Source organism: Myotis daubentonii, chromosome X (assembly GCF_963259705.1).
Source record: "Myotis daubentonii chromosome X, mMyoDau2.1, whole genome shotgun sequence".
Taxonomy (NCBI): domain Eukaryota; kingdom Metazoa; phylum Chordata; class Mammalia; order Chiroptera; family Vespertilionidae; genus Myotis; species Myotis daubentonii.
In genome coordinates this window covers 90,104,032-90,164,979 of record NC_081861.1, presented here as the reverse complement: position 1 = coordinate 90,164,979, position 60,948 = coordinate 90,104,032, and the positions used below count along the sequence as shown (strand labels likewise).

The window sequence follows — 60,948 nt, the reverse complement described above, 5'->3', positions numbered from 1 at the left end:
TGATGGTTTCTTTTGCTGTGCAGAAGCTTTTTATTCTGATGTAGTCCCATTTGTTTATTTTCTCTTTAGTTTCCAATACCCTAGGAGCTGTATCAGTGAAGAAATTGCTTCGGCATATGTCTGAGATTTTGTTGCCTTTGGATTCCTCTAGTATTTTTATGGTTTCCCGTCTTACATTTAAGTCCTTTATCCATTTTGAGTTTATTTTTGTGCATGGTGTAAGTTGGTGATCTAGTTTCATTTTTTTGCAGGTATATGTCCAATTTTCCCAACACCATTTATTGAAGAGACTGTCTTGACTCCATTGTATGTTCTTGCCTCCTTTGTCAAATATTAATTGAGCATATTGGTTTGGGTCGATTTCTGGGCTGTTGATTTATTTATGATAGCAATTCTGACAGGTGTGAGGTGATGCCTCATTGTGGTTTTAATGTACATTTCTCTGACATTTAGTGACATTGAGCATGTTTTCACATGTCTATTGGCCATCTGTAATGTCTTCTTTGGAGAAATAGCTGTTCAGGTCTTTTGCCCATTTTTTAAATTGGATTTTTTTTGGTGTTGAGTTTTATAAATTATTTATAAATTTTGGATATTAACCCCATTCAGTGAGTTATCTTTTCATTTTTCAATATTTCTGTATGTTTGCAAATTTTCATTTTAAACAAGTTGGAGAGGCTATGTGGAGGATAGATACGTGATAAAAGCAAGTGTAGTAAAATGCTAATAAGAATCTAGACGGCAATTTGGTGTTTGCTCCCTGTAAAATTCTTTCAATTTTTCTGTAAGTTTAAAATTTTTCATATTAAAAATGTGGGGGGTAGCCTAGCCGGTGTTGCTCAGGAGGTCGCCAGTTCGATTACAGATTAGGTCACATGCTGGGGTTTTGTACTCAATCTCCAGTGGGGATTGTGTAGAAGGCAGCAGATTGATGCTTCTCCCATCAATATTTCTATCTCGCTCTCCCTTTCTCTCTCTGAAATTAATAAAACATATTTTTTAAAAACATGAGGGTAAAAAACTCGAACAAAAATTATCACAACTAGCACTTCCAATCCCACTTTCTCTACCTTTTTTCACAGCACTTATCATTATATAGATTATATAATTCATTTATTTATTTTGCTAATATTTGTCTGTGTCCTCTCACTAGAATGTAAGCTTCCCAAGGACTAGCATTTGTTGTGTTTTGTTCTATTTTTTGCTGTATCCTCAAATCCCAGAACAGTGTCTAGTACATGGGAGGTGCTTGATGAATATTTGCTGAATTAAGAATGACTTTCTGTATCCCTAGGACCTAGGTCAGTGTCTTGCACAGAGTTAGTGTGCAATGACTATCTGTTGAACTGAGATCTAAGTTCTGCAGAAGAACCTTAGAATGGACCTGTTGTACTGGAGTGGTTTGGAGCATAGACTCTTGAGGCAAATGGCCAGGCTTTTCATTCTGATTCTGTCACTTCCAACTGTGGTACCTACCCGAATTAACACCTCTGAGTCTCAATTTCTCATTGATGAAATTAAGATAATAATAACCTTGGTAGGGTTTTTGTCTGCATGTGAAAAGCACTTAGGATTTTGTAAAGACTCAATACTTGGTAGCTAATGACAAAACAAGAACAGCAAAAAGATAGTCTGGACATGTCATCCTTCTTCCATCCTCCAGCAGGCTGAGCCAGGAGAGGCTAAGGAGATTACCAAGTTCTTCAGACCCCTGAAATGGTTTCTCTTACTTCATATCTCTTTTTTGCTTTTCCTCCTGCCCTGTATTCTCTTTCCTCTTGCACCCTGAAGCTCTTTTCCCCATCATAACCATAAGGAAGTTGGGTGGAGGATACAGGAGGAGTCTGTGGGCCAGGGGCAATAAGTTAGAGCTTTCTTTTCCTCCTGTTCTAGGCTTAAGTGCCTCACTGGTAATGGAAGCAGGTTAAGTGGGAGGTTACTGGCATTTCAGGGCCTAGAGATTGAGAGAACAATAGTACTGGAGAGGAGGCACTCACAGGAGAGAGGCCTCATAAGCTGCCCTCTGCCCTGATCCCCTGTTAGGAGAGAGCACTTCCCCAGCATCCCTTCAGTCCATTCTTCTACCTCAAGTCTTTATTCGTGGTGGCCTCAGCTCCGAGTAAGCCGGGGGACCCATTGAGCATCTTTCTGCAACTCCCTCTTGGAAGTGGGGTGGGGTGGAGTGGGCGAATGGGCTGAAATTTGGAACATGGGGGCATGAGATTGGGGGCTGAGCTCACCTATGGCCTAAGTCCTCTGCCTCAGCCGTAGGGTTGTCGGTACCCCAGTTATCTGGGGAGCTGGAGCTGAACCTGGGGGCGCCACTGCCTCTGTTTCTTTAAGGAGCTGCTGTTTAGCATTCCTGCCGCTGCTGCTGCCTGACTCTGCACGCTGATTGGCTGGAATCAACTGAGAAAGGAGCCAGGGAGAGATGCTCTTGACTCCACTCAGATCCATCCTGGGGACCAGTGCAGGAGCGGTCCTCGCAGCACCCAGCCTCTGCCCAGGCTCCTGCTTCTTCTTTGCCGCTGGGCCTAGGCCCAGGAGCCACTACGGGCGACACGGATCCACCAGTGCTGGAGGGGGAGCCGTGGGTGCGGGGCAGCGTGGGGGCAGAGGCCCCAGGACGCCCGCCCGGCCCCAGGCCCCGCTCCGCTCGGGCGCCCCCACGGGTGCCCCCCCCTTCCTGGTCTGAGCAGTGTGAGTGTGCCCGGGAACCTGGCGGCGGCGGTGGAGGCGGTGGAGGCGGCGGCGGCGGCGGCGGCGGTGGCAGCGGCGGCAGCGGCGGCAGCGTGGAAACCGGCGTTGGCTGGGGGGTTCGGGCCGCGGGGGGCAGTGCCATGCACAAGCACCAGCACTGCTGTAAGTGCCCCGAGTGCTACGAGGTGACCCGCCTGGCCGCCCTGCGGCGCCTCGAGCCTCCGGGCTACGGGGACTGGCAGGTGCCAGACCCCTATGGGCCAGGTGGGGGAAATGGAGCCAGTACGGCATATGGGGGCTACAGCTCGCAGACCCTGCCTTCGCAGGCGGGGGCCACCCCCACCCCACGCACCAAGGCCAAGCTCATCCCCACCGGCCGAGATGTGGGGCCAGTAACCCCTAAGCCAGTCCCAGGCAAGAGCACTCCCAAACTCAACGGCAGCGGCCCCAGTTGGTGGCCTGAGTGCACCTGTACCAACCGGGACTGGTATGAGCAGGTATGAACCAGTAGGGGGGAAGGGGGGACGGCGGTGGGGCAACTGGCGGGGGGAGCAGCTGGGGAGTGAGGGCCTAGAGGCCTGGGGTGCAGCACGGGTTCGTGGGGCTCCAAACCAGTGGACCCTAAGCCCTAGCATTGCAGCTGGGCCAGGAGAGATGGTAGGAAATGTATGCTTCACAGTGTGTGTCTGTTTGGGGGGTCTCCATTTGGAGGGGGTTGTGAGGAGCTGTGTGTGTCGGGGGGTGAAGGTATGGCGGAGGAGCACATTTTCCTGTGTGGGGAATTGGGTTTGTCTCAGTGCGGGGGCTCAGCAGTGTCTCTGTGTCTGGCAGGGGCGGGAGGCTCTGCGGGAGCTGTGTGTGGTGTGTCTCCGCGGGAGGGGAGGAGGGGGCATGGTGCTCTGCGTAGGGGGGACATGTGACATGTGTGATGTGTGTGTGTGTATGTTGAGGTGTGTGAAGAAAGGCAATGAAGCTCCTGTGAATCTATGTAGAGCCCATGTGCCCAGCTCGCTGAGCTTCATCCCTCCATGCCATGAGTCCCTCTCCGTCCCAGTCCCTTTGTGTGTGAATGTGCACATGGACGTATGAGAATGTCTGACCGCGGAGGTGTTTCTGTATATGAGGCTTCAGGGACGGCTGTGTTTCCCTGTGTGTGTCGCTACATGTATATGTGTGTGAGCATGTGGCTGCAAGTGTGTGCACATATGTGCCTCTGTGTGTGTGTGTGTGGTGTGTGTGTGGTTGTGTGTGTCCCTTTGAAGAGGTGCTTGACAGGCAAAGGAGGGGAAGGAGAGGAAGAGAGAGACATGTCCCAAGCAAGGCTGAGAGGATGCTGAGAAGGACAGACTCTTTTGTCCAAGCAGCTCTGAAGTGTGTGTGTGCTGGAGGGGCGACTGAAACAAGCTTCCTCGCTCCAGAACAGGCATGATGCCTGGAGCCGGGCATAGGACATCTGCTCTGGTGTAAGAACTGCCCCCAGTGGGGCATGCCCCATTAGGTACCCCCAGACGTGGGAGAACTTGGCCGCCCAGGTATGGCTTACAGCTTGGGAACCCCTGGGTGCAAGGCACAACTCTGTCTTCCACTCCCAGCCTAAACTGCCAGCTTAGAAAATGGAAGGAGCATCTGTGGGAGAAGCAGCAAAATGGAGGCTGGGCCGGCAGAGCCAGGTCCCTGGCACACATGGCGGAGGGCCTGCCTGGTTATTTGGCTCTGCAGTCCCCAGGGTAGGGAGAGAGGAGGAGGTTTTGCTGTCGAGAGCAGGTAGTGACCATTCTGGCCACCTCTGTCCTTCTCTGGGGATAGGATGTGCTCTCACTCAGAAGCAATGATGGGGACTTCCTGGGGAGAGGAGTCCTTCCTTGGTTCTGCCCTTCTGTCTGTCTACACTTACTATTTCTTGTGTCTCTTTCCTTGGCACCTTGCCTTCTTCAGCGAGTCCAGCCCTCTCCTTTCCCTCTCTATCCAGGGGCCCCATCCTTGCAAACACTCTCTTACGCTTGTCCTGCTCAGCTGGGAGATGGGTGACAGTTGGCAATGTTTCTTTGCTGGGGCTGATCTCTGGATGCCTTTTGGCCCTGGGAGCAGAGTCCCTGAGGGGGGCAGTGGGAGGGTGGACCAGTTGGGAGCAGGAGCCTCTGGATCTCACTGGAGCTGGGCTGGAAGCATGGCTTATAACATGTGGGCACACATGGTACCCCAGGTACATGCAAGAGCTGCATGTGCGGGAGTTCTTTCCGCTGCGTTTCTGTTGCATGGTACTTCAGGCAGCTGTGTTGGTTTGGGGACTCTGAAGAACCATCAGTTCCTCCTGGGATCAGGGACCAGAGTGGCACTGCAGCTGGAGTCCTCCCACCAACTCCTAGAGCTGCAGGGCATAAAGTCTTGGAGTCAGGTCCAGAAAAGGTAGAGGCATGACTAGCCAGTCCTCTCCTCATCTCATCCTCTCTGCTTCTCAAACCCAAAGGTGTGTGGGGTGAAGGTGGGAGAGAGAAGCAGAACAGGCATATGGAGGAGCCCCCACCCTGGGTTCCCAGGTCCCCTTTTCAGAGTAGGAGATTAGGGGTAAGGCAAGAGCCAGAGAAAGATGGGGAAGGACTGTCAGGTTACCTGGGGAGAGAGGCAAGAGGGTTTCTCCATTTGGGGGGATGATGAGAGTGGGAGCCAGAAAGCAGATGCTACTTGTCTGTCCAGAATCAGATTTTTACTTGACAATGGCTACTAGTATGTGCCATCTGGGAGGCCACCTCTGTGGGCTGGTCAGACTAACCCTGTGTTTCTGTCCCCTTCCCTTGTGTCTTCTTCCATGGCTATTGCATGTTGAAGGCCATGGACTCTGCTGCCAATCGGTCCATGGTCATCAACTTCTCCCTCCTGGGGAATATTGTCCATTCTGCTCCTGTACCATCTCTGGCTTTGCCTCTGACTCCCAGCCAGATCCTACCCTGGGCCTTCCTGCTGGGAAACACAAAGGGTTCCGTACTAAACACCTCTTGGTTGAAAATGGATTAGGACTTTCACTCCTTCTACCCATGTAGACTTGGGTTCCTGGGGACACATTAGGAGATAGAGAATGAGGGTTTATAAGGTACTCTGAAGGAGGCAACTTCCTTTTTCCCCATGAGCTCTGCTGGGGAAAGGGATAAGTGGCCAACACATCAGTGGCCTTGGCAGCTTGCTTTAATCCAGATTCTAGCCTCTGCTCTGCCACTAACTCCCAGTGTGCCTTTAACACAATCTGTGTCCTCTCTGAGCCTCAGTGCCACCATTTATCATATGAGGGAGATTGGACAAGATGGTATCTGCTGTCTTTCTACCTCTGACACAGTGGGAGTCTGTGATCTGCACCATGGAGAGCTGTGGTTAAGAAGGCAAGCAGGTCCCTGTCCAGGTCCTGGGTACCCCCATGGATGCTGGGCATGGCTTGGTTTATCTACCATGTTCCATTTTTGCCAACCCCCTCAGGCCAGCTCCGCACCCCTCCTAGTGCACCACAAGGCCCTGGAGCCCAGTCTCTCCTTGAGTGTACCACTGGCTGGCTCAGTCCCAGACCATTGATCTGAGCTAAATGAACAGCTGAGTTTGGCATGATATGGCTGGAAGCAAGGGGAGGAGGTGGACTCCTCAGGGTCAGCCTGTCCCCATCTGTGGCCAATAGGTGTCTGGGATCTATTTGGGCTCTTCTACTCTGTGGGGAGTGTGGAGGAGCATGTTGACCAGGGGGCATCTGGCTGGGGGGTGTACAGAAGGCATTTAGGGAACTGCCTGTGTCTTCCCCTAGGTAAATGGCAGCGATGGCATGTTCAAGTATGAGGAGATAGTGCTGGAGCGGGTGAGTTTGTCAGTGGGATGGGATGAAAATGGAGAGGAGGGATTATGCCAAGAGAGAGGAGGGCCTTGAACCTCACTCTTAAGACTCAGAGGGGGACCTGCATTGAGAGGATGGGGAAACAGCGGCACTCAGAGGCCACATCACTGCATCAATCAGTGAACCGACTAACAAATATTAATTGACCTTGCTTGCTGAAGCCTGGGGAATTGGGGAGGGGGTGGCTTTGCTGAGGCCTCTATGCCAAAATGATCAGCACAGGCTGGGAAGCCACCAGGTTTCTGACGAATGTGCCCTGTCTGCCCTGGCCCCTTCTGAGGCCTGGAGCACCTGGCCTGGGGATTAGGCGAGGTTGGGGAACCAGGAACCCTTCATCATGCCCTCTGAGTGAGCAGACTGTGCCCCTCCACTCCTTTCTGCAGGGCAATTCCGGCCTGGGCTTCAGCATCGCAGGTGGCATTGACAATCCCCATGTCCCTGATGACCCTGGCATCTTCATTACCAAGATCATTCCTGGTGGAGCAGCTGCCATGGACGGGAGGCTAGGGTGAGGTGGCCTGGAAGCAGGGCTGGGGGAGGCAGGGGGAGGATGGAGATGAGGGGAGGAGGACTGCCTGGCAGGATGGCCCTTTGGTTCAATCTGAGAGGAGGAGGGGGAAAGGAATGAGGAGGAGGAGGTTGGGGGAGAGGAGCAGTAGGAGGGGAGAGAGGGGTGGAGAGGTTGTGTCATAGTGTTATGCCTCTTGGGCTTCCCCCACAGGGTGAATGACTGTGTGCTGCGGGTGAATGAGGTGGACGTGTCAGAGGTGGTGCACAGCCGAGCTGTGGAGGCGCTGAAGGAGGCGGGCCCTGTGGTGCGGTTGGTGGTGCGGAGGCGACAACCCCCACCTGAGACCATCATGGAGGTCAACCTGCTCAAAGGGCCCAAAGGTGTGGCCCTCTGGGTTCCTATGCTCTGGCCAGAGGTCCCTGGTTGGCTATGTAGGAAATGGAAGGGAATAGCCTTACTCCTTGCCTGACTCCCCATACCAGCTCACAGCCTTCTTTCTTGACCTCATGTTTCACCCTACTGACCTCGGGATGGCAGCCTAGTGTTTGGGATCCCCAGGGGAGTGTGTTGGCTGGGGGCAGGCATTGGGTTTTGGATTGAATTGACTGAGCACTCTAACTTCTGTGTCCTTCTCCCACTCCCTGCTGGTTCCTGCCCAGGCCTGGGTTTCAGCATTGCTGGGGGCATTGGCAACCAGCACATCCCAGGAGACAACAGCATCTACATCACCAAGATCATTGAGGGGGGTGCTGCTCAGAAGGATGGCCGCCTACAGATCGGGGACCGGCTGCTGGCGGTGAGACAGTCTTCACAGAAATGCCCAAATGGTAGGGTGGGAAGGTGGAGCTCTAGCAGCCTCTCACTCCACCTGAACCTCATTCAGGTATTAGGCATTGTGGGGAATTTCAAGAGCATCATCGGAGTTGGGTGTATCGGATACCAAGGCCCTACTTCTTTTCATGGCTGGGAGTCCCTTATCTTCCCTACCCCTATCCCAGGCTTCTCTGCTCTTCAAAGCAATGTCCTTGGGTCTCTGTGAGAGCACTGTTGAATTTCACTGAAAGGGCCCCTCTCAGGAGTCCCTGAGATGCCCTTCCTTCTCTCAAGTGCTAGCCCGAAGGCCTCTCCTCTTCTAGGTGAACAACACCAATCTGCAGGATGTGAGGCATGAGGAAGCTGTGGCCTCACTGAAGAACACCTCTGATATGGTCTATCTGAAGGTGGCCAAGCCAGGCAGCCTTCACCTCAACGACATGTACGCACCTCCTGACTATGCCAGCAGTACGTACCCATCTGCCCTGTCCCTGGGCTGAAGCCCCTGCCCCTGGTTTCTGGAGGGGAAGAAGTGCATACCCCTTGTTAAGATGGAGAGAGAACAGAGGACTAGTGCTCAGGAGAACTGAGTCCACACCTTATAGCTGGTCCCTTGGGCAAGTCCCTTTCACCTGTCTTTAGTTTCGGCTTTGGCAAAAAGGAGCTAAGCTGATGATATATGTGCTGCCTTCTTCATAGGCCTGCTGCAAGGTTCAAATGGGATCATGGACGAGAAAGCCCTTGGAAAACTGTATTAGGCTATAGAAATGTGAGGGATTATTATTAGTTACACCTCCAGTCATGCCTTTCTTTGTAGACTGCCTTGACTTCAGCTCTTTCTAAGACTCACAGGATTGAGCCCAGGATTCAGAAAGGGACTGTGGAGGAGGAATCCTTGGGGTGGAGTGGGGCAGAGAGGCCTGAGGAATCAGCAGCCCTTGGTGCTGAGGTGCATCTGAGGTGGGGTGTGAGAGACAGTCCTTGGGGAGGAGAGGAAGGTACCTATGTGGAATGGTCTCTGAAATTTTCTCGCCCTTTCTTGATTCCAGCTTTTACTGCCTTGGCTGACAACCACATAAGCCATAATTCCAGCCTGGGTTATCTGGGGGCTGTAGAGAGCAAGGTCAGCTACCCTGCTCCTCCTCAGGTTCCCCCCGCCCGCTACTCTCCAATTCCCAGGCACATGCTGGCTGAGGAGGACTTCACCAGGTGAGACTATCCCACCCCCTGTATAGGGGTGGGGAGGAGAGGAATCCGCTTCTGGCTGGCCACAGGCCTAGTGTAGTATGGCAAATAAGAGGACAAGGCCCTCATCGCTCCCATCTTTGGGGTCTGAGGCCCTCTCTCAACCCTTGGGGCCCTAAGAAGGAACAGAAGAGACTGCAGGGACAAGTACTACCATCAGGGGGAGTGCCAAGTGTGTGGCCCCGATCCAAAGTGCAGAGAAAGGGTGGGGTGGAGTGTTTTGGGGACCGAGGAGGTGGAGGCTGCGGGGTTCCTGCCCCGAGACAGTTGCCGCCCCCTCTGCTGCAATCATGCAGAATTACAGAAGAAAGCCGCGCGGCCAGTGGGGTTGGGTGGGACGCAGGGAGGCTGGCGGGCCAGGTGGCTTCATAGGGACCGGCCCCGCCCCACTCTGGCGGCGGCCTCTGTGGAACTGGTCAAGCCGGCCAGGGTTCCGGGGGACAGGTTTGCCGTGGGGTGGGGCCTGCTAGGCTGCTAGGCTGGCTGCAGTGGGGCCCCTGAAGGATAGGCGGACGGGGAGAACCGCAGGAGCCATGGAGAGGGCGCTCAAGTTCTCGGGCTCAGGCTTGGCCCAGGGCTTGGGCTCGGCCTCAGCCTCGGCCTGGAGGAGGGCTTCGCAGAGGTGGGCTTGGCCGCTCCGCTCCCTACGACCTGGAGGGGATGCCAGGTAGGAGGAGAGGAGGGCTTCGAGCAAGAATATCCGGGACTCACTGAGGAAGCCTAGGGCCTAGACCTGGAGCAAGAAAGGAGGAATCTTGGACTTGGGGCTCCTCTGATGAAAGATGCTTAAAAGTGAATGTGGTGGGCCTGAAAGTGTCCTGGGAGTCTGTATATGGATATACCTGAGTGGCTGTTGCCCTCATCTGATGACACTGTGGCCATTTACTGAGGGATTTCTTACACATGGTTAGTTGTAGTCCAGGTTTTCTATGTGTTTGTTCCCTTGCTTCAGTTAGGCTCTTGTGCCCCCTTGGGGGACCTGGGAACTCTTTGTCTTCCACATCACTTAGCCAGGGTGCATAGTAATTGGTGATTACATCTGTTATTGGGGAAGGTAGGAGGGGTCAGAGTTGGGGGTGGAATTTTAAAAGAGCAGAGGAGCATGTGGAAAGTAAGTATGCACATTTTATGGATGGAGAGTGCAATCAACTCCAGAGTGATTCCACTGTTCCTAACTGGCTCCCCTTCTGTGGCCCCAGCTTCATCACACCAGTTGGTAGGGTAGGAGAATCTGGGGAGGAAGAGGACCAGTGAATGGGCTCTGAACTATAGTGTTTAGAGTCCAGGCTAGGGCTTTGCTGACCTGAGAGAGTAGGGGACTATCCACTGGGGAGCTGACTCCAAGCCCTCAGGAATAAGGGAGGGAAGAGGAACTGAAACTTGGCACCTGGCAGAAAACAGCAGCCAAGCAGGTTCTAGGAGAGAAAGGGAGGAACAGGGTATCATACATAGGGACTCAAGTCCTTCTGCAGTGATATGGGACTTGTTCCAGACAGGCCCTCGTAGGGATGCCAGATAATATCTACCTTGTTCTGACCCTTCCACTGCTTTCCCACCAGAGAGCCCCGCAAGATCATCCTGCACAAGGGCTCCACAGGCCTGGGCTTCAACATCGTGGGAGGAGAGGATGGAGAAGGCATTTTTGTCTCCTTCATCCTGGCAGGAGGCCCAGCTGACCTGAGTGGGGAGCTGCGCAGGGGAGACCGGATCTTATCGGTGAGGAGACAAAGGCGAGGTGGGAGGAAAGGAGCCATGCCAGTCTAAAAGAGAGGAGAGGAGACCTTGCTTTCTCTAAGGAACACTTCTTGAGATGGATGAAAGGCTAAGAACTGGAGAAAACTTATATTTTCTTTTGTATGTCTTTAGTGAGGGACAGGGACTGAGATGAGATTTATCCTTGAGGAGGAAATGAATGTTCCTTTTATCTTAACCCTGGTTGGCATTTGACCTCATAAAGATAATTACTACACTAGGGATGCCATATCCTTTATGTGTCCTCTTAGAGACAAGGGTGGGATATTGAGAAAGGCATCTGAGTAGGCTTAGGGATGGGTACCCATCTCCCTGTCCTAACTGCTATGACATAGGACTCTCGTTCTTGCTTTCAACAGGTGAATGGCGTCAACCTGAGGAATGCAACTCATGAGCAGGCTGCAGCTGCTCTAAAACGGGCTGGCCAGTCAGTCACCATTGTGGCCCAGTATAGACCGGAAGGTAGGAGAAGGAAGGAGGGGCAAGATAATTTGAGGAGTTTACACTTTCAAGTATTGGCTTTTTGCCATCATAGGCATCAAAGCCACTAGACAAGGTCCTTTCTGTTTTAGTGCAGTAACCTCTTGCTCTCTGGACAGGGGTAGGTTTGGGCAAGTCAGGGAGCATCTATGAAGGCTATACTCAGAACCTGCTGATCAGGGCTGCAGTACAACAGGAGGCCAGTAGTGGGCAGCAGCCTACGGGAGGAAGCACAGAGATTGGGGAGGCTGGAAAAAGGGGAGGGGAAGGAATGGGGCTCGGAGGGCTCAGAGACGAAGACAAGGAACTGTGTGCCCTGGAACGGAGGAAGGTAGCTTGTTTAGAAGTACTTCAGGGAGAAGTGATCCGACTTAAAAAATCTTGGGCCAAAGCTCTATGACCCCCCCCCCCTCCCCCGCCTTCTCTTCCCATATCAGGGTGACCATGAAAAACCCATAAACGCGCCGAAAAGGTGATGCCAAACCTTCGGGGTAGGGAATCAGGAGTGGACCCTCTCCCCCTACGAGGGCCTTCTTTGTGTTCTCAGAGAGCTTCCCTGGGCTGGGGAGAGTGGGCGGGGCCAGTCATGCAAATTAAGGCCTTTGATTGGCTAGGACCCACGGAGGCCCAGGTGCGGAGGTGAGCCTCTGGCCGGCGGGCGCGCCTGCCGGCCGGCAGAGTAACCATTGGCTAGCCAAGCGAGGCCTCCAGCCGCACGCCCCTCCCCCTGACCCAGGCGGCGGGCGTCCCTCCTACCCCCTCACGCGCCTCAGGCGTCTCCTCCTCCTCCCTGCCGTCCCTCTCCCCCTCCTCCCCTCCTCCCCTCCTCTAGCGCGCCCCGCTTTGTGTCCGTGGTCTCCCGCGCGGGACGTAGGGGCAGCCGGAGCTGGCGCTTTCTCAGCACTAGACCTGGACTCGGACCGGCGCCAGGTGAGGTGGGGCGGACGAGGGCGGGGGTCAGGTCCCCTCCCTGTCCGCCTGAGCCTCTCTACGATTCTGTTCTCTGACTCTGTTTTCCAACACTGCCCCCCCCCTTTGTACTCTTCCCTCAGCCCCTGCGGGCACAGCTTGGGTCCCCTATTGGGGGTCCCTCCCGGGCCCAGGGAGCGACCCTCTCCCGTTCCCAGGCCCCTTCTGCGGCATCTCTTTGCCATCACCTCTCCCAGCCAGTTCTGCCCGCTTTGTGCCTCAGGGCCTCAGCCCTCCCGTAGCAGCTCCCTAATCCCTAACCTCTGAGGAATTTTCTAAAGCGCCCCTCCCCCGCGCTCTTGAATCCACCAAATCCGGCTACCTCTGGGAACACCAGAGATAGACTTGGCCTTTTCAGGGCCCCCAACCCACGCTTTTGTTTGCACCGACTTCTTTTGCCTCCCCCTCCTCTTTGTTAGCCCAGCTTTTGTCTCTGAGGGCTGCAACTCTCAGGCTCTTCGGACATCTAGGCCCCATGGACCAGTTACTAAGGGGGAGGAAGGGACCTCTCCCGGGCAGGTGCGTTGGTTGCGTGATGAGAAAGGGAGAGGCTGGGAGCCCTATCCTCAAGCCCAGGGATCTAAAGCGCCTACCTTTGTCCTTTCCGCCCTCCCCCCACTCTGGTTCAGTACCTCCAGCCAAGAGCCTGAAGGGAAAGAAGAGAGGGGCCTGCACCTTCTGCACTAGTGTAGGGAGGTAACTAACAGGAGAGCTGTCTGGGTTGAGGTAATGGGAGAGATGCAGATGGACACTCTGAGTCATTTTTCTCCATGTTTGGTGTTCAGCTTAAAGATAAGAAACACACCTTAGGGTTATTGTTTTTATGATTTCTGTGTTTGCTGTTGGCTTCTTAGTGTAGAGCTAACCATCTGATTTTTATTAGCAACCGGTATGTATCTATTTCATGCCCACAACTTTGATAATGTAGGTTCTGCAAAGAAAATGGTTTTGTCGTGTGTGTGTGTGTGTGTGTGTGTGTGTGTGTGTGTGTGTGTAGGAGAAATTGATGTGTTTCTTTCAGTTTTGCTCTCTGATGTTTGGCACATGGAAACAATACTGTGAATTTGTCTGGTAGTAGGGTGTTGGAAACTGGTGACTACATATTTTTGTGAGTTTTGTTGGGGGAATGTAACTGGTTTCCATACAAAGCTGCAAGTTGTCCAGGGTAAAAGGAATCCTGCGGTGTTTATTGCTCTCAGGCTATTTCTGAGAGTGTATAATGTATGTTGAGGTGCTGTCTTATGTTAGGTCACTCTACCATTTGCTACACAAAGCCTTTCTTCTCTTAGGATTCAGTTGAGCCACTGCTGTTAAAGCTCTGTCACCCAATTTTCTTTCTTTGGTTTGGTAAATCCAACAGGATCCCAACATGCAAAAGCTCCTTTTTTTTCTCATTCAAAAATGAACCCTTGGAGACAAGTCTATAGGGACTATCAAGCATTCTGTGTTGGGCTCTGAATTTTCTTTGATAAAGTGGTAGTTTTTAAAAATATGGACTCCATGTTGATCATTTTATAAATATATTAAACACTGTTCATTAAAAGATTGTATCATATGGGCATTTACAAAATGAATAATCCAAACATATGTCTGTTGGCTAAAATGGCAGAGATCACATGTTATTGGCCAAGTAAGTGTTCATTTTTTTTACATGGAATATGGAAGCTGGAAAGGATTATATAGTCCAAACCCTCATTGTGCAAACCGGAACAGCGACAGTAACAGAGGGACTTGACTTGCCTAAGGTCATGAAAGGAAAGTTGCTGAGGGTCAGCAGTTGGGACCAATTGTGCTTGGGAATACCTGAGAGACCTAAGACCTAGCTAGAGCAGAGGAACACCTGGAAAGGAACTAGGGAAAGAGAGATGAGGGAAAGAGAATGAGGGAATGAGAGATGTATGCGCAAGGGAAGATTAATCTCCATTGTGGCTACTGAGGCAGCATTGCCAAATCAGTGTAGCCTTTAGCTAGATACCCTTTAGTATGAGAGCTTTGAAAAAATAGCTTTGACTAATTAGAACAGAATAAGAACAATTCTTCCTTTTTAAATGGCTTAACTGAGATATAATTCACATACCATAAAATTCACCCATTTAGGTGTGCAACTCAGTGGCTTTTAGTGCATTCACAGAATTGTGCATCCATGGTCAGTGACTTTTAGAACATTTTCATTACTCCTCTCCTTTTAACACATAGAGAGGGTGCAATTATTGGAATTGCCTGGACATTTAGAGGCTGGATGGCAGCTCAGTGGAAATGCTCTTAACTTTGAGATTTTTTAATATATCTGGTTTGCTTAATGTAAACCCATAATGAAGATAGAAACTGTGGCTATCTATTTGAACTTTGTACTGTGCCTAACATGGGTGCTTTACACATATTTTTATGACGGAGCTTTGGAAAATATTAAAATAGAAGTACTGTGATGAAAGTGCCACAGTGAGAGATGCTGTTTAATAGTTTCACTCCTGATTGCTCTAAACTGTCGTGGACACAGCAATCCTACCTATTAGCTAAAAATACCACTAGCATGATGTTCTTGGGCATGTATAATCCTGCTTTAAATTCAAATTGAAAATTTAAACAACTGGCTCTTGGCAAAGGCTCTTTTCCAATCTATTCTAAAATGAAAAATATTTTTCTGTGACTTGTGGAATTGCTCCACCAAGGGAAGGATGGGATTCATGTTAATACATTTTGATTTAGAAACTATCTCCTGCATTTTCTCCTCTAGCTACTTTGTGATAGCCTCTGTTTATAAACTGAACTAGTGTTTTTCTGGAAAGCCCTTTGTTTATAGAGTAGAACCTGAACCCTAAATCAGGAGGTGAGCCAGAAATTGGTCACTAAGTTAGCTAAACTGGGAACTGATTCTTTGTGACCAATCTTTTCAACTGGAATATAAATCCAGAAAGGCTGGGGTTAACAGGGAGTAAGAGAGAATGAGAGTTTTCTATACTTATTTTAAAGTGCTGAATAAGCACACTTTCACTGTGGAAACATCTTCAGGTGAGGCCTGGAAGAGTTAAGAATCAGTGTTCATAATAACTTGAAAGTATAAAAGGGATATTTCCCCATAACTAATTAACCGTCAAGGATGTAAACATAGCTGCTACCCTATCAGTGAGATCTCTCTTGGGAGCACAGAGGTGAAAGTTTATAAAGGCAAATAATAAAGTCTTGAACTGTCTGTTGCCGTCCTAAAAGAAGGCTAATGTGAGGAAGGAAGAAAATGAATACCTGTTAACAGTGTTTCTATACTGAACAATTTGAAGGCAGCTGGTACTGTATTTATCTGTATCCCCAGCACCTAGTCCAGAGCATGGCTCGTGTTTTGTTGAATTGAATTATTGAGTATCTCTATGTTCCAGATGGCTTCGTGAGCATTTCGGATATCCCTGTGGGATAGACAGTATAATCCCCATTTTACAGATGAGGAAAATGAAGCTTAGAGAGGTTGAGAGACTTGCTCAAGGCCACACGGTCAGTAAGAGGCAGAATCAAAAATTGAAGTCAGGTTTTCTGAGAACTTTGGGTCCCAGGCTTTTGCTACTAGGTCACAACTACCACCCACCATAGCAGAGAAGCTGTGAGCTTCCCCCTCTATCTACCTAAATACATCTGGACATAGCAAAAGGTACTGCTTTGAGACTCTTCAGGTGCCAGAAGCTGTTAGCAAATGGAGTAAAACCAACTCCCAAATGTCAGCTTTTTAGTCTTGATGGCTACCAACTCCTGCACCAAAGGAAGAAGTAACCTGGAGGTAGAGGGGCTACCAGAAGCCTGAGGGAGACCCCCTTCTCCTTCAAAAGGAAAGTGGGATTAGGAAGACTATCACAGCATAATATTGTGGGGGGAACCAGAGAAGGAGCCAAAAATTGGGAGTTGGTTTGCTTGACTTAATGGCAGAGTGTGCAGGCTTAAGAATGTTAATGCAGTAAGTAGGCATTTCTAATTTCTTCAAGTGAAATGAAATTGTATTTGTCACTCATTTGTTATGACCTTATAATTCACTCATTAAGGGTGCAATTCGGTGGTGTTTAGAATGTTTATAGAATTGTGCAACCGTCACCACAATCAATTTTAGAACATTTCCACCACCCCAAAAAGAAACTGCACCATTTAAGTGTCACCCTCCCATCCCCCCTCAGCACTAAGCAACCACTAATCTACTTCCTGTCTCTATGGATTTGCCTATTCTGGACATTTTGTATAATATGCAGGGGTGGGCAAAAGTAGATTTACAGTTGTGAGTATGGGAAACATAATTTATTCTTGTATTATTTATTAATGATTGTATTATTTTCCATACAGACAACTGTAAAACTGCTTTTGCTCCACCCTGTATGGTCTTTGTGACTGACTTCTTTCACTTAACATAGTGTTTTCAAGGTTTATCCATGTTGTAGCATGGATTAATACTTCATTTCTTTTTATAGCTGAATAATATTCTGTTATATGGATATATCACATTTGTCTATCCATCATCAGTTGATGGGCATTTGTCTTTTTCTCACTTTTGGAGTGTTATGAATAATGCTTCTTATGAACATCTGTATGCAAGTTTCTGCATGGACATTTGTTTTCATTTCTCCTGGAGATATATATATGCCTGTTAACAGTGGAATATATATATATTCATATGGCAACTCTATATTTAACCTATTGAGGAATGGCCAGGCTGTTTTCCACAGAGGTTGCACCATTTCACATTCCTACCAGCAGTGTGAGGTTTCCAGTTTGTCCACATCCTCACCAACCCTTCCTTGTCAATGACAGTCTTTTTTATTATAGCCATCCTGGTGGGTGTGAAGTAATATCACATTGTGGTTTTTACTTGCATTTCCCTGATGGCTAAGATGTTGAGCATCTTTTTATGTGCTTATTGTTTGTCATTCAATTTTGTTTTGCTTGGTCCCCTAATTTGATTCTCATAGTTTCCAAATTGACTTGAGCCCAGAGCAGGCCAACTATGTTATTATTCAGGTGATTAGAGGGACCAAGAGGATAAGGGACGTTTTACTGTTAACACTGTGCTGGAGGGGCTTAAAGATTGGGTGTAGATAGATGACTTTAGCTATAAATGCTTACCTGATAAAAATGATAAAGCTCACCTTTTTTGTTTTTTAAAAACAGCTTATTCACATACCTTACAACTCACCCATTTAAAGTGTACAATTCAATGGTTTTTAGATTGTTTAGAGTGGTGCATCTAGCTCCACAGTCAATTTTAGAACATTTTTCTCACCCTAAAAAGAAACCCTGTCCCATTAGCAGTCACTCCTCCATCTCCTCCCAATCCCTCCCCTCCCCTAGCCCGAAGCAACCACTAATCTTTTGTTTCTATAAAGTTACATTTTTCTGGACGGTTCATATAATTGGAATCCTACAACGTGATCTTTTGTATCTGGCTTCCTTCACTTGGAATACTGTTTTGAATGTGCCAGTACTTCATTCATTTTTAAGGCTAAATAATACTCCATGCTATGGATACACCACATTTTGTTTATCCATTCATCTGTTGATGGACTTTAGGGTTGTTTTCACCTTTTGAATATTGTGAATACTGCTTCTATGAGCATTCATGGGCAAGTTTTTGTGTGGTCATATGTTTTCAATTCTTTTGGGTATATATACCTAGGAGTGGAATTGCTGAGTCATGAGGTAACAACATTTTCAAACTGTCAGACTTTTTCCCAAAGTGGCTGCACTGTTTTAGGCCCACTCTGTTTTTTAAACTTAGAAGAGAAAAAAATTAACCTTTTGTCCAGTTTTGCCTCCTGGGACTGAACTTCATATAAGTGGGTGAGCTGGCCTTTTGTGTCTTCCATGTAGCCCAAGGACATGGTAGCTAGAGAAGACAATGATTTCTGAACCTAGTTCCACAGATGCTTTCTTGTCCTTGTTAGATGATTTGAGGCAAAATCATAGGAGCTTCGGTGTCTGCAAAACATTGTTTCTCCTGAATGGTTAGAATAATATATGACCAGGAGAATGAGTTATTTCTTATTTAGTTAGAGCAGGGGTCCTCAAACTTTTTAAACAGGGGACCAGTTCACTGTCCCTCAGACCGTTGGAGGGCCGGACTATAGTTTAAAAAAAACTATGAACAAATTCCTATGCACACTGCACATATCTTATTTTGAAGTAAAAAACCAAAACGGGAACAAATACAATATTTGTATTTGCATGTGGCCCGCGGGCCGTAGTTTGAGGACCCCTGAGTTAGAGCTTTTGGGGATTTCTTTTTACTCTAATATGTTGCTTGTTGAAAACTTTACCCTTATATTTACACTGTTGCTTTGTTTAAAGTTTTGGACTCTTTTCCACAATTCTATGTTAGATAAGTGGAAGTGAGTTGTGAATTCAGTTTATTCAGTGTATAAGTTCCTATTTGTACCTAGACTGTTACTGAATCACATAATCTTGAACTAATACTAGTCTTGGTTTAATAGGGCCTTGTCTTCTTTCTTCCTGTGATAAGGCTTTCATCCTCTTGAAATGGACCTTTGTTTGCTTTTCACTGAATTCAGATATCTTAAAAAAGCAAAGGCCTTAGAGATTTGGGGATTTTTCTACTTGATAAAATTAAATGATAAAAAATTTTAATAGACTCATAGAAGAAGAGTAACATAATTTATATAAATTTGTACATTAGGAATCCGGATACATGTCCTTCAAAAAGGATAAAGAGAATTTTTCAAATCCAGACTATATTATTAAGAGTTGTTTGTAAACACTGAAAAAAAGAAGTGGTGAGCACAGGAACCAGTATTGGTTCACCAAGGTCAAACAAATCATGTCAGAGTGAGCAGATTGCTTTCATGGACTGGTAGATCAGGGAAATATGGTAGATGTGGTATATTTAGATTCCAATAAGGCACTGCAAGGCTTCTTAGATCCACTCTTGGATCAGATGACCGGGTGACAATAGTGTTGATACATTTAAGTGGTTTTATCTGTAACTGGTTGAATGCTCAATCCTAGAAGAAAATGCTGAATGATCCAGGAACAGTGTGGAGGGGAGTTTCTAGTGCATGTGTGTCCTAGCTTTGTCCATGACCTATCTTGTTCATTTTGCCTCCCTACTCCCCTCAATTTGTATTTATTTATCCCTGGATAGAAAAGTATTACATTTAGATTTGTATAAAATTGGAAAATACAGAAAAATACACAGTAAAAAAAATTCAAATCACCTGTAATAATCTCCAGAAATAACCACTGTGTATAAGACTTAAATTTTCTGCCAAATTTGTATAGTATATCATCAAGATTAGGATAATTGTATTTAAACAGTTTTATATTCCTTTTTAAAAATATTTTTATTGATTTCAGAGAGGAAGGGAGAGGGAGAGGGAGAGAGAAACATCAATGATGAGAGAGAATTATTGATCGGCTGCCTCCTGCATGCCCCCTAATGGGGATCAAGCCCACAACCTGGGCATGTGCCCTTGACGGGAATCAAACCGGAGACCCTTCAGTCCGCAGGCTGACGCTCTATCCACTGAGCCAAACCAGCTAGGGCTCCTTTTTTTTTTTTTTAACTTAACATATGCCATAATTAAAATGGTTTTTTAAGCCTGGCCAGTGCAGCTCAGTGGTTGAGCATCAACCTGTGAATCTGGAGGTCATGGTTCGATTCCTGGTCAGGGCACATGCCCTGATTTCGGGCTTGATCACCAGTGGGGTGCATGCAGGAGGCCGCCGATCAATGATTCTCTCTCATCATTGATGTTTCTATCTTTCCCTTCCTTTCTGAAATCAATAAAAATATATTTTAAAACATGGTTTTTAATAGTTATGTAATATTGCATTGTTGTGTCATAATTCATATAACTTCCCTTATTGGTGGACATTTAGGCATTTCCATTTTTTAAAAATCTTAAATAACTCTTTGATGGATGTTCTTGTATGAGGCTTTTTGTGACTGATTGTTTGCTCAGAATGAATTCTTTGGAGTGGAATTTTTGGGTCAAAGGGTATAAACATGTTTAAGACTTAAATTTTTTTTATTGATTTTTAGAGAAAGAAGGAGAGAGAGGGAGGGAGGGGGAGAGAAAGAAACATTGAGGTGAAAGCAAAACATTGATGGGCTGCTTCCTGTACTGGGGATTGAGCCTGCAACCCGGCCACCCGGCCATGTGCCCTGACTAGGAGTGGGGGGCAGGGGGAAGGAGGGCAACAATGCCCAACCAACTGAGCCACACCAGCCAGGGTGTTTAAGGCTTTTGATATATTTGTCAAATTATTCTCCACTTCCACCAACAGTGTATATTTTGAGATTCTTGTTAACATGGAGCATTCTTTTTAAAAATCTTTACAAATTTGATAGGTAAAAATGTTATTTAATTTGTATTTTAATTTGTATTTCTTTGGTTAATAATAAAATTGAACATTTGTGTGTGTTTTTAAGTGTGTATATGTCATTGGTGATTTTTTTTTGTAAATTGCCTGATTATGTCCTTTCCCTATTTCCCTGTTATGGTGTGTTCATCAGTTATTTTGTTTTAAATATATTTTTGTTGATTTCATAGAGGAAGGAGAGAGAAAGAGAGAGAGAGAGATCAATGATGAGAGAGAATCATTGATCGGCTGCCTCCTGCATACCTCACACTGGAGATTGAGCCTGCAACCTGGGCATGTGCCCTGACTAGGAATCGAACCACAACCTCCTGGTTCATAGGTCGACGCTCAACCACTGAGCCACACCAGCTGGACTGTTCATCAGTTCTAATTGATGTGTAAAAGTTTTAATGCAGTTAGAATATTAACTCTTGGTCAAATATACTGAAAAGATTTTTCCCAGTTTGTAGTTTGTTTTAAAAAATGTTTTTATGTAGCCAAATCTCTCATTGTTTTCTTTTGTGTATTATGCCTCTGCCCATAGGTTTGGAAGGGCCTGCCCTACTGTGGGAGCAAATAAATATCTGTCTTTGTTTTATGCTAGTTATTTAATGCTTTTATTTTGCATTTAAAAGCTTTACCTGCCTGGAGTTTATTTATGATATAAAGTAGGATACTATCTTATTTTTGCTCCAAATGTTTAATGAATCACCTCAGTAACATTTATTAAATATTTCCTTTTCCTACTGTTTTGAAGTGTCACCTTTATAACACGCACACACACACACACACACACAATTTGGATTTTGTGTTTCTTTTTCTGTTCTGTAATATTTTACTCTGAGATTGTCAGTTACTGAAAAATGACCACAGATATTTGGACAAATAACAAGAAGAGTCTTTTCTTTCTCTAGGACCCATTTTCTGGGTTCCTTCCATGAAACTTTACTCAAAAGAGATTCAGTTGATAGCCCAATAAAGATTGTCAGATAATATATGATCCTATTGGAGTGACTACTGTGAAGAACATTTGAATCTAGACTTTCAATTGATGTGATAAAACATAGAAATTATGTTAACTCAAGTTAGCAAGCTTAGTCATAAGATGTTTCAGTCACTATATTACGGCATCTCTGTTAAATGAAAATGATTGTTAGGAATAAGAGTACCCACTATCTTGAGAGCAGAGAAAGGTATAATTCTGTCTTCATTCCAATGTTTTCTGAATGAGCTGTTTTGTCTTGGGGTTAAAGATGCTAAATGGTTTGTTAATCTTGCATATGAATATGCTATATGAAATTCCTTTGAAATAGAGAAAAGGCCCTATTTGAGGCTGTTACCCTGATCTGCTTGGTGATCTGGAATTGGTGAGAAGAACCAATAGCAAGTCCTGTGGATAACTTTTTCTTAGCTTGATATGAGATCAAAGCATTTTTCATTCTATTTATTTCAGACCAGGTGGCTGAGTATAATGAAATCTGTATATACTATAGTACTTTTGCTCAGTAGTTCTTCCCACATCCTCACTGAGCTCTTTGGGGGACAGAAATATCTCCCCAATAGGAATAAACTGGAATCTTTTATGGCATGCTAATCTGGCATGCCTTGTTTTCTGTTTCATTCCCAGTATCAGGGTGCTATCCAGAACCCAGGCTATGTGTGTATGGCTGAGGAAGCACATTGTGACAGTGCAGGGACCAGAACAATGACACTGAGGTTTCTGTTCTGGGTTAGTCAGAATTCCAAGCCCATTGTTCTAAAAGTAAAGCTGACATTATTTTTCTTCAAGCAGTATTTGCCCATATTGAGTCCTGTTTGTCACGCCTCTGCCCTCTCACATAGCCTTTAGAAATGTTTTTGGTTTTTTGTTTGTTTGTTTGTTTGTTTTGCAATTTATGCTCATTGATTTGGTATTTTTTGACCCAAAGAGCTTAGGATTATTTGCAGATGTGAGGATTTCCCTCTTCTAGATCATATTTTAAAAAATTAAGTTAGCTCTGGCCAGTTTTTGCTCAGTGGTTAGAGGATCCAAGGGCAAATACCTCAGGTGCAGGTTTGATCCCAGAATGTGCAGGAAGCAACCAATTGATGTGTCTCTCTCACATTGATGTTTCTCTTTCTTTCTCCTCCTCCTCCCTTCCACTCTCTCTAAAAATCAATGGAAAAAATATTGTCGGTGAGGATTAAAACATTTTTTAAATTAAAGTAGTCCTAGGTTTGATACCTTATGGAACTTAGAAATTGTCCAGTTTTAGATGTGTCAGTCTTTAAATTGTGGGCCCCATAATTAGAAACTAACCCAAGTGATACACTTCATATTCTTTTTATATAGATAAGTTTGTGATTTTTAGAAATGTTGTGCTATTTGGTGATTCATATACATATCTCCACACTGGCAGGTATCTTCTCGATGGACTCATTTTTCTTTCATCTCCATTTCTTTTGAAAACCTGAGCTATACTGTTGGGACAGATGCTTGTAATTCAAACACATCCTGAGGGTTTGCACTCCAAAAGGAACTATAGAAACCTTAAACACAATTCATACTCATCAAAATCTGTGACTCTCTCATGAGATTGTCACTGCATTTCCACCAGAGTTCTGTATACATTTTCACAGTGGTTGATTCCTTTGAGTTCAGGGCAGCTCAGCAATGGCAAATGAGGGCTGTATGGGTTTTGAGATTAGAACACCTGCACTTCTGTGAGAACAAATGAGTCTTTGGGCAACTATTGACTTCTTTTGAGTTTATAAGCCAACCCAGATGTGCTATTATTCAGGCCTGTCTTCCCTACTTAGTATTTGTGTGGGGACTCAAGGTCAAGAAATTAGATGTCTCTTTTTTTACTTTATTTTTATTTGTGTTTTCCCATTGTTTCCCTGTCACAATCTGTGTCTGAATTTTGTGATCCAGTTGTCTCCTCAGCTTCATTGTCATTTCCAAATTTGGTAAGCATAGTTTCATTTTATTTTGTAGCATTTCCCTTTTTTAAATCTTTATTCAAATCATTGGTAATCTATATAGCATACAGAATACATACCCTTTGTTGCTACCATTTGTTTCCTATCTCTACAACATTTTCCTACCCAGAATTAAATAGGACCAAATAAAGTTTATATGGGTTGAGAACCTGAGTCTCTTTCATCTTTGTCAAAAATGACTGAGAAGTGTCACTTTTAATTCTGAGGAGACAGTTTTTTCTATCATTAGGAAGGTAGATAGATCTGAGAGTGGAGATGGATTTGGAGGCTTGGATGAGTGCCCAGTTTTTTATTTTTATTTTTATTAATTTGAGAGAGGAAGGGAGAGGGAGAGAGAGATAGAAACATCAATGATGAGAGAGAATCATTGACCACCTGCCTTCTGCATGCCCCATACTGGGGCTTGAGCCCACAACCTAGGTATGTGTGCTGACCGGTAATCGAACCGCGACTTCCAGGTTCATAGGTCGATGCTCAACCACTGAGCCACACCGGCCTGGGTGAGTGTCCAGTTTTTATTAGTGGACATTGTAGTTTCAGGCCCTTTTGATATGTTATTAGGCTATTAAGTGGTTTGTGTTTTTTTGTTGGTCAGTTTTTAGCATTTTGGGGGTGGGTGGAAGGAAAAAGTTTTGTATTATTTTTTCTTACATTAGTTCATGATGAAGCAGAACTTGAGAATTGTAGTGTCCAGGTTTTTCCTGTAGGATCTTTATAGCAAGTTAACAGAGTCAATAAAAGTTTATTGACTCAACAGGAGTACCATGCTAACCTTTGAGAAAGAAACAAAAACCACATCAAGGAGCTAATAGTTTTGTAAAGGAAATGACATCACCACAAATGCTGGGCACTAGATTTTAAAAGGATGAGGTAGTAGAGGATCTGGAAACCATGTTAGATGAAGATTGATTAAGGAAGTAGGAATATTTAGTCTGGAGAAGAGATAACTTATTTTGAGGATATGATGGCAATTCTGGTTAATCCTCACCCGAGGATATTTTTCCATTGATTTTTAGAGAGAGTGATGAAGGGAGGGGGAGAAACATCAATGTGAGAGAGACACATCGATTGGTTGTCTACTGTGAACCCAGGACCCTTCAGTCCGCGGCTGACGGTCTATCCAATGAGCCAAACCAGCTAGGGCATGATGGCCATTCTGTATTATGGCTGATGTTATCCTGCCTTTTCCTGGTCTTTTAGGAAAAACCTTAGAAGTTGCTTGTAGTCTTTTTCACCCTATATCCAATCAGATACAAAATTTTGTCTCTTTCTAGATCTAATGTATTTCTTGATTTTTGTGTCTTCTTTCTATTCTCAGTTGCTCCAATACTATGTCAGGCATTTGAAGTCATTGTCTGTAGTAGAATTGGTTCCTAGTCTCTATTTTCTTCATCTCTGTCCTCCATTACATTCTCAGAATAATCTTCCCCCAAACATAGTTCTAATTGTATCACTTTCCTATTTAAACTTCAGTGGTTCTATCTCAAACTCTTATAATCTTGCCCCCTCCCCTTCTCCTGTTAACACTTTACTTTTTAGTCAATCTTATTCAGTAGTCTTAGAACCTGCTCCAAGCTTTCTTAGCCCTTTAACCTTCTTTAAACTATTTCTTCACACTGTTATGAAAGAGAACCGATCATGTTTTATGTTGCTTTAGATACCAAAATTAGGATCAGCTGGCCAAAGAGCCCCAAAATTTTCTCTTGAATAGTGTTGTCTAATACCTAAAGGATAGAGAGCTTCCAAACATTGAACATACTTGAGTAGAGGCTAGGGAGCTAGCTGGTTTGGATGCAGTAAAAGCAGGGGTTACTTATATTGGGGGCTATAGGGCCCAGACAGAAAGAGAAAGCATGGTTCTCTGCTGTCAAGGAACTTAAGTTTACATGTAAGGCACCACACTTATTTGGCCAACAATAGCCAAAGTGACACACACACACCTACCCACCCACCCTGATCATGTCACTCCTTTACTTACAATCTTTCAATGACTTCTTAGGATAGAAGTAACAATCCTTACTATAGTTCATAATCCCTTGCATGATCTGACACCCGCCTACCTCCCTAGCATGATCTGCCAGTATCCCCTTTATTTGCCCATGATCCAAATATTTTGTACCCTCACTGTGCTTTATCCACCCCTCTTCCCCTTGCTAACTCTTCATCCTCAAAGGGTCAGCTTAAATGTGACTTCCTCAGGGAAACCTTTGTTAGCATCTCCTTCATGGCCCCCCCCGCCCCCCCCCGCCACTCCACAGTAGGTTAGGCCACTCTGTTCGTTTCTCTCTTAGCATTTTCTTCATAGCATTTGTCACAGTTATAATTAAAACTAGAGGCCTGATGCATGAAATTCATGCAAGAGTAGGCCTTCCTTCCCCCAGCTGCCAACACTTGCTTCCCTCTGGCACCCGGGACCCAGGCTTCTCTTGCAGCCCTGGCTTCGTCTGATTAGCATATTACACTTTTATTATTATAGATTGTAATTAAAGAGTTTTTGTTTCATGATTGTAATTTCTAGGAACTATTTTGATTACCATTATATATCCAGCAATTCTCACAGTGCCTGGCACACAGTGGACATTCAATAAATGTTTGAATAAATAAATGAATGAATAAAACTTCTAGGATGAAAAAGGTGGTTCAGTGTCAGGCAGGGGAGAAAATTCTAGGAGAAGGTAGTAACAGGTAGGAATGACCACATCAAGAGTTTCAGCCAGAAAAAAAAAAAAAGAGTTCCAGCCAGGCTAGCTCACAAGAGGATCTGTGTAATGAGAGATGGGATACAAAGGCTGGGAGTGAGGGGAGGATGGTTGTAGCCATCTTTAAAAGTTTAGTTGAGATATTAAAGTAAAATACTTCAGTTGCTGTTATTATAGATACTTGAACAGGGAGGCTACACGTTGAAGTTTTAGGAAGGCTTTCCAAATAAGAATCTAAGCTGTACTGGAATTTGGAGAGCCTGGGGGCAGAAGCCCAGTTCGGGCAGTACAGCAGTGGTCCAGTGAAGAGATGACACAATGTGACCTAGATCAAGGCAAGAAAGAAAATGAAGAGGCAAAATCAACATGAAGGCAAGGAGATAAAGTTAGAAATAGATGGATTGAGGAAGCAATTAGGATGCAATGTAGCAAAACTTGAAGAAACACTTGTGCCCATTGTGCCCGGGGAAGTGGGGTGGGAGATAGAAGAAAGTGTCATTTACAGTAACAGGGAGGTTTGGCCTGAGGTTATCAAGTAGGGGGAGGCAGAGTGGTCAGATCTAGAAGTAGATATTTCTGGAGGAAGATGGAGTTACGTGTTAGGACAAGCCCTTTGAACCAGCAACTCCACCCACAGAAGGACCTTTTCTGTGCTTATGCAGAGAGAACATTTGAGGCTCCTCTTTGTCTTTGTCTACTCCAGAATACAATCTTGACTTGACTTTGTCATAACTAGAAGGCTCATTAGAGTGTTTTTCCCCAAACAAAAGATCAATCTGTCCTCAAAGGTAAATTCTGCCTCCACTTCCTCAGAAATTCTAGGAGAAGGTAATAACAGGTAGGAATAAACAAGTTGTGTTCAAGAGTACTGGAAGTTTTAGAATAGCAGTTTATCCTCACTTCCAGTCATAAAGGTTACAGAATATTGGGGTTCGATGTGGTAAGGCCAATCAAATATTTTCATGTGAATATAATTTGACCCTGCAGTTTCACTTCTAGGAATCCATGCTATGGTAATACTCATAGAAATATATAGTGCAGCATTGTTAGTAATATAAAAAATTGTAAACAATTTAAATGTGCATCAGTTGGGATATGATTGAATAAATTATGGTCTATCCACAATATGGAATAAATACTATGCAGCTGTTGAAAAGAATGAGGTAAATTTCTATGTACTGACATGAATGGGTTTCCATGACATACCAGAGTATAGAAAAAAATAGGTACATGTTGACCCTTGAACAATGCAGGGGTTAAGGACATATAACTTTTGACTCTCACCAAACTTAACTAATAGCCTTACGGATAACATTAATAGTCAGTGAACACATATTTTGTATGTTATATGTTTTATATACTGCATTCTTACAATAAAGTAAACTAGAGTAAAGGTTATTAAGAAATCATAAGGAAGACAAAACACACATATAGTATTCATTGAAAAAAACTGTACAAGTGGACCTGTGCAGTTCAAACCTGTATTATTCAAGTCCAACTATATATGGAAGTAAGTCTGGAAGGATGCATACGAAAAATACTAACTCATTACTTCTGGGCAGTGGGATGGGGAAATGATACAGGAGTTTCTAAAGAAAAAAGTTAAAGATTTGTAAAAATCATGTGCTACTTTTATAATTAAAAAATTGTAAACTCAATAACTTTCTTTACAGGCACATTGGACAGAGGCCTGTTTAGCACTTTCCTTTCTTGTGGGATGTGCAATTATATTGTCAGGGTTGGTTTTTTTTGTTTTTGTTTTTTTGAGAGGGTAGGGCAACCCTCTTGTCCTACCCTTTGAGACACAATGTACTTATCTTTTCTCTGAATAAAACAAAACTCAATTTTGTAAGCCAAGACCAGAAGTTTCAAGCTTTATTGGGCATCAGAATCACCATCCTATCTAATAAAAGAGAAACATGGTAATTGGCGTACAACCGATACCCTTCCCATTGGCTAATCAGGGTGATATGCAAATTAACTGTCAGCCAAGATGGCCACCGGCAGCCAGGCAGCTTGAAACTAACATGAGGCTTGCTTGCTTCAGTGACGGAGGAATCCAACGTTCCCCGCCTGCCGCTGCCTCTGAGCTGGCAGTTTAAGAAACTCTGTAACAAATACGCCCAACTTCAGCCAGCAGATTTGCAACATTGTAAGCAAAGGCCAGAAACCTACTTTCAGCCGGAGGCCTAAGAGCTGGAGCCAAGCCTCAAGCTAAAGCTGGCCCAGAATTAAAAAAAAAAAAAAAAAAAAAAGGAAAAAAGGAGCGTTTGGGAGTTCAGTCACCCCCAGCCTGAAAACAGCCCTCAGCCCCTCACCCAGACTGGCCAGGCACCCCAGTGGGGACCCCCACCCTGATCCGGGACACCCTTCAGGGAAAACCAGCTGGCCCCACCCGTGCACCAGGCCTCTATTCTATATAGTAAAAGGGTAATATGCCTCCCAGCACTGGGATCAGCGGAGCCACGAGGCCTCCTGGCACCGGGATCAGTGTGACAGGGGGCAGCGCCCAAACCCCCTGATGGGCCCTGCTCTGTGCATGACAGGGGACGGCGCCCCAACTCCCCAATCGGCCCTGCTCTGAGCCCGACCAGGGGCTGCACCTAGGGATTAGTCCTGCCTTCTGCCACCCAGGAGCAGGCCTAAGCCAGCAGGTCATTATCTCCTGAGGGGTCCCAGACTGCTAGAGGGCACAGGCCAGGCTGAGGGACCCCCCCTCCCCCCCGAGTGCACAAATTTTTGTGCACCGGGCCTCTAGTATTTAATAACTACTGATGCTTGGTAAAAATGCAGATTCCTGAGCCTGCTCAGTAAGTTTTGAATCAGTGTCTGTGGTAGAGTCCAAGAGGCACCCCAGTTGGTCAGTGAGAAACCCTGTGTTTGGGGAAATGACCACTAATTGTGCCCCCTCCCTCTCATTATTCTCTGTGATAAGCAAAGGGGATGAGGGATGTGATGATTCACCATGGACATCTTTGTGGGTCACAAATGGTTGGGTCCATCTGAATGGGAAAAATGAATAAAACACAGTTAAGTAGTCGAGATTTTAGTAATAAGTGTTGTTTTAAAGTACCATATTTGAAGTGGGCCCTTTGAGTTGAGGCTGGTCTGGTGGGCTTCCTTGGCAGTGACTTTCACACCTTGGCAAATTGTGAGGCCTTAGAATTCAGATGATTTTTTAAAATCCTCACCTGAGGATATGTTTTCCATTGATTTTTAGAGAGAGTGGAAGAAAGGAAGGTAGGAAGGGAAAGGGAGAGAGGGAAAGGGAGGGGGAGGGGGAAGGAGGGAGGGAGGGGAGAGAGAGAGAGAAAGGAAGAGAGAGATCAATGTAAGAGAAACATTGATCAGTTGCCTCCCATATGCGTCCTGACTGTGGATCCAACCCACAACCCAGGCATGTGCCCTGACCAAGGAATCAAACTGCGACCTTTTTGGTGTACTGGACCCAGCTCCAACCAGCTGAGCCACCTGGCCAGGCTGAATTCAAATGATTTTTTTTTAATATGCTGTTATTGATTTCAAAGAGGAAGGGAGAGGGAGAGAGAGATAGAAACATCCATGATGAGAGAGAATCTTCCATCGGCTGCCTCCCACATGCCCCCTACTGGGAATGGAGCCAGCAACCCAGGCATGTGCCCTGACTGGGAATCAAACCTTGACCTCTTGGTTCATGGGTTGACACTCAGCCACTGAGCCACACTGGCCAGGTGAAATTCAGATAATTTTTAAGTGAAGCTTCTGTTCTTGGAAATGGTGCCTCTAAATCAGGGGTCCTCAAACTTTTTAAACAGGGGACCAGTTCACTGTCCCTCAGACCGTTGGAGGGCCAGACTATAGTTAAAAAAAAAACACTATGAACAAATTCCTATGCACACTGCACATATCTTATTTTGAAGTAAAAAAAACAAAACGGGAACAAATACAATATTTGTATTTGCATGTGGCCCGCGGGCCGTAGTTTGAGGACCCCTGCTCTAAATATTAAGATGAGGTACTATCTATCTTAAGACTATTTTAAACAGTTTTTTGTGTTAGAATTGTTTTTTTCCCTTTATTATAAACAAAGTCTCTTAATCAGATGCCCACTGTGGGTTATTAACATCTCAGAAGGATGTTTAGAAAACATTCCAATTGCTCCCAACAGTTAACCCTGGTAAGGAAGTAAATGGGAATACTTCTTAACTACCTTTCCAAGCCCTCAGTGAAGCTGGCAGCCATCAGTTAAATAAACCATTAGGTTTATTAGTTTGAGAACAGAAGTGTCGACTTGGGCAGTTTTCTAATTTGCTCATTTACCCAACAATCATTTATTCAGAGGCTACTCTGTGCCTACTAGACGTTAGATAACTCTACAAATAAAAGCCGAGACCATCTGAAACTCAAGGGGCTCATCTGAATAGGAAAAAATGAATAAAACACAATTTAATAGACTTGAAAGCTTAGTAGCAAGTAGAAAACAGAAAGTGGATTCCTTAAAGCAATAGCCTTGTTCTCTTTCTGTAGTCTATTTTAAGTGGGCCCTCTGGCCCAGTATTATCAACCTTGGAGTAGGAGCTTTGAGGAAATGGTGGTTTGGTGGTGGTTGTTTTTTTTAAAGGATTTTTTAAGTAATGTAGTTACTAAGCAACTGCCATGACCTGCTGCTAAGTTGGAGTTCAGCAGGCAAGTCAATTCCAAAGAAGGGAATATATAAACAAGTTGTGAGAGAGGGAAAACGGCTTAAGGATAGGTTTGGTGTATTTTTTTCTGGGTTCAAGGCATATTTCTGCCTTTTACTTATCTTCCTCAAGAAAGGGCTGCCTTGTCAGAAATCTCTTTGTCTCACCCGGTTCTCCTCTTAGACCATCAGTGAGAAGCACAGCCAGAAAGTAGCCAACTAGAGAGGGCCAGGATGGAGGGCCAAACCGTGGGGTGGGGCCAGTGCTCAGGCAGCTCTAGAGGTACACAGTCCTGCTGCTGCGCTCTTGGGCAGTCCAGGGCTTCTATGACAGATCAGTCACCACCCTCTACCTTTAGATTGGGATGCCTCATTGAAATTAATGTGTTACCAGGTAACCCTCAGAACAGGGACATTGTCCTGCTGATGTTTCTCTCCCCCACACACAGCATTTAATGGGTGAGTCAGTGATTTAACTACTTCCTGTAGGCAGGGACCGGAGTAGGTAATGAGGACAAATCACTATAACACCAGTGCATGATGAATGAAAGCACATGAACCTAAGCAGTTGGCTTCATTGGTATCAGTGTGAACAAAAAGAAACTGTTGAGAAGAGATTACTTTGAGAGTTAAAACCCCATTCCCTCCCCTTTAGGCTTTTTAACATTTCCCTTTATACCAGCGGTTCTCAACCTGTGGGTCGCGACCCCTTTGGGGGTCGAATGACCCTTTCACAGGGGTCGCCTAAGACCATCGGAAAACACATATATAATTACATATTGTTTTTGTGATTAATCACTACACTTTAATTATGTTCAATTTGTAACAATGAAAATACATCCTGCGTATCAGATATTTACATTACGATTCATAACAGTAGCAAAATTACAGTTATGAAGTAACAATGAAAATAATTTTATGGTTGGGGGGTCACCACAACATGAGGAACTGTATTAAAGGGTCGCGGCATTAGGAAGGTTGAGAACCACTGCTTTATACCTAGCTGAAGGTCAGGTTGCTTTGCCGAGGGAAGTGGGGTGTCAGGTGTTGGAACAGGTGTTTTGTTTTCTGCCGGTACAGTCACAAAGACTACATGGGGATGCTTCTTGCCAGCCCTCCATGGTGCATGAAAATGCTTTTGTGGAATTCCCCCCCCCCCCCAGAAATGTGTTTATGTTTTAGAGCAATTCCCCACCTTCAATCCCTAGAATAAATTTTGACTTCTTTTAAATTCAGCTGGTCATAATGAAGCATGCCTGTTTTCTACCATTTCCACAGCCTATGCTTTAGATATATCCATTTCATGTAGCAATTAAAGACTTGAAAAATGTTGTGGAATTGTGTGTGTGTAATGAGTATCATGATTTAAATGTATTAGGACAATGTCACAGTAAGGCAGTCCTATAAAAAAGCCTTTTATAATAAAGTTATAATGGCTATAGTTTTCCTAATCAGGTTTTCTTAAATTTGGTGTAAACCTATAGTTACTTTCATAGAGTGATAAGGTGGTTCAGGTGGTTAAGATGGTGTCAGCAGGCCTCCAAGCTGGGCCTGTATTTATGATCCTACTGACTAGGTGATTTTGGAGGAGGGAGGTATTAGCAGACTTCTAGGATTGAGTGAATTTAGTTTTAATGTTTAATTGATACTGAAGCCAAAGCCCCTGTTTGTTAAATGGGAAATAACTAGAGAAGTTGTTTTAATGTTTAATTGATACTGAGGCCAAAGACCCTGTTTGTTAAAATGGAGATAACTCAGGGGAGCTTTGTGATCTTATCTGATTGTGAGGTTTGTTTGTTTTTACTTTGGCAAAGGGTTCCAGTATTCCCCCTCAAAAAAGACACCTAGAAACAAATTAGCTTCCTTGCCTAACAATAATTTAATGGCCTCGGGTCCTTTCCAGCCCCTCCACCCTGCTCTCATGGCCATCTGTTCTCTGCAGTCCTCTTTTTGGGAAATTCTTTCCCATCTGCTCTCCTTGGGCCTTAGCACCTGCTCTAAAGATTTATGAAAGCCACACTGGAACCTCCTTCCAGTTTTCTTTTAAGGATTTCAAGGCAGATAAAAGCCTTTTCCATTTGATACATCAAAATGTTACTCCTTTTTCGGGTGTGTTCTTTCCTTCTATGAGTGTGTAGGGTGGAGGGAAGTCTGCCTTTTTGTGCCTGGAGGAGGGACTCTGCCTATCCAGGCAAAGATTGACTGGGCTGGATCTGGCTGCATGAAGCCAAGTGTCCTCTGGCTCGGGCCACAGGCATGCAGGTTCAGTGCCTCTCCTTGGCTTCATTCTTTTCCTGCCCTTTTCCTTGTCTTCCTGACAGAGTACAGTCGCTTTGAATCGAAGATACATGACTTGCGAGAACAAATGATGAACAGCAGCATGAGCTCTGGGTCTGGGTCCCTCCGAACAAGTGAGAAGAGGTCCTTGTATGTCAGGTGAGTCCCACTTCCAAGCCGTAGGCCTTGTGCTGCACAAGGGGAGTCTGGTCCAACCCAGCCCTTGTTTACCTAGTGGGGTAGGGAGTGTGTACTCCCAGCACTACAACAACACTTCCAACTCTCTGCTCAGATTGTGTACTTTCTGGCCAGTACTATCTCCCCCTGGTCAGGAGCTGGCTTGGCTTCTTCTTTTTTGTTCATGAATGACTCAGTATGGGAACTTTTTAGTGTGCTCCAATCAGAAAGGGCTATTGGGTGATTGTTGCTAGTCAGCATTCAAATAGCACTGGTATGTTCAAAGTATTTTGCTTACAATTTGTGATTTGAGGAGGAAACTTTGCATCCCTTCTCCCTTTCACATGTGCATAATACACCCCAGGCTTTATATCTGAGCGTATCAACTACCACTGTGTTCTGGTCCAGGGTCTCTTTTAAGAGACCAAGGAACTGACAGGTTGTTGCATTCTTTTTTTTCTTTTTTTAAATTATGTCTGCTTGCTCCCTGCTGCACTGGTCTGCTGTATCTGAGTCATGGGACATGGGGCAGGATGGTGTGCATTCCCCAGGAAGGGCGGGTGGATGTGCAGCTTTGTGTGTATTGCTGCTGAAAATTATTCCAAGATATTGTCCAAGGTTGAGCTTCTGACCCTCAAGGCATATTGTCATACTTTGTCAGGTCAAAGTACAAACCTCCAGGGGAGTTGGACTGCTAAATGAACACTATGGCCTCCTGGTAGAATTAATTTCCTTCTTCCTGCCTGGGCTTCTTGGCAAAACTCCAATAGTTGGTGCAAATATGTTGTATCTCTCCAAGGTTAAACTCCTTAGAGAAAGAGGTGGTGGGATTACTCCCCTGAGCCGGCTGCCTCCTTCCTCCCTCCCTGGGTGTTTAATACTTACATATGGGGTTGTATAAACCTCTTGGGTTGAACTTTTTCTAGTGGCCTCTGATACCAGCTGGGAGGTTAGGAGGTGAGGTTGCATATGCTAGTTGCCCGGCAACATGATAACTGTTCTGTGCTTGGGGTTGGGAATGAAGATAGCCAACTGACAGAAAAGCTAATTGCAGCTCTTTTCAGGGTAGTTGATTTTTTTTTCTTCAGTTGGTCATTTATCTGTGACCCTACTGCTAGGAGTGGGGCAGAGGGAGCCCCACTTTGAGCCTGAAGCCCACTAACCCCTTCATGGTTCTTTTCTAAAATAAGCACTTAATTCCACTCCTTGTGGAGCAGCTTTCTTCACATGTGCTGTGCTCACCTCCCGCTGAGAAAGGAGGAGAGCAGGAAGGCTGGAGTAGTCACCGTGATCTTTTCAGTCTCCTGACACTGGGGCACTGATGGGGAGGATCAGCAATGCACTGTGCGCCCCCCCCCCCCCGCCCCCCGCTAAAGGGTAGTACTTACGTGACTTGGTCAGGATTGTTCCGTTCTGTGCTTTCAGCCCCCACAGATGTGGCACTACAGAGTGCGTGGGAAGCTACTCTTTAGGCAAGACAGTTTTTTCAGAGAGCTTTATTTTTAGATTTTCCCTCTCTGTCTATCTTGTGCTAGAGCTCGCCCTGCCTGAGCAGGAGCAGTGGGGCATTAGTTCCCAACCTGGAAGACCTGGAGCCCTCTTCTCTGGCCCCGGCCAGGAAAACTCTGGGGAGGAGCGTGGAGATGCACTCTGGTTCTAGCTAAGCAGTTTATCCATTTTACATAATCTGTCCTTAACCTTATCTTGATAACATTGTATCATCTGAGCAAAGCAAATATGGTTTAGGATAGTGAACATTTGTGATCACTAGACTTAATTAAAAAATAATGTTTCCTGGCTGAAGCAGTGACCTGAGGTCCTTCGCTAAGCTAACCCCTCTCCTGGAGCCAGGCTTGCTCTATTTCCTTTTGTGCTTGTTTTGAGCCTTTCACTCTACGCTTGGTTCCCTTTCGTCCACGTGTAAACATATTCAACTTTCATCCATTCTTAAAAGAAAAAAATTCCCTTGATAGCAGTTGTCCCTTAAACTCTCATCTTGTCTCTCTTCTTCTGTTTCCCACATTTATTTGCCCAATTCTGTGCTAGGAAACACTAGTTCCTGGAGAGGTTGGTAGTATTATGTAAAAAAAAAATTTTTTTCAGGAAGTTGAGCAAGTGCAGAATTAAAAAGAAAAATAGGATTCTTCTCTGTGATTAATCTCCAGGACAGACTTACTAGGCAGTTTCTCCAGTAGATAGGAGGGAGCATGAAAGCCTTATTTGGAGAAACCCCTCTTACCATGCAGGTTGGGAAGTGTTAGAGTCATCTGTCCTTGCTGCTGCTATTTCTCCAAATTACCTCTCTTTCAGTAGGAGGGGAAGTGTGCATCTGCTTTTCAGTTTGGTGTTGTGATCCCAGCAGCTCCAGCGGAGCAGATGCCCAGGTCTTCCAGGAAGCAGTGGTGACCTCTTAGTCGTCAAATTCAATGACTGGTTTACTGATCCTCTGCCGCCGCCTTCTTCTTCTTCACCACATTTGTTTCCATGGCTTACTTGTTTGTTTTTTTCTTTTTTAAATATATTTTATTGATTTTTTTTTTACAGAGAGGAAGGGAGAGGGATAGAGAGTTAGAAACATTGATGAGGAGAAACATCGATCAGCTGCCTCCTGCACACTCCCTACTAGGTATGTGCCCACAACCAAGGTACATGCCCTTGACTGGAATCAAACCTGGGACCCTTGAGGCTGCAGGCCGCTCTAGCCACTGAGCCAAACCGGTTAGGGCTGTTTTTTTTTCTTTAAAGGCTCTCTTCCTACCTCTCTGAGCATTCCTCAATCCTGTTCATTACCTCTGCCCCTAAATGGCAATGTCATTTACTTTCTTTTTTTAAAAAAATTTGTTTTATTACTTAAAGTATTACAACGTATTTCACAACTTCAAATCATGTCATTGTGTAAGTGATGCCCCGGATCTCTTTACTGAACTGCAGACATGCATAGCAACTACTTGCCGGACATAGGCCTGAACCAGCCCTCCCAGTGCAGGGTGTTCAAAATGGACCCCCCACCCCACTACTCCTCACTTACCTTATCTAAGTTAATTGCATCAGCCTATCATGTGGAAAAGGAATTAAATTTGTTCTGTCACCCAAGGCAGATCTCAGCTCAACAAGAGGAATAAATTGCTAATGATTCAAGTTGTCTGCAAATGAATGGTCTGCTTCCAGAGATAGTAAGTTTGATCTTTTGTCACTGGAGGTGTTGTGGAATAGGCTAGGCAGCCATTTGCCTGGGTGTCCCAGAGGGACTTGAAGGTAAGGCAACAATCTGGACATGATCTGCTCAGAAGCTTTCAGTAGTTCCCTAGTGTTTTCTGGATAAAGGGGAACGGACCTTTAGAAAAAACCCACTACACATCAGGACCTTTGTTATTCTCTTGAAATTGCTTTTAAAATCTTTTTAATGATGTTACAAAATAGACATCATTATTCTCATTTTGCAGATGAGAAAACTGAGATTCCAGTTAGCCAAGCCCGGCCAGCGTGACTCAGTGGTCGACCTATGAACCAGGAGGTCACGGTTCGATTCCCGGTCAGGGCACATGCCCAGGTTGCAGGGTCAATCCCCAGTGGGGAGCATGCAGAGGCAGCCAATCAACGATGCTCCGAGTTAGACAGCCAAGAAGTTCCCAAACTGGAATTTGCCCCTGGTTGTTCAGACTACAGAGGGTAGTTCTCCCAGCATTTCCCAAACTGCTAGGAATCAGCTATCATGCTAATGAAAGTACAGATTCACAGACTCCTCTCTGTCAATTGGATTCACCAGTTTGGGGAAATGTATGTTTTTAACAAGCAATCAGGATACTCAGGAATGACCACTTGTGTGTCACAAGAGACATTTATTTGTTTCACTCAAACTATTACACTTTCTTTAGCTCTTACTGCATGGAAAGTAGTAAATAAAGCACAGGGCTAAGAATATGGGCCTGGTTGTAGGGATAGATTCAAGGAGGCAGCAGCTGTAGTTCCTGCCCTCCAGCAGCTTGCTGTCTACACGGAAGGCACTGAGCCGCAAGTGATTTAAGTGAAGGAACCCTTTTCAGGTGGGGTTTCACCTCATTCTTCTTGCTGTTGTTTCAAACCCTTGTGATATGTTTCTCCTGCCTTCCCTTCCCCTGAGTCTCCATCTTCCTCTGGTGTGTATGGGGTTGCAAATCTGTTTTGATGCAAATAACACCCTGCACTGAGACAGGTGAAGGCTTAGGGAGCTGTAGCTCTGTATGAACCACAGGGGAGACAGGATTTGGGAAGCAGGGAGAGGAGGAAGAAGGAGAGATAATGGTGTTTGCAAAACAAAACTCGGTTTTAAAGTCACTAGTGACTTAATGGAAAGGCCTTTCCTACCCTTCACCATACTAGAATCATCTCTTAAATGATACAGGCAGATGAGCAGAGCCCCTCTTTCTGCACAGTGTAGGGCCTTTGGTGAATTTACCTTCCACACTGGAAAAGCCTGCAGAAATATGCCTCTCTTGAGCCTCTTGCTCAGCAGCGAGGTGGCTATGTGTTTAACTCAGGGACTTCCAGGGACTTCCAAATTCTATACTCATGTTTTTTTAATTTATCTGTAGAAGGAATGAATGAAAGACCTTGTACTCCAAAGGTTGCCAAAAGGCTTGGTAGTACATTTGTAGAAATAGCTTTTGAAAGTCTGTTCTGGCTAGCGTGCCTGCATTTTTGCAGCCACAGGACAGCATCAGGCATTTTGGGAATCCCGGCTGGCCATCTGCCATCCCAGTCTTCTTTCCACTCTGGGAAGGAAATCATGTTGGGGCATCTGTAGTCCCGAGTCAAGAAATAATGTCAGAAATATTGGCTCGATCATCAAAGGCAGCTAGAGAATGCTGCTTGTCAACAAGCAGACATGACTTGTGCAACTACCCTGTGCTTTAGCCCAAGGTGGTGCTTGGGGGAGGCTGACTTGGTGTTACTCATTAATGCGTTTCCATAGTGGATTAAGATGACAACAAGGTAATATTGGCAGGCTTCACTATCAGATAGGATTTTTGGGGTGATGGTGATATGCATCTGGAAAAGCTATAACCATTTAAGATGTACATGATTTTGAAATGTATTAAATGTCAAAGATAATAATTTAAACTCTTCTTTTGAGTTCTTTTTTTGGGGGGGGGCAACCCATTATCTAAATACATTGAAGAGGCAAAACTGGCTATTTATGTAGAGTGATTCAGACAACATCAGCTACCAGAGGGCAGGGCAAAGTTCCCACTATCACTGATTCTGGAACTGCCTGTTGCTAAGTCATATACCCTAAATGCCGGTCCTAGACCTTTGTTTAGAATCCCCTTAGCTGAATGCCCCTGTAACTTCAGAATTGCCCTCAGAAGTCTGACACTTTGAGAAAGACGAAGGAGGTGTCCTTCCATGTTGTCCATGAACCCTTCCTCAGGGTGCGCAGGGAAGTGTGGTGTGCTGTCAGCTGTGCTTGCGCCTCTTATGATGACCCATCTTGTGTCTACTTGAGTGGTCAAGTTTGGCCTTTTTGGTTGTTGTTCAGAAGCTGCTGGAAATTTTAACTATTAACACTGAGGTCAGGGGTTGAGTTGTTGCTGCTTTATAGCTCTCTGCATATTTTATATTGAGCAGGCAAGAGAGGGGCTGCTCAGTTTTCAAGTAATATGTGCCTATTATCTGGTACTTTCTGTCTCTGATAGCTCAGGCCACTTTAACAAAATACCACAGACTGGGTGGCTTAGAGAACAGACATTTATTTCTCGCAGCTCTGGAGGCTGGGAAGTCCAAGATCTAGGTGCTGGCAGATTCAGTGTAAGGTTTGTAGATGGCCATTTTCTTGCTGTGTCTTGATGTGGCCTTTCCTGGGTGTGTGTGAAGAGAGGGGGGAAATGGAGGGAGGTGGGCGGGGAAGAGAGAGAGAAAATTCCTGTCTTTTCTCATAAGGACACTAATATCATGATCAGAGCCCCTCCCTCATAACCTTATCTAAACCTAATCACTTCCCAAAGGCCCCACCTCCTGATACCATCACATTAGGGACTGGGGACTTCAGCATATGAATTTTGGGGGTACACATTCAACCCATAATACTGACCAAAGGAAGAAAGCAATGTCTTAGACTCCAGCTGATAATGAGAGGGAAATACAGTGGGAGAACACTGGGAGGTTGTTCTGTGCCCCCCACCTCAGTCTGGTCTCATCTGCCATTTGGGAGCAGTAGATGCGGCCTTGGTCCTCAGAGGGCTTCTCCTTTGGTGATAAAATATAAAAGATTAAAAAACTGCAAGAGTTAAATAGCAATAAATGGAAAATAGAAAGGTCACTGCTAAATATATAGAATGAATTTGGAAGAAGGAAATTTGTAGTGGGTAGGGTCACAGAGAAAGGTGGGACTTGCGTTGGGCCTCAGAGGAGTTGCTGAGGGCATGAGGGGACAGGCAGAGCCTCCCAGGCCAGGCAGAGGGCTAGAGCCACAGGCAAAGAGCTGGGCATTTTGGTGGTTTAGTGCATTTGAAGTAGCCACTTGGCCTTTGAGGCTGAAGGGCTCTTGTTTACTTTGCTTTGAGAAACCTGCCTGACCAGTTTTCTTGAGAGTTCCCATTTTCTTGGCATTCCTGTTCACTAAGATACCAGGCTGTGCCCGATACTTGTGATTTCTTTGGATCTTGCATATCCATCCCTCACAATTTAGGATCAGAAGTGTAGAGACTGTGGCCTGGTAATCTATTTACTTTGAGCTGATTATATTCCTGCTTTCCCATCAGGCAGTGGGGTCCCAGTTAAAAGGAAGATTAGGCCAAGTGCCCCAGAGCACGTGCATCAGCCCTGTGAACAGGCACACAGTTCTTAGTGGATACTGTTTGAAGGTGACCACTTCAACAACATGTCTTGCTGCTTTCTCCTTGGGAAGACAGACAGCAGTATTTACAGCTGCCATGCCGAAGCTTAGCTTGGGACCTCCAACCTGCAGACCCTAGGAAGAGCACATCTGCTTTAGTGCTGCTGTGACTCAGCTCCAGATTGCCTACTTTCTCTTTGTTTTGACATGCCACGTTCCAAGAATTTCATGGAGGACTGGTCAGGTCTGAGGGAGCACTGTGTCAGGAGAGAACAAAGCTTATGGAAATATTACCGTCCACAGCCTAAGGTCACAGTGAGTGATTACATGAAAGATGATTGTCTAACCCTGAATATGTTCCTCCTTGGTTATGGCCATGCACCTCTGCAAAGCCAGGGAGAGTCAGATCCTGGGTTTTCCTGCCACTTCGCAAACATGGTGGCTAGACCAGAAAAATACTAACTTAACAGCTGGTAATGATAAAAAAAAAGAAAAGAAAAAAAGAAAAAAGCCAAGGCAATGAAACTAGTCACACAAGGCCTACTAAATGAATGCCAGACTTCTCAGGGGACTGAGGCTGTCCAGGTCCAGCTCGCCACTCTCCTGAGTGCCCTGCAGTACAGCCAAGTGCGGGCACTGCTGGCCCCGCAAGCACGCCCATGCATGCTGGCTCCTTGCCTTTGTTCACTCTGTTCCCTCTAGCTGGAAGGGCCTCTCCCTATCTCTATCTTTTGAAACCTTGAACCTTCATTGAACTTCAGTTCAAAAGTCAGCACCTTATAGCGTCCCCAAGCTAGACATGATCTGTGCTCTTAAATGCTTTTAGGCCTTGGTTTGTCCTGCTTTGTGCCTTTCGCTACAATAAGCTCTGCCAGATAGCATACTCTGCAGGCCAGAGTCACTTTGCTTCTGGATCTCCCATCTGGATGGAACACAGTTCCCCCCACAGAGTGGACTCATTTAAATAATGGAAGAAAGGTATTTTCTAGTCATAGCCAAGTGGAGCATTAGCTTTATTTCTTTTTCTTTTCTTTCTTTCTTTCTTTTTTTAAAGTCTAATTGTGACTGAGACCTCATGACATTTTTCTGAGGTTTAAGAGCCCAGGGCTGAAAATCACCTACCATCCAACTCTCCATGAACTCTCTGGGACAGATTTTCATCATCTGTGAGGAAGTTTTCTAGCTCATCAAACAAAATTTCAGCAGGAAAAGAGACAAAGTAGGTTTAGAGAGAATCCATATCATGGATTTGGAAACAAATCAAAATCATGACAATGGCAGGACCAGTGAGGGAATTGGGAATGTTTAGCCTGATTGAGAAGAGCTAGGAAAGACTCAGAGACATTAAATGTTAGAGCTGGAAAGAAACTTAGAGAAGTTTAAAGGATTTCCTTTAATAGATAGGAAGTGGGACAAAGATGACCTCTGAGGCTCCAATGTTCTACAAAGCTCTTTTTCCATTTGCAGTTCTGATTGACAGAAAAGGAATATCTTGTTATTCATCTTCCACATTCTCAACTGAGAATGATCTTATAGTTCAGAATTTTAATTTTAAATATTATGCTGCTATGTCTTTGACAAAATCACAGTGTAAAAACCATTGTCAATTCTGTTGTTCAGTATTTCTTCTTCACAAATTCGTTAGGTAAAATCCGGACAGATTTGGGTACCACTTTTTAAAAAATATGTTTTTTTTATTTATCTCAGAGAGGAAAGGAGAGGGAGAGAGAGATAGAAACATCCATGATAAGAGAATCATTGATCAGCTGCCTCCTGCACGCCCCCTACTGGGGATCAAGCTCGCAACTCTGGGCATTTGCCCTTGACTGGAATTGAACCTGGGACCTTTCAGTCCACAGGCCGATGCTCTATCCACTGAGCCAAACCAGTTAGGGCTTGGGTACCACTTTTTATTAGGAAATTGCCTTTTTGATCTTGTTTGCCAGGGAACTTAGACTGATATTTATTTCTCATCTGAAGTAAATGGCTCAAGCCAGGTGCTCGGTATATCAATTTCTGCACTTTGTTTAAGTGCCTAGGAGAGTGCCTGGTCATATTAGATGCTCATAAATATTTATTTAATTAATGAAGATCCTTAAGAATAGAATATTGTATCAATATTAAAAATATTAGTTTTAAAGAATATTCAATTATATGTGAAATATTAATGATATAATTTCAAGTGACAACTAAGGTTGCAAAATTATGTATGCACAGCATGTTTCCAACTTAGTGAAATATGTATTTTTTTGTTTGTGTTTTTTGTGTGTGTGTGTGTGTTTTTATTACACAATATTATATGGTACCACATAAATATGAAGAATGGTTATTTCTTTTTTTAATTTACTTTTTTTATTGTTTAAAGTATTACATATGTCTCCTTTTTCCCTGATTGACACCCCCTGCCACTCCCATCCCTGAAGGTAAGCCCCCACTGCCCCAGTGTCTGTGTCCATTGGTTATGCTAATATGCATGCATACAAGTCCTTTGGTTGATCTCTTACCACCACCCGCCATTTGTGTCTGGATCTATTTTTGTTCATTAGTTTACATTGATCATGATATCCTACATATGAGTGAGATAATGTGATATTTATCTTTCTCTGACTGGCTTATTTTGCTTAGCATACTGCTCTCCAGGTCCATCCATACTGTTGCAAATGGTATAAGTTCCTTCTTTTTTATAGCAGCATAGTATTCCATTGTGCAGATGTACCACAGTTTTTTAATCCACTCATCTGCTGATGGGCATTTAGGCTGTTTCCAAATATTGGCTACTGCAAATTGTGCTGCTAAAAACATAGGGGTGCATATATCCTTTCTGATTGGTGTTTCTGGTTTCTTGGGATATAGTCCTAGAAGTGGGGCCACTGGGTCAAATGGGAGTTCCTTTTTTAACTTTTTGAGGAAACTCCATACTGTCTTCCATAGTGGCTGCACCAGTCTGCATTCCCACCAGCAGTGCGCGAGGGTTCCTTTTTCTCCACATCCTCGCCACCACTTGTCGTTTGTTTATTTGTTGATGATAACGATTCTGATAGGCGTGAGATGGTAGCTCATTGTTGTTTTGATTTGCATCTCTCAGATGATTAGTGACTTTGAGTATGTTTTCATATGTCTCTCGGCCTTCTGTATGTCCTCTTTTGAAAAGTGTCTATTTAGGTCCTTTGCCCATTTTTTTGATTGGATTGTTTATCTTCCTTTTGTTAAGTTGTATGAGTTCTCTGAGAAAGAATAACAAAGTTGGAGGGATCACAAAACCAGATATCAAGCTATATTACCAAGCCACAGTACTCAAAACTGCCTGGTACTGACACAAGAGCAGACATGTAGACCAATGGAACAGAACAGAGAACCCAGAAATTGACCCAAGCCATTATACCAGCCGTGGGCAAACTACGGCCCACGGGCCGGATTCGCCCCTTTCAACTGTTCTATCCGGCCCGCGGAGCCGAAAGAGCGGAGGGTTCTCTTGCTCTCCCCTCCGCTCCTTCACCAGCAGCAGTGTTAACATGGCAACATCGGGAAACACGGCCGCAGCTCCTTCTTCTGAGTCCAGTTTAAGAACCCATTGTTGCCCTCGAGTCAAAAAGTTTGCCCACCCCTGCATTATACTCAATTAATATTTGACAAGGAGGCAAGAGGATACAATGAAGTCAAGACAGCCTCTTTAATAAATGGTGCTGGGAAATTTGGTCAGATACATGCAAAAAATGAAACTAGATCACCAAAACACAAAGACAAACTCAAAATGGCTAAAGGACTTAAATGTAAGATGGGAAACCATAAAACTCTTAGAAGAATCCATAGGCAGCAAAATATCAGACATTTGTCGTAGCAATATCTTTACAGACCCAGCTCCTAGGACAATGGAGACTAAGGAGAAAATAAACAAATGTGACTACATCACAATAAAAAGCTTCTGCACAGCAAAAGAAACCACCCACAGAACAATAAGAAAGCCCACTGCATGGGAGAACATATTTGCCAAAGAGTGGTTATTTCTAAGTAATGTTAAATGTGATTTTTATTTTCTTAGACCTGATATTTTCCTTACCTTTTGCAACAGCATGGATGGACCTGGAGAGTATTATGCTAAATGAAATAAGCCAGTCAGAGAAAGATAAATACCATATGATTTAACTTATATGTGGAATCTAATGGGCAAACTAAAACAAAATATGAACAGATTCTTAGAGAGCAGACTGACAGCTGTCAGAGGGGAGGTGGTTGGGAGCTGGATGAAAAAGGTGAAGGGATTAAGCAAAAAGAAATACTCATAGACACAGACAACCCTTTATGATGATTGCTAGAAGGAAATGGGTGAGAAGAGGTAGAAGAGGGTATAGAGGGGATAAATGTTGGTAGGAGACTTGACTTAGGGTGATGAACACATAATACAATATACAGATGATGTATTATAGAATTCCTGAAATCTATATAATTTTATTAACCAATATTACCCAAATAAATTCAATAAATATTTAAAAATAGTTAAACAAGAAAAATATTTTAAAGTATACTATAATGAGCTTATTATTTTAATTTAACTTTTAATGAAATCAATGAACAGTTTAAAATCTCAAATATTATAATAGCATATATAAAAATATTAATTCCTTGCCTATTCACCCCTTTTCTTGTGCTTTAAACTTGTAGCCAGTAAACTCCCTTCTAATCTTCTGTAACCTCATCCCAATTTATCTTTTTTAAAAATATATTTTTATTGATTTCAGAGAGGAAGGGAGAAGGATAGAGAGAAACATCCATGATGAGAGAGAATCATTGATCAGCTGCCTCCTGCACACCCCCTACTGGGGATCAAGCCCAGAACCCAGGCATGTGCCCTTGGCCGGAATCTAACCTAGGACCCTTCAGTCCGCAGGCCAACACTCTACCCGCTGAGACAAACCAGCTAGAGCCCAATTTCTCTTTGTCATTTTAACATCTTGCTTTAGTCCCTCCCCAAACTAATTGGGGCTTCATCCAAGTTCTGTTGTTTTCTTTACTACATTTGTTTTGACCTTTGAAGCTCATAATGCCATTTAGTGTTTTTCATTGTCACTTAGAATAACGTCTTCACCGTGCTCATCTTTGTAGGAACAACTTCCAGAAAGCCTTCCTTGCTTCAGGAAATGCAGTCTCAAGTGTAGCACAAACACATTCAGATTTTATTGTGTCACACAGAACTCAGAACTTTGAGACAGAGCAAGCACCTCCTTCACCCTGCTGGCCTTGGCCTCTCTCCTTACTAGTCTAAATGTGTAACTTGACAAGGGAGATAAAGGGCTTTTCTTCAGAGTTTGGATATTATCATTTTTAAATAATCTGACACTGATTTCTTTTTTTTTAAATGTTTTTAAATTGATTTTGGAGAGAGAGGAAGGAAGAGGGAGAGAGAGATAGAAACATCAATGAGAGAGAAACATCATCAGTCGCTGCCTCCGGCAGGCCCCTAGTGGGGATTGAGCCTGTAGCCCGGGTATGTGCCCTGACCAGGTATCAAACCAGTGACCACTTGATGTATGAACGATGCTCACCCAGCTATGTCACACAGGCTGGACTTGACACTGATTTCTTAAGGATTCTGTTTCAAGAAGTTTCAAAAGTCAGTGGGTATTTCACTCTCCACAGTTTTTTTTTTTTTACTATATTCTCTATTCCGTTTGGGCCTGCATGTGAGGAAATAGTGTGTTTTCCTTGGCAGCTTCCATCTGAGCCCTAGCATAACTTACTGCAGGTAGATGTCTAAGTCTTGGACTAGTTCTGGGAAATCCACCAGGCTGTGTGTGCAGAGGTGTTAATGGGAAAATGAAGAAGACAACCAGAGCCTAGGTTGCAAGTAGAAAAATACAAACTTCTCACTGAAGTCACCCATTTGTGGGAACTCCATTTGAGGAGAGATGCAGTGGAGGCTAAAAGGAGACACTTTCAGGCAGGTGAATTGTTCCCTGGGCAGGAGCTCTGGTGTAAAAGACCAGCTTCATCAGAGCCCAAGTCAGCTGTGGATCCTCAAGGATTGAGTTTGTAGCTTCAGTCTAAATTTGCCTTCAAATCCACCTCTACCCTGTTATCCCATTACATATGAAGTCAGATTTATGTTCTTAAGTCTGTCTTGAAGTATCACTTCCCTACTCTCAAATCTTCAGTGGCCTTCTAAAATGTGTCTTCGATCTTTATTTCCAACCTCATTTCCTATGACTTCCAGCTGCACCTCCCCTTTCTCAAGCCTGCATGGTATAGCTCCCTTCCAACCTTCTCCCGTTGTCCCCTTTATCTCTTCGCTCTGCATGGCTTGTCACAGGACCTGACTTCTGTCCCACGTTAGTTAGGTGTGTAATCTATATCAAATTATTCTTCCTCTCAGAGCCTCTATTTTCTTATATGTATATATCAGACAGAGAGACAGACTGAACTAGGAGACTTCTTCTTAGGGTCCCTTTCAACTTTATCATCATGTGGGTCAACATCAGCCTTAACTTTTTCCTTGGCTGCCCCAGGACACAGGGCCCTTTTCTCATTTGTGTTTCTACAGCATCGAATACCATTCTATACCATTCATTGTTTGGGGTTGTAGTTAACATTTTTATGTCCTATCTTCAACTGCTTTTTGAGGATCCATTTGTAAATAGAGAAAGCCCATTGGTAGAGCTAATTTTTTTCCCTAGGACAGTGATGGCGAACCTTTTGAGCTCGGCGTGTCAGCATTTTGAAAAACCCTAACTTAACTCTGGTGCCGTGTCACATATAGAAATTTTTTGATATTTGCAACCATAGTAAAACAAAGATTTATATTTTTGATATTTATTTTATATATTTAAATGCCATTTAACAAAGAAAAATCAACCAAAAAAATTAGTTTGTGTGTCACCTCTGACACGCGTGTCATAGGTTCGCCATCATTGCCCTAGGATGTGGGTGAGGGAGAGGTCTATTGAGTGTCTTCTTGTGTCTAGAAGTTGGGAAGAGATGGGAGTCAGAAAGACTGTCCCTTGATGGGGAATAAAATGTTTGTTTGAGAACCTGGCACATATTAATGTCGGGCTGACAGAAAATAATTTTTTCTGGGCTACTGTGAGGCTGTTGGATTTGTGCTGACCCTGTGGGTTGGCCTTTCAATGCCATCCTTTCAGAGTGTCGGCTACCTGGCATTGAGGGTTACAATGATCACTTCATCTTCCACTGTGCGTTTCAGGGCCCTGTTTGATTATGACCGGACACGGGACAGTTGCCTGCCAAGCCAGGGGCTCAGCTTCTCCTATGGTGACATTCTGCATGTTATTAATGCCTCTGATGATGAGTGGTGGCAGGCAAGACTGGTGACCCCACATGGAGAAAGCGAGCAAATCGGTGTGATCCCCAGTAAGAAGAGGTGAGTTGTCATGATCACAAGAGAGGCCTTCCTCATCCTTTCCTTGGTACTGATTTCTTTTTTGCTGATTATACTGTAAGTTGCTTGCAAAGGGTTTGCTTCATTATTCCTTTTTGGTAGAGAGTTGGTACTCAGGACATGGTTATGACTCAATGAACCAAAAGGTGGCTGCTGTGTCCATTGCAATCCACTGCTGAGACTATGCACTGGCAGTAATAGGACTTGTTTCTGTTTCCAAAACAGGGTGGAAAAGAAAGAAAGAGCTCGATTGAAAACCGTGAAGTTCCATGCCAGGACGGGCATGATTGAGTCTAATAGGGTAAGTGGGGATCCCCAAGGGAGTCAGCCAATATGTGAAGAGGAGTAAGAAGCTTGGAGTCTGTGTGGTGGATAAGAGAACTGGGGACAACAAAAGAATCCCTTTTTGTCAGGGGCTGGCTCTGTCCTATCAGCATACTGACTGCTTTTCTGAGAACAGAGAGAGGGCCCTCAAACTCCCCAGCCCGTGTGTGTGCTCCTTTTCCCGGGGAACTGGTTCTTGATGTGATGGAGTCGGAGTGTCTGCAAGGCTGACTGGCTTGGGGCACATGAAACAACTGTGGGTATCTCCCTGGCTGCAGACACTGCTGGAGCTGTGGGGATCCTGAACAGAATCTGGCCTCATCATCTAGCCAGGGAGGCAGCCCCACAGCTCTGACTGCCCTTCAGACCAAATGAGGATCGAGGGCTCTTTCCATTCATTCCTGTTCTTCCATGAGCTTCACAGGCCAAAGAAGTTCCGATGGTAGCAGTAGAGGGAAGTTATCAGTAGCATCTTAGGGCATGTGTCCAGGTGGCTACAGTGACCTTTGTGCTTTAGGAAGTACCAGTGAGTGCTGTGAGTCTGGATTAGGTAGAAACGTCTAACATCCCTACAACATTTTCCTGTAAACATAATTTTCCTGTTACATCAACTTTCATTTAATCTCATAGACTCCATTTGTGAAAAATGGTCTTTTATTTAGCTCACCATTGTCTCCATTTTAGTTTTTCTTGCATGCTTTAAAATCCATTGTTTTGTTTTTCTTCTTCTGTCCTTCCCCTCCATCTTCATGTTCTTTCACAGTCGATCAAAACGAAACGTAAAAAGAGTTTCCGCCTCTCTCGAAAGTTCCCATTTTACAAGAGCAAAGAAAACATGGCCCAGGAGAGCAGCATACAGGAACGTAAGTAGCAGCAGGGTACAGAGAGCAGCTGGCGTGCAGCCCCGCCCTCTTTCTCATTTGCACCTCCCCTTGTGAGAGGACTGGGAACGTGTGTGTGCTGGTGTGTCCATGTGTGCATGCGTGTGCATGTGTACCTGCTTGTTGGCAGAGTCAGGGTAGCAGTTGGTCTGCACAGGGAGACATTGGGTCTTTTTGTCCAGCTCGTCACTCTAAAGGAATGTTGGAGGCTCTGAGTAGAAATGGTTCCGGGGCTGGCCTCCTAGAAAGTCCTGGTGCTGGTATTGGGAGTGCCAGGCTGAGCTCTGCTGTGGTGGTGATGAGCAGTTCTCAGCCACAATGCCAGCTTTGGAAAACTGGATTTTCAAGAGAACCAGGTCTAGGGACTCAGTGTTGCTCTCCTTGGCTTCCTCCTCTTGTGTTTTCTTTCCCTTAACTTCACTTGCCTATGTCAAGAGAAGAGCCTTTTCTTCGCTGGACACCTGGAATTGGGCCTACTTCTTGAATCACACACACGTGCATTCACACACAGGATGTCCACGTGGCTCTAACAAACCCATATTGTCCCAGAGTGATTACAGAGCCAGCTTTCAGAATAAAAACCTTCCTGAAGGAATTAACATGGAAGGGGGACTACTCAGCATTGTCCAAATAAAGATTTATTGAGAAATATGAAGCTGCTTTGGTAGAAAAGACCATATAGCTGAGCTAAATGAACTTTAATAAAAATTTTCACCTGAGGATATGTGTTGTTGTTGGTTGTTGTTTTTTTTAATTTCTAGAGAGAGAGGGAGTGAGGGAGAGAGAAAGAGAAACCTTGATGTGAGAGAGAAACATTGATAGGTTTCCTGCACGTGCCCCAACCAGGGATTAAACCCACACCCTTTTGGTGTAAAGGATGACGTTCCAACCAACTGAGCCACCTGGCCTGGGCTAACTGAACTTTTTATGAACCAGTTTAATCCTGAGAATATTCATATTCTGACATATGCCTTAGAAATTAACTGTTCTGACCTGTCAGGCTGGTGAAATATTTCTCATGTGGTTCATGGTGAATTATAAACCTCTCTTCTGCCTCACAAGGAGGGGTCTTGGGGTCCTGGGCTATTGGAACTGGCTAGTTCAGATAGGGAATGCCCTTTTTCTAGGCCAACCTGATTCATGGTCATGGTATATGTAGGTCATTGCCATCTAGGGTAGTTGCTAGGAAAGACAAGGACACCTTCATCCAGATGAAGGGTATGGCTCACAATCCCAGGGAGCTCAGCAAGAGCACTAGGTGTAGTTGGTTCTGCTTGTGAGCAGTAGGAGATGGTCACCACAGTTCACCAGATGAGTCCCAGAACCTCTGCATTGAGCCTGGAGGGGTGCACTGTTGAGTGGCCCAGCTGACGGGTAGTTTACCTGTTGGGTAAGAGATAAAGCTGCCTAGTGCTTATCCTCTGAAAGCTGAGCTCAACCCCCGTGGTCTACACAACTCAGGTCAGCTGTGAAGGCCACTCAGACTGCATGAAGCTTTCCCTGAAGGCTTTGGGCAGAGGGAATCAGTATTGGGGGAAAGCTCCTTGGGATGATGACAATTCTGCCTGCCTACCTGCCAAACTTAGGTGTTTGCTCTTCATGTACTACAGGGGGAAATGGTGATTTCAGGGGCAAAGCAGAGACCTAACTCTATAAAGACAAATTTAGTTAAGGCATGTGCTCCAAGCCTTGAAATGTCACCTGCCCTGTTGGCCTGTAGGCTGTAGACCACCTGAGATAGTCCCCTCCAAGTCCCTCTAGCAGCAAATGAAGTCCAGGTATCTTATTTGACCTGGGACGTTCTTTCTATAGCAAAGTTCTTAACCTCACTATAGCTATAGGTCTTCATAGTGTTTCATACTTCTGTCACTAATGCTCACCTGGCTCTGTATTCTTCCTTCCCCTGTCTTTTTTCTCTATTTTCTCCCTCCCTCCCTCCCTCCCTCCCTCCCTCCCTCCCTCCCTCCCTCCCTCCCTCCCTTTCCTCCCTCCCTCCCTCCCTCCTTCCCTCCCTCCTTCCTTTCCTCCCTCCCTCCCTCCCTCCCTCCTTCCTTTCCTCCCTCCCTCCCTCCCTCCCTCCTTCCTTTCCTCCCTCCCTCCCTCCCTCTCTCCCTCTTACCGCTCTCTTTTTCCTTGCTGTCTGTGAAATCAGGACTTCCCTGGGTTAAGTGACGATTATTATGGAGCAAAGAACCTGAGTAAGTCAAATGTACACACCATATTCTGGGCATGAATGGTGATGCTGGGGTTGGGGGTGTAGGGGACGTGGGTGTGGGTGAGGGTGAAGGGTGAAGGGAGGGCAGTATTTGTGAGAACTCTAATGCCACAATAGGAGGAAGTAGAAGTGGCTGTGAATGTCATACTTCTACTCTGGGTCCCTGATACCGTAATAAAAGCCTGTCATTCATGTCTGTGTTTTCCTTTTATACCTTGAAGTGGTGGGGAGCCCAACCCTTGTCATCCCACCTTATAAGTGAGGTGGGCAAAAGTACTTCTCCGGGGTGATTACTCAGCTCATCTATAGCCTATAGTTGAGGTGAGGGATGCCTGCTGGTTGGAGTCTTCTCCCAGTGACCCATCACTAAAGTATTGGGCTTGAGAATGAACTGATTCACTCTATTTAACTAGGGACAGGAGCACTGTGAAGCCCTTTACCCAGTGTGCATTTGGGATCTCCCAGCCGGTCCAGGAACTCAGCAAACAGATGCAGGCTGGCTTTCTACAGAGCATTTTTAAGGGGCTGAGCTGGAGGGGGTTGCAGCAGCATTTGCGGACCATCTATATCTAGTGCTTTAACTTGTGAGAATCCTGACTGGCCTCTCCTCTCTGAAAATAATTCTAGAGTAGAAAATGAAGGGATACAGATGGCAGGGCCATAGTGCCCCCACTGTGCACAGAGGAGCACATACATGCAGCCATGCCAGGCAGCTTCCATGAGCATAACCTCTCCCTCAGTAAGCCCTAAAGGCGAGAAGGTGGAGGAGCTTCCTCAGGATTGCGCAGGAACTAGCTGTGGCTGCTGAGTCAGCCAGTCCTTCCTGGGGGCCACAGCATATCATGGTCTGGAAAAGTGTCATCTTGGCTGAAATGAGCAAAGTCTCTCTCCATAGTTTGTTGTGTCCATGTTTCATCTTCATTTGCCTGTTGTCTGGGGAGTGGTGGGTGGGCTTTGTTTGGGCCAGACTGCCTTGTGCCTCCTGTATGTGTGCCTCTTCGCCCACGCCCAGATGTGGCCAAGTCCCAAGGCTCTGAGACAGGAGAGCTGTCTTGTCCTCCAGGTGTTCTTTGTTGTCTGTATTTTGCCATGTCTGTCGGGTGGATGGAGGAGCATCCCTCACCGCTCAGGCCACACCCTCCCTTCTAGGTAGTGGTGGCAGGAGAGCTGCTGGTCCCACCAAGTGGTCAAAGCATTGTTACCTGGTGACTGCGCAGCCTGCCCAGCGCTTAGCCTTATCATTAAGGAGCACTGCGCAGTTCTGTATTTTGGGGCCTCTATCTGGGAGGAAAATTCAAGAGCAGCCTGGTCCCTGGACTTTTCTTTGCTACTGTCACTGCCTTTCCTTTCCTATTGGTAGCCTTGGGAGATACATTTTGACATAGGAGTTGGAAGCCATCCATTTCAGGTCTTTGGATTCAGATGAAGAGGAAGCTGCCAAGGAATGGAGGGCTTGTGGTGTAGAGGGAGGGACTTGGCAGACCAAGAGGCTCTGTGGACTAGTATGAGGTAGCCGGGCTCAGGGTTGGAGGTGTGCCTCCCAGTTGGTAGCCTGGATGTGGCAGGTCTCCTGTGGCCTGATTAGGCTGACGGCTCAGTGTCTTGCTCCTGGAGCATTTGAGTGTTGTGCCACGTGTGACCTGTCAGGGGTGTGTTCTGAATCGGAGTCTCTTTCTTGTTGGCTTGCAGAGGGAGTGACATCCAACACCAGTGACAGCGAAAGCAGCTCCAGTAAGTGTGTGTCATTCTCCCCCATGTTGTGTTGCTCCACCATGTGTCCCAGCCACCCTCATTCCAGCATCACAAGGCTGCCGTTTCTGTTGAGAGGCTAGTGCTTCTTTCAACCATGTGCACTCTCAGATCCTGGACATGCTGTGGCCATTTTGTTCTTCTGGGATGGGCTTCAAGCTGCGGATTAAAGGAGATTAGAAGCCTGCTGTGCTGCCAGGGACCTCACTTAAAGCATCCCTGGGGCCCTGGGAAGGGTGAGCTGCCAGTGAGGAAATCCCTGCCATGGGACATTATGGGCTGTAGATGCTGCCAATTTTATATATTTGCTCAAAGACCAAAAAAAAAAAAAAAAAAAAAAGATGGCTCCTGTGGGATAGTGTCCTGAATTGCCTTGCCAGGTCACCAGGCCCTCCTGGGTTAAGGCTTTGTGTCCTTGCCTTTTAGTGGGTTAAATGATCAGGTACCTGTCCCATTTGCCTTCAGAGATTCTGTGACTAAGCTAGAGAAGCCACAGACCAAACTCCATGAACTTTCGGTGCACTGGCCTCTTGGCAGTTGTGGCTAGAGGCCTTGGAAAATCTGCCCAGGAGTCTTCAGCTCAGAGGAAGCCTGTGAACAGGCATCCTGGGCTTGATGCAAGCTTTGCTGCCTTCCCTGGCACTGCCGCCAGCTGCTTTGGCACCTCCAGGCACTCAGCACCCAGTGACTTGGCAACTGTTTTGGGAAAAGCTCATTACTAGGATACAGTGAGGAGGGTGCAGGCCTCAGCATGGTCTTAAAGGGCACTGGGGACCTTACCCCAGTCTTATGCCATTTTTCTGGATGCTTCTTCCAGTGAATGGGGCAATAGATAGACCCTTAAAAGGCCAAAGTTAGGCTGCAGCTCTGGGGACCTGCAGAGACAGGGACAGGAGTAGTGTGTCTTGACCAGTTGAAGCTTCCCTGTAATTCTTATCAGAGCAAGAGGGCAACTGAGCACAGGTGACTGTCCTTAAGAACAGTTCCTGAAAACTTGGGGTGGTTTCTGGTGCAGGCTTCATGATTTCTGGGTCACGCCTCTGCTTAGCTATATTTTGCTGAACAAGAAGACTCTGGCTCCTGCCGGGTGGTGAGGGCTTCCTGTGCTTTTTTTGCCAACAGGAAGCAGACAGACCCATGGGTCACGTATGAGCAGGCACAACTTGACCAGGTTGTTTTGACACATGTAGGAGTGATGTGAGTGTTTGTAGGAAGATAAGGATGTGGGGAAGCAGATTAGGGAGTGTTAACATGTCTCCCTTTTTGTTGCAGAAGGACAAGAGGATACTATTTTGTCATATGAGCCAGTGACTCGGCAAGAAAGTAAGCTATTTTCTGAGAATCTTGCCTTCCAACCAGTCTTGGCAGATATGGGGCCCAACACAATGGTGACAGGGAAGGGTGTAGGGGAGCTGGAGGGCACATGTAGCCCCTGGGGTCTCGTCCTCTTCCCCTTCTTCCTTTGTTAGAGAAAGGGTGGCCTTCTAGTGTGCACACCCCCACCCCACCCCCGCCTCACCTGTGCTCGCTGCCAGGGTGCCTTCCAAAGGGTAGGGCGGATTTACAAGAATGGCAGAGGGAGATTTCAGTGGCGGTGGCCGCTGCTAAAATGGAGGTCCTGGTCATGTCCCTTCGGTGGCTGCTCTAAAAGAGCCCTGCTCTGCCCATGCAGAGATTTCTGCTGAATCTGATGGAAGGGGAGGTGCCTCGGACTTAGATATTCTCAAAGTAAAGGCTCTTTGATGTCTTTGTAGTTAAAAGCCAGTGAATGGCTGTGGACACTGCCCTGCCTGAGTGGTGGCTCCAAGCCTCAGTGTTCTGGGCAGACTTGCAGGTAGAACAGGCTGTCCAGCCGGGGCCTCGCTCACTATCTTCATGCGCTCTTTCTCCAGTTCACTATGCAAGGCCCGTGATCATCCTGGGCCCAATGAAGGACAGAGTCAACGATGACCTGATCTCAGAGTTCCCACATAAGTTTGGATCCTGTGTGCCACGTAAGAGCCCAGGAAGACCGTGGGTATTGGTGTTGGTGCCCAGTGATTTGTTGCTCTGATGTATTATGGAAAGGGTGCATTGAATACCCTAGCAGAGATTAGGCAGCACTAGATTCCCCCAAAGCTGATGGGGTTGGGAGGACTAAGACGTCAGAGCAGCCTGCTCGCTCCTTTGGGAAATGGTTGAGTGCCAATGGTTAGGAATCATTGGACAAGCTCTGGGCCCAGCCCAAGTAGGTCAGCATGGCCCACTGGATAGCTTGTCATGTTCACTGGCTCCTGTACCACCTCTGGTATCCCTGTCGAGCCTTCATCTGAAAAACCCCACCTTTCTGGTCCAGTTGAACCTGAAAGAAATAGCCCCTTGTGTATGAGAGTTGAGGTCAGAGGAGAAGTAGGCAAGACAAACTTCTTCCCACCTGCTTTCCCCACTCATCTTGCCACTGGAGTGCCCTCAGCACCCAGGTGAGAGAGGAGCATGTCATTCTCCTTGGGCTTCCCAGCATTTTCTTTCTTCCTTCAGATACTACGCGGCCTCGGCGTGAGAATGAGGTGGATGGGCAGGATTACCACTTTGTGGTATCTCGAGAACAAATGGAGAAGGACATTCAGGACAACAAGTTCATCGAGGCAGGCCAATTCAATGATAATCTCTACGGGACCAGCATCCAGTCCGTGCGGGCAGTTGCAGAGAGGGTAAGGGCAGGAGATGGCCCTGCTAGAGACGTACTGCACAGAGGGCGCACAAAAGGCTTCCTGCCACAGGTCCACTGGATCTTCCTCCCCCTGGCACAGGGCCCACCATGTGGCACTGTAACCAAAGCCATACCCACCATGTACATTCCCATCCCCTGGATGGTGGGGTCTGTCTGCCTCCATGCAACTCACTCCATAGTGTCACCAACCTGAATAGGGCCCCCTCTGTGGACCTGGCCTTTTCTGGGTAGTAGAAAATGTGGCACCTGGGTACCTCTGGGGTAGAATCTTCTAGGCTAGAATCTCTTGTCTCCCCCCCCCGCCGGGGGATGTTGGGGTTGCTAACTGGGTAAGTACTTGGGGTTGGGCTGAGACAGGGACTAGGAGCACTGATGCAAGTCGTTGCTTTTCCAGGGCAAGCACTGCATCTTAGATGTTTCTGGCAATGCTATCAAGAGGCTGCAGCAAGCACAACTTTACCCCATTGCCATTTTCATCAAGCCCAAGTCCATTGAAGCACTTATGTAAGTATTTGCTGAGACTCACTCCTGGCTGGGAGAGAACCCTGCAAAGGAAACAGAAAGTGAAGTGATTGGTTGGGCCGGTGGGTGCCCCAGTGGAAGTACAAAGGGAGACCTGCACTGCAGCTCTGGTCCCCAAGGGCTCCTGGTGTGAGTGCCCACGTATGTGTTCCCAGGCGCACTTTTAGACCTGGAAGGTTTGAGGAAGATGTAGAGCCATGGGCCGTGCTGCTTTCAGGGGGCAGCTGAGCAGGTGTTCAAGGAGCCTGGAATAATCCTTTGTGTTAATCAGAACATGGAATTTAGTTCGGCACTAGATTTCTTCTGTCGTTGACAGGGAAATGAACCGACGGCAGACATATGAACAAGCAAATAAGATCTATGACAAAGCCATGAAGCTGGATCAGGAGTTTGGAGAGTACTTCACAGGTAAGGACCAATCCAGCTCATGTGGGACCAGCCAATATCTGTTCTAGAAGAGTCTCCATGAGGCTTAGTCACCTCACACAGAGTTTCTGGGGGCTTTTGAGCTCGTACCTTTCCAAAGTACTAAAGTGCCCACCAGAACAGTTAGCCAGTTTATAGTTTCCACCACCATCACCGATGCTGCCTTAGATCATTTTGTTCTTTTTGTCTTCGTGTGCCAACTAGAGTGGATGCTCCTTACAGTACTATGCTGCCCTCCCCCCACTTCCAGGACTTGGCCTTGCATGTTTTAGGTGCTGAAGAAATTGTTGTTGCTGAAGACTCCTTGGTGTGGTGTTCAAGTTGTCTGTCAGTGTGTGTGTGCATGTGACCATAGAGGTCAGTTTCTCAGAGGTTGGCAGAGTGTCTGTAGCATGTTGCTTACCTTTTCACGTGCAGTGACATGTATGTGCAGGTTTGTGCAGAGTAAACTCTAGCAGGGACACCACTAGATGAACCAGGACAGGATCCGTAACTGTCCTGTCATCTCTTGGGTTTCACAGCTCCCTTTACTGTGAGCATCTGTTCTGTGTGCCGTGCTGACCTCTGAAAGAGCAGATGTGACAGCTCCAGGAGCACTTTCTCTTGCCAGAAATTGTGGGTTCCAGCTCTTTCTCTGGATAACTGGGATTTCCCCAATCTTCTGCTTATGACTGCTTGAGAACTGCCAACTGCTGGCCTCACGTGGCCAAGGGCAGCATGAGCTGCAACGCCTGGCATCTAATGGGCATGCAATGAAAGTTTGTGAGCAACACATTTTCCTATTCATTGCTACTTAGTCTCACGTCTCAGCAAATTTACTTCAAGCCCTGGGCTTGGAGCACCTGCCAGTTTCCCTTGCTGCACTAGGCTCACAGATAGCGATATAGTGACACCAATCCCACGGCCATGTGGTCGCTGCATGCCAGGTTGAGCTATAGGCGTGTTGGGACAGGCCAGATTGCTGGGGTTTGGGGGTGCTGTGGACAACAGTAATAATTCTGTTTTCTCTTCACTTTAGCCATTGTACAGGGTGACTCACTGGAAGAGATTTATAACAAAATCAAGCAAATCATTGAGGACCAGTCTGGGCACTACATTTGGGTCCCATCCCCTGAAAAACTCTGAAGAAGCCCCTCCATCCTTTCTCTTGTGAACAGAAGAAGTCAAGCCCCTCTTCCCTCCTCCCTCTTCATTCCTGACCCCATGGGGAGAACAAATGACTACTGTTCTTGTCCCCTTTTTTAGATATGTCAAAAAAAATTGAGTTTTCTAGTCCTGTTCTGTTTTTTAAATTTTTGTTTTGTTTGAGTTTATTTTGGGGGGACGATGCCATCTCACTCATCATGTGACTGTGCCCATTCCTGCATGGACCTTTCCCAAGCGCTAGCACAGGTGCAAATCCTTCAGAGTCATTGTTTTCATAAAAATTGAGCAGACACGAAGAGAAGAGAGGAGAGGAGGACTGATGGAAAGATAGACTCTGGACAGCCACACAGCTTTGACGTGAGCTCAACGCGCCTCGCGATGAGGTGCTCCTGGCATCTCTGCCTATCTGTACTGCTGCATGCAGTTCTGTATGGTGTGACATCATGGTGACAGAAAGTACCTTATTTATATACAGATATATATATATATATATACACATATATATATATATGTGTGTGTAATTTATCTAAAATATATAGAAATTATATATATATATTATACACTCAGATTATATATATATATATATATATATATATATATATATATATATATATATATATATCTTACACCTTTGGACCAGAAAACCTATGGAGACTTCAGCAATGGTACTGTGCTATTAGAGAAATGCTTTAATTTTCATATTCCAATCAGATGGTATCTTATACCCCAACTGGTTGGGGAGGGATTGAAAGTGGTAGTAAGTGCTGTACCAAGGGCCCTCACACTTGGTCATTCTCTTGAGAGCTGGGGTTTTCTCTGCAGGGGACCAGTGGAGGCCTGCAAGAGAGGGCTTGGCCTGGGCCAAGAGGCCTGGAGACTTGACCGGGAAGCAGCTGCTGCCCCTGAGGAGCAGTCAGCACTGTGTATGGAAAGAGAGAGAATGGCTAACGATACTCCATATTAAATTGCCTATTGTTTTTGCCACCTGATGTGTCTGCATGAGAGATTTCCTTTTTGTTCATTTTTAAGCTGCTGTTAAACCAAAACCATGTTGTGCTACTGTGTCAGCCTTTTCATTATTCCAAATTTTGCTTTTACTATTTAAGTGAATGCGTAGAATCCAGTTTGACAGTGTTCTAATGGCTCATGATGTTGTAGAGTCGCCGGGGCCTTGTGACAGAGAAGGTGACTGGGCTATCGAATCAGCAGGTCAGGAAGTGGGGGCTGGTGAGAAGTGAGAGTAGGACCTGGGGCTCTGCATTGCAATGTGGCCCTTTACTCACCTGCCTGGGACATGGTGGGCTCAGCTGAGGCCCCCTCATGGGGCCACTGACAGGGATGGAGTTGCTTGCCTTCCCGTTCTATGCTGGGACAGCACCGGCCTTGGCCAGCCGTGTAAGGAGAAGTTGATTTGGTTTTCTTTTGCAGCTGCTTCATATGCTCTACTCTGGCCCCCTCACCCACAGCTGGTAGCTTACTGTTATTTCAAGGAGGAAGCCCACTTTCATGCTGTCACTTTGAGCTGGAGAGCCAAGATTCATTTGCTGGCAACACATGAAACCTTGTTGCCCTTTCCCAGAATCAGATGGCAGTGATTGTGGTCAAGTTTTTCTTTGACCACAAATTCAGGTGACAGGTGTGGCTCAGGCCCCTCCCCACCATGCTCCTTTGAAGCCACCGTGCCTCAGTCACCTCCACGCTGGAGGCATGACACGGAGAAGAGAGTGAATGTGCTTGGCCCCTTAGGGTCTTGTTTCTAGGCCATTGTGTTATGAGCAGTGCAAATGACACCATGTTGAAGACACTTTGAGTGCTACCAGCCAAATTTAGGAAATATGGTAATAGTTCTCCTACCAGCATAATGAGGGTAACTGTAAAGTGTGGGGCCCAGATGAGGGTAAAGAAAGGGCAGCAGCTTTACTTGGGCCGTACACTGGATTGAAGGCAGAGAGGGTAAAGTGATGGCCGATTATGACTGATGAGGAGGGGTGAGCAGGGAGTGTTGATTTCTCTGATGTTAAGTAACTGATATAAGTTTGAATGATACTTAACCCTCTACCCCTCCCAGGGAAGAAAAGCAAAGATTCAAAGTAAGCATGATACTAGTTGGTTTACCAGTGTTCCTTCCAAGGAGACATATATTTTTTAATAAACGATAGTTGCAATGAACTGTGGCTCAGAGACCTTCTTGGAGTAGTTGGGAAGGAAGGGTTGGGGTCACAGCAGTGGGAAAAATGTCTCAAACCTTTCTTTGGGGGGCAAAAGGTTCTCTACTTAGTAATCATCAGTGGAACGAGTCAGTTGTTCTCTGGATGGTTCTAGGTCCCAGTGGCCATAGCAGGTCCTTTGCGAAAGTTATATTCTCAGTCCTCCACACAGGCCCCCAAATACTGCTTCAAATAGCACTGCCCTTGGTGGTGAAATGCTGACATTTCCCTAAAAGTACACAAGATTGGAGATGCCTGCTTCAGCAAAGAGGTTTGTTAAAGAAAGCAAGGGCCAAGTTAGCAGCAGAAAACTAATATGGTGAGAAAAAGCTGGCATACCAGCTACCAGTGTGCCCAGAAAGCATTGACAGCCAGGAGAAAATGAGGGGGAGGTGGGCCCAGAGGAGGCCCCAGCTGGCAGAGCAGCGTGGCTGTCATCCCTATAGCTCCGAAGAGAGGACGGGTGCTTAGATCACATATTTTTAATATATATTTTTATTGACTTCAGAGGGAGGGAGGAAGGGAATGAGAGAGAGGAACATCAATGATGAGAGAAAATCATTGACTGGCCTCCTGCACGCCCCCTACTAGGGATCAAGCCCATAACCGGGGCATGTGCCCTGACTGGGAATCCAACTGTGACCTCCTGGTTCATGGGTCAACGCTCAGCTGCTGAGCCATGTTGGCTGGGCTAGATCACGTATTTATGACATGGTTGATGTCACTGCAACTTGAGAGAAGCCTGAGGAAGTACTGTCTTAAGGTCAGGAGAGATGACTGACTGAGCAGTCCTGATGTGTGTGGGCTGGACCACACTAAGGATGCTTATCCTTACCAGTTTGTGGTACTTTACAATTTGCAGGGTGCTTCCTTCCATACATTCTCTCATTTGCTAGAAGGCAGCCTGACAAAAGGGAGTCCCCAAAGTGCTCTGTGGGATCTAAGGAAATCCTGCTCCTAAGTGCAAAGGGAACAAAGAGCTGGCCTGTAGCCACACTGTGCTGAGACTCTTCACAGCTGCTGTCCCTCCTAGAGGAGACACAGGTGAAGAAAATAAGCCCCAGCAACTTAGAACATTGAAGGCAGAC

General features: G+C 45.6%; 1 protein-coding gene across 6 annotated transcripts; it reads left to right on the top strand.

Annotated features, from left to right (window-relative positions):
• Positions 1 to 2,767: 2,767 nt before the first annotated feature.
• DLG3 (discs large MAGUK scaffold protein 3) lies at positions 2,768 to 59,822 on the top strand. Of its 6 annotated transcripts, XM_059680219.1 has the most exons (20): positions 2,780 to 3,197; positions 6,482 to 6,532; positions 6,952 to 7,076; positions 7,290 to 7,459; positions 7,739 to 7,875; positions 8,216 to 8,360; positions 8,942 to 9,101; positions 10,697 to 10,853; positions 11,249 to 11,351; positions 33,344 to 33,458; positions 47,486 to 47,662; positions 47,906 to 47,981; positions 48,768 to 48,867; positions 52,790 to 52,831; positions 54,122 to 54,172; positions 54,742 to 54,843; positions 55,367 to 55,539; positions 55,954 to 56,063; positions 56,398 to 56,489; positions 57,526 to 59,822. In XM_059680219.1, the coding sequence occupies exons 1-20, from the start codon at positions 2,841 to 2,843 to the stop codon at positions 57,630 to 57,632; spliced, it is 2,550 nt and encodes an 849-aa protein (XP_059536202.1). In that variant the 5' UTR covers positions 2,780 to 2,840; the 3' UTR covers positions 57,633 to 59,822. The 6 variants fall into 6 exon arrangements, with proteins under 6 accessions (XP_059536207.1, XP_059536203.1, XP_059536202.1 ...); XM_059680224.1 differs by lacking the exons at positions 48,768 to 48,867; positions 52,790 to 52,831 and adding an exon at positions 51,038 to 51,083 and having other exon boundaries at positions 2,768 to 3,197; XM_059680220.1 differs by lacking the exon at positions 52,790 to 52,831 and having other exon boundaries at positions 2,774 to 3,197.
• The last annotated feature ends 1,126 nt before the right edge of the window (positions 59,823 to 60,948 follow it).

Excerpts from the sequence above, each read along its gene's own strand:
- DLG3 (XM_059680219.1), top strand. The coding sequence starts at position 2,841 with ATGCACAAGCACCAGCACTGCTGTAAGTGCCCCGAGTGCTACGAGGTG. Across the intron at positions 11,352-33,343 it reads GGCCCAGTATAGACCGGAAG|AGTACAGTCGCTTTGAATCG; the intron begins GTAGGAGAAGGA and ends TCTTCCTGACAG. Across the intron at positions 47,982-48,767 it reads GCATGATTGAGTCTAATAGG|TCGATCAAAACGAAACGTAA; the intron begins GTAAGTGGGGAT and ends GTTCTTTCACAG.